The 72,089-nt window shown below is 36.0% G+C and overlaps 1 protein-coding gene across 4 annotated transcripts; it reads right to left on the bottom strand.

Annotated features, from left to right (window-relative positions):
* Positions 1–12,830: 12,830 nt before the first annotated feature.
* Positions 12,831–64,067, bottom strand: LOC131054147 (uncharacterized). Of its 4 annotated transcripts, none has more exons than XM_057988610.1 (6): positions 63,684–64,067; positions 51,263–51,313; positions 47,436–47,487; positions 46,573–46,631; positions 23,480–23,525; positions 12,831–13,337 (listed from the first exon to the last, which is right to left on the bottom strand). In XM_057988610.1, the coding sequence occupies exons 1-6, from the start codon at positions 63,810–63,812 to the stop codon at positions 13,174–13,176; spliced, it is 501 nt and encodes a 166-aa protein (XP_057844593.1). In that variant the 5' UTR covers positions 63,813–64,067; the 3' UTR covers positions 12,831–13,173. The 4 variants fall into 4 exon arrangements, with proteins under 4 accessions (XP_057844593.1, XP_057844591.2, XP_057844592.2 ...); XM_057988608.2 differs by having other exon boundaries at positions 63,588–64,003; XM_057988609.2 differs by lacking the exon at positions 23,480–23,525 and having other exon boundaries at positions 63,588–64,006.
* Between the last annotated feature and the right edge of the window lie 8,022 nt (positions 64,068–72,089).

Genomic DNA, 72,089 nt, shown 5'->3' with positions numbered 1-72,089 from the left:
ATTTTTAATTGATTACCACTGATTCACCCTCCTCTCAGTGGTCCATTGTGTTCCAAAAAGGGTTTCATATAGAAAGCCTTTCCTTTCCTCATTTGAGGGATCCATTCTCTAACAATATAGGGAGCCTCTTATGAAGTTATAGTGCAGGTTATTTCAATTCTTCAATCAGAAAATGAAGCATCCATTAGGTCTACATCAACCATTTTCATCATCAATTGAAGCTTTGAAGATATTGAAGAATAATAGGAGATCATTGACTGTTGATTGGCTTGTACCTCTCCCTTTGGGTTTGTTATGGTTTCATGTTATTTTCATGTCTTCATATGAGTTTCACAACACTTATTTTTTAGGTCTACATTATTGCTTTAGATCTATGATTGCATTTGTGATTTGAAGCATTCACATTTACATTTAGGGTTTATACTTAAAGCATGGAGTAGAACTTTAATTCTTGCATTTTAGCTTATTCAGGATCTTATACACACATAAGGTTCAAGCACACACATATTTAAATACATTATTGGCTATTTGTGGAGGTGGAAATCACCAAAACAAGGGGCTTGACTAAGGAAAAACCTTATATAGCCACCCAAAGACCATTTTTCAAGTTGCAGGTGCAGGTACAAAAATTTGATGGATGCATGATCTTTGGAAAAGCTAGGGATTGCAGATACAAACCCAGATCCAAAAGAAGGTCCTAGATCTCTGGGACCGGGGCACCCGGTGCCCTAGTCCTCTACATTTTGGTGTTTTTTGTGGCATTCCATCATTTCAGGTATTTAGAGTGCAGTTTCTAGGAAAACCAGCTCAGTTCAGTAATAGGGACTAGAGTGCCCAGTGCCCCGATCTGGCTTAATTCAGCTCAATTTTCGGTGGCAGGTGCACTTCTAAGTTTCATTTCTAGTTCTATACTACGTGTCTCAGTTCCAAATCTACATTTTCCTGTGTTTCAGTTTATACTTTCATTTTTTAGTCATTTCCTTAGCCTAGTTTGTTACATTGTCACATTTTGCACATCTCCTCTTCATAGCAGCAAAGGAATAGAAACCCTAAAGATATTCCTTGACTCTCTTTCATAAGAGTAAGTCAGAGTGAATCATCTCCTTAGGAGCTTTTGTATTCCAATGTGTGAATGAGAGTGTGACTAGGTGTGTGTGTGTGTGTGTGTGTGTGTGTGTGTGTGTGTGTGTGTGTGTGTGTCTCTCTCTCTCTCTCTCTCTCTCTCTCTCTCTCTCTCTCTCTCTCTCTCTCTCTCTCTCTCTCTCTCTCTCTCTCTCTCTCTCTCTCTCTCTCTCTCTCTCTCTCTCTGTGAGATAAATCCTAAATGATTAATTTAGAGAAGACGCCTCATTTGAGGAAGAGGTAAGAGAGGTGATTATTCATCCTCTTTGAGGGCTATAAATTGCAATTATTCATTTGGAAAAAGGTATCGAAACAAATCAGATTTCATTTATATACATAATGTACATACAAGGAAAGCAGCCTTTTTTTTTAAGTATTTGGTATGAAAGTGTAGTCATGTCTATTGTCGATTATATCTCTTATGAATATTGGATTTATTTATCAATTTGAATTATAAAATCCATCTAAATTCTTAGAGTTAATAAATTGATCAACTTATCTTCCTACTAGCAATCATACATTGGTAAGGAAACATGTTAGGGAGAGGTAGCATACTAGAGGTCCCAACACTTGTAGGCCAAGGGGTCAAAGGCATTAAAGAACATTTACTACTAGAGATGGAGATGATCTTGAAGATCTTTGAAGAAAAAATTTATGTTTCAAATGCAAGGAGAATTGGGAGAACGAACATATTTGTAAACGAGATGAGTTTTGAAAGAAAAATATGTGTTAATAGGTGTCAGGGGAAATGGGAGTCAAGACATAAGTGTGGAAAAAGAGGCCAAATACGCAACATAGAGACATTATCTAATAAACAAGTATGGGAAGAAGAAGAGGAAAACCCAAGCAAAAGAAGAAAGTGTGATTAGGAAGACTATAGAACCTTAGTTGCAATCTCAAAAGCATCCAAGAAACGCCCCTTTCAAATTTGAATTGTTCTAAAGGGACAAAAGGTAACTTCCCTTGTGGATAGTGGGGCAACAAACAACTTTATCAAGGAGGATTTGGTTAAAAGAATGAAAGAAATAGAATATTTTAAGGGCTTTAGGGTAGCCTTGGTTGATGGGTCCACTACCACATGTACAAGAAATATTCCACAACTAAGCATCACCTTTGGAAAGAATCCAATCAAAGAATACTTCTACATTGTAAAAATGGGGGACAACGATGCAATCTTGGGCATACGATGGTTGCACACTTTAAGAAGTTTATACCTAGACTTCCCAAAACTGGAACTTTGTTTTCAACATAATGGGCAAGAAGTTCTCTTACAAGGACTATCTGATGGATCCCCAAGAGTAGTTTCATCCAAAAGGATGGAAAGAACCTTTAGGCATGGACAAGTGGAATGGACCACTTAATGCATGATTCTTGAAAACTCTTCCTCTCAAGATGAATCCATGCACGTTGACACCCAACCCATCTTAAACAAACACAAAAAGGTATTTGGCAACATCCCATTGGGACCTCCTCCCAAAAGAGGTTTACACACACAATAGAACTTGAAGAAGGGGTTCAACCCGTAATCACTACACCCTATAAACACCCCCAAAAATATAAAGAAGAAATAGAAAAAACCATTAATGAGCTTCTCAAAATGGGCCATATTCAACCTTGTTCTAGAGATTCTCAAAATGGGCCACATTGACTGTGATGCTTCTACAGAAGGCATTGGAGAAATCCTCATGCAAAATAAAAATTTGATTGCATTCAAAAGTTGCAAACTCACAAAAGCTGAAAAGAATTACTCCATTTATGATAAAGAAATGTCATCCATTCTACATGCACTGGCCAGATTTAGACAATATTTGGTTTGTGGAAAGTTCGTTATAAAAACCAACCACAACATCTTAAAGTTTTTTTCTAAATCAAAAGCATCGAAACGACCATCAACAAAAATGGGTCAACAAGTTACAAGCTTATAATTTTGACAAAGAATACATGAAAGGTAACAACAACATTGTACTTGTTGCACTATCCTGGAAATCCTATTTATGCTCCCTAACAAGCATTTCCGTAGATTGGAAGAACACAATTATTGTTGAAAACACTAAAGATCCACAAGCAAATGACATCCTAGAAGGAAATCTACAAAGTGAAGTAGATAAAGTAGTGCAAGAACTCATTCTATACAAAGATATGATATATCATGTACTAAGATCCAAGATAAAGGAGAAGAACATTAGAGAATACCATGACAACCTCTTAGCTAGACACCAAGGATATTATAAAACCTATAAGCAAGTAAGAGAGAAATATTCTTAGAAAGGTCTCAAGAAAGACATCCTAAAACATGTTCAAGAATGCATGACGTGTCAAAGGAACAAGGAAGAACAAACTCATCCAACTGGCCTCTTGCAACCCCTACTCATACCTAATAAAAAAAATGGGAAAGTATATCCATGAATTTCATAACAAGATTTCCCCAAGTACAAGGTAAAGATTGTATATATGTTATGGTAGACTACCTAATCAAGTATGGACATTTCATTGGAATATCCACATAATTAGAGCTCCTCAAGTAGTCGATATTTTCTTCAAAGAAAATTTCAAATTACATGGCTTACCTAGAAAGATTGTTAGCAACAAATACATTCGATTCCTTAGCTCGTTTTGGTAAGAACTTTTTTGACTAGTAGGAACAAAACTCACACCAAGTATAAGTTACCATCCCCAAACTAATGAGCAAACAAATGGTTCAAATTATACTCAAGAAACTATGTTACGAGACAACAAAATGCATGGATCAAGTGGTTACACCTTGAGGAATATTCTTATAACAGAACCCATCATATATCAATAGGGATGAGTCCCTTCAAGGCCTTGTATGGGTATGAGGCAACCTCATTTGGAGATTTAATCCTCGAGGGAATACATGTACCAAGGTCCAAAGATTTTGTGCAACAAAATATGGACATTGTGAATAAACTTAAAGAAAATCTACACCAAACACAAAACCAACAAAAGATATATGCTATTCGAAGGACTAAAAGGACTTTTGAAGTTGGGGACTTGATTTTTCTAAGGTTACAACCCTATAAGTAGTCATCAAACAAGGTAAGTGGAGTCGAGAATCTTAAACCTAGATTTTATGGACCATACAAGTTTCTGAGGATAGGAGGTTGCCTACGAATTGGAACTACTGGCGAATACCAGGATCTATAATGTCTTTCATGTGTCTTGACTCAAAAAGGTTTTGGGACAACATGTTAGTCCATGTTCAAAATCACCCCCGCTAGATGATAAAGGCAAGTCAAGTTTGGAGCCCAAAGCCATTCTTGATATGCAAGAAAAGAGATTGAGGAATAAGACTATTTTTGAATATCTAGTTAAATGGAAAGGTCTACCTACAGAAGGCGCCACTTGGGAAGGAGTTGAGATCTTTGATCATCCAAATTTAAAATTGCTTGAGGACAAGAAATCTCCACAAAGGTGGACTATCATGCCCCCACCGTAAAACATTCTCACACATGTCCTTAAGCAAGAAGAAAATAAAAATAATAAATGAATTCAGATATATATGTTACTATTGCTCAAAAAATTGTCTTATTAATAAGAATTCACAGTTTTCTCTAATTTTGAAGTTTGATAAGGAATTAATCATCCCTTGATACCATTTTTCTTGTTCGAGCAAAGAGCCTCAAAATAAGATCGACAATCTATTAGTCTTCAACAAATTATAGGACACAACAATTACCGACAACTACGATGGATGAAGGGGCATGTGTGATCAGTTAAAAGAGGTAGTAATTAATTTAGAGAATATGCCTCATTTGGGGAAGAGGTGAGGGAGATGACTATTCGTCCTCTTTGAAGGCTATATATGGTAGAACTTCATTTGGATAAAGGAATTGGATCAGATCAAATTTCATTTATATACATAATTTGCATACAAGGAAAGCAACTCCTTGATTTAATCAAGTATTTGGTATGAAAGTGTACTCATATATATTGTCTAATATATCTCTTATGAATATTGGATTTATTTATAAATTTGAATTATAAGATCCATCTTAATTCTTAGAGTTATTAAACTAATTAATTTATTTTCCTACAAGCAATCATACATGAGGTTGGTAAGAAAACATGTTAGAGAGAAGCAGCAAACCAGTTCCCACAAAGTAAATACACCACCCCAAGTTGGATGGACTAGAGGTCCTACCACTTGTGGGCCAAGGGGTTGAATTGTCTTGGTTAGATGTTTCACACCCTTGGGCTTAGTTGTGGGTGAACAGAATTTGAGTGCCCTATCATTTGTTCCCCTCCAATCCCTAGTATGGTTGACTGTTGGAAGTTGAACTATAGAATAGATCCAAATAAGTGATACTAATCATCATTTCATGAATGTTAATCGATTGTTTACTTTAAGTTCAATAGCTATTATATGATTTAGTTATAGAATGTTGTTTGTAAACGAATTATATTGTTGGAATTGATACTTTTGGGCAAACAACAAGTATACCCCAATAGGGGACATTACAAAGAGGGTAAACTTATGAACAAAATTATATCTAAAGAATGGGTAAGGATTGATGCATGTTAAATTCATTGGCCTTATTCCACAATCCGTCATTGTCAAGAAAATTCAATTGTTGTTTGGGAAAATAAATTTATTAGGAAGTTTATTTTTAAATTTAGCAAAAACTTAAGGTTATCTAGAAGGTTCTAAAGAAAGAACAACCATCAATCTAAGACCATGAGTTAGAGAATTCCTTTGTAGGAGTCAAAGATGCACTAAAGACAACACTAGTGTTGGCAAGCCCAAATCTTTCGAAACTGTTCAAATGATTTCCTTTGCTCCATTCTATAGTATTGTTGTTTTGTTACAAAAGAACGATAATGGATGTGAGAAGCCAATAGATTTCTTTAGAAAAACTTTAGGACGTGCTGAATTTTTTATAAAAAAAAATTATAATGGAAAAGAACACCTATTCTCTTATTAAGGCAGTAAAGAATTTTAGAGCATATCTAATAGGTGCCAAGAACACAACTTTTGGCCATATGGCATTGTCCAAGATATCTACATGCAACAAGAGGCATCAAGGAAAAGATATAGATGGATCAATAAGATCCAAGAGTATGAAATAGATGTAAAAATAACCAAGCTGGTTAGAAGCTAAGGCTTGGCCTAGTTAATGGTTGATAAAAATTTGAATGCAATTTACATAAATCAAGTGAACTTTATCCTGCCTCTCACTCCATGTCAGTCGAAATATTAACCATGGTACAAAGACATTGTATTCTATTTAGAAAAAATTGAGATGCCCTCCAAAGCTAATTGACATAAAAAATAAAATTGAAGCTAGAAGCTTAGAGGTATGTACTACTCTAAGGATAGTTAATGTGGAGAAATCTTGATGGTGTACTCCTAAAGTGTTTGAATGAGGAAAAATGTATAAAATCGTTATGGAATGCCACCAAGAGTTATAGGAACTTCATGTCAAAGAGTAATACCCTTGTTTTAGAGTAAGATAGGGATTGCAAATACAAACCTAGATCCAGGAAGGATTTTATAGTAAGTTAAAGTTGAAGTTACCATATTGTGTGATAGTTGCTATAGGTTTTATAGTAAGTTAAAATTTGTAGGTGTGCTCCCACTTAAATACCATTTCAATGAAAGCTCCATTCAACTGGTGGGGTATATTTTATGAGGGAGTTAATAGAATAATATAGCAATGGATATTTGTAGTTTGTAGCCATTTGTTATTTTAGAAATTGAGTGGAAGTAGTCCTTATAAGAAATGCAACATCAAAAGTATTGATAAATGTCTTGTTAAATAATATTGTTATGCAATTCGATGTGTCATCTAGAATAGTAGTTGATAAAGAAATGTGTTAGGAATCCCACAGATACTGAGAGGGGGGGGTGAATCAGTATCTGATTGGTGTATAGAATTTCTTATCTTAAAACATGCAAAACATATTATAACAGTGTACCAGTATGCAAGAAATAATGCAATAAATAGAATTAAGAACATCCACATGAAAAGCACACCATAACACAAGGATTTAACAAGGAAACCCGGTGTGGGAAAAACCTAGTTGGGATTTGTGACCCACAATATTCACTCACTGGCCAATAAGAGAATATTACTTACAATAGGGGTCTGCACATGCAGGAAGGCCAACTGCCTAGAGCTCATTGCTCAATGGGAAGTCTCACTAACTTACAATGAGGATTATACAAATCCAATATCTTGTACTGCTTTACAATAGCATCTATAATGCCTGATCCAGTACTGGTTGCTGCTCTGCTTCTTACATAAACCCTTAGCCTATATTTCGCATAATAGGTCTGCCTAATATTTTTCCTCAATGGTTCCTCACTCCTTACAAAATGTTTACAATGCTCTCTTTTATATATAAGTGTCATTTTACAATTTGCCAAGTCAGCTTACAAAGTTTTTACAATAATAAACAAAATATAATATAACAAAATCATGTCGGCCTCTGTGCTGGTATACTTCTTTTCTTTGTGTCGGTGCCGGTGTCCTGAGTGCCAGTGTAGAGTGTGGTCTGCTTATGCCGATATAATGCCTTTGTCGGTATCATAGGATTGCAAAGTTGTCATCAATGACAAAACCTTCAATCACATACAATGTCTCATTGGAGTGTGCACATGCCAACAATCTCCCCCTTTGGTATTAATGGCAACACTCATGAGAAATTTCAAAATGTATCCAAAAATGTGAAGTCCAAAAATGTTACCAAAAATGTGTGTGCTCCCCCTAAGCATATGATTCCTGTGATATTGAATTTTCTCATCCCACTACTCCCCCTTTGGCATCAATGACAAAGGTTGTCAAGATGTCAGTAGAGTTTTGTGGTTTCAACCTTGTAACTGGGTGGTTACAATTTGAAAAAGATCTCCCAAAATCAAGTTTATACTATCCATAAACTTCTTGCTATCCTTTATTGTTGTCTTTGTTCTCTTTACTGTACCAGTGAGATGCTGCAAATGCTCTACCGGTGTTTTCTGTCCCTGTTTTAGTGCCTCAGATACTTCCTTCCGCAGTGATGCTAGATAGTCCAATCTTGAACTCAGTTTTAATCTCAGATGCTTTGCCTTATTCACAATTCTCTCTTTCTCTATTTCCAATTTAAGTAATTTTTCTTCAAAATTTGTTATCTTCTCCTCAAAAACTGATAGTGTATCCGGTGAGTTAACAAAATTATCTGCAAGTTTATTGATCTCATCTTGTACCTTGGTCATCTTCTTGTCTATATCTACAGTCAAAAAGTTTGTCTTACAGGTGTCTTTGTACAGAGTTTTGTACTCTTTCAATAAATTACACAATTCTGGTAGAAGTGTGTCAAAATCTTTGTTACACTTCTTTATTTGCTCATCAAAGAATTTCTATTTTTCAATTTCTACTTTATCCTTCAATGACTCTTCCTTTATTTTCTCAATGTTTTCTGTGATATATTTACACAGTGTATCAAGTTGTCCTAAAGAATCTTTATTGTCTATATTACAGTTAGGAGCAATTACCTTCAAAATTGGTATGGTATCATCAATTGCCTTGTAAGCTTGTGAGCTGCAGTCTGTTATCTTTTTTATTGAATCTAATAGTACCTCAGTCACATTAGTTGATTTGAAGTCTGATGATGAACCAACAATCTGAGTACCGGTGGAAATAACCAAGCTTGTATTGACCTCTAGTAGGTCTGTTTGTGTCTACATTTCTTTAAGCAATGGTTTTTCTATTTCTCCAGTTGCCAGTGGCACTGTTTCCTTATGTTCTTGTTCCTGTTGTTGTTGTTCATGTTCATGTTGTTGTTGTTCCTGTTCTGGAGCCTTTTGCTCTGTTTGTTGCATTGTCTCAGTCTGAGTCTCTACCTTTTTCTCTTTGTCTTATGTCGGTTTCTCCTGCGTGTTTTTAGTTTGCTCAGCTACCGGAGGCTCACTAGCCATGTCAGTCTTATCAGTTGTATCTTTGTCTACCACTATGTTTATCTTTTGAGTATCAACATCCACAGTATATAAGACTTCGGGATTAGTATTACCATCCTCTACATCCATATTCTCAGCTGTCGGTTCATCTTTTGTAGCTGTTGTTTTTACCAGTGGAGTAATCAAAGGAGGTGGGGGTAAGTTGTCTCTAACCTTGATACTAGGTGGTCCACCAACTTTACCTTTACCCTTGTCTATATCTTTACCGATGTCAAGATCTTCCTCAAGCTGTTAGGCTTCTGAAAATAGAGGACCAGGCTCTGATACCAATTGTTAGGAATCTCACAGATACTGAGAGGGGGGGGTGAATCAGTATCTGACCGGTGTATAGAATTTCTTATCTTAAACCATGCAGAACATATTATAACAGTGTACCGATATGCAAGAAATAATGCAATAAACAGAATTAAGAACATCCACATGAAAAGCACACCATAACACAAGGATTTAATGAGGAAACCCTGTGTGGGAAAAACCTCGGTGGGATTTGTGACCCACAATATTCACTCACTGGCCAATAAGAGAATATTACTTACAATAGGGGCCTGCACATACAGGAAGGCCAACTGCCTAGAGCTCACTGCTCAATGGGAAGTCTCACTGACTTACAATGAGAATTATACAAATCCAATATCGTGTACTGCTTTACAATAGCATCTATAATGCCTGATCCAGTACCGGTTGCTGCTCTGCTTCTTACATAAACCCTTAGCCTATATTTCACATAATAGGTTTGCCTAATATTTTTCCTCAATGGTTCCTCACTCCTTACAAAATGTCTACAATGATCTCTTTTATATATAAGAGTCATTTTACAATTTGCCAAGTCGGCTTACAAAGTTTTTACAATAATAAACAAAATATAATATAACAAAATCCTGTCGGCCTCTATGCCGATATACTTCTTTTCTTTGTGTCGGTGCCGATGTCCTGAGTGTCGGTGTAGAGTGTGATCTGCTTGATGCCGATATAATGCCTTTGCCGGTATCATAGGATTGCAAGGTTGCCATCAATGACAAAACCTTCAATCACATACAATGTCTCATTGGAGTGTGCATATGCCAACAAAATGTGTTCTAGTTCTTAATATTTTCTTGATATTTATTCACAATATGGGATCTTCTAAACACATTCATCTTCTTATCATCCATAGTAAGTTGACAAGCTAAGTCCAATAATTATGAACATAAAGAAGAAAACTTTTGATACAAACAAGTAGTGTGATAATAAACTTTTTTTTTGTTTAGCTAGATAGAGTCACATATAAGATAGCCACTGGTAAGAGTTCATTTAGATTAGTCTATGGCATGGAGGCCAAACCCGTAGTCAACATTGAGTTACTAATCTACAGGATATTAGACTAGAGTAAAGGGAAAGAAGTGGACAACTATTTCTAAAGAGTGCATTTGTTGCCCAAGATTGAAGCAATAAAAAGGTATTCCAATGAGGGAAGCTTATTAAGACAGTGAAAACTGAAGTACTTCCTTTATAAGAGGGCTATTAAAAGGAAGTTTCAAATTCAATATCTTGTACACATGCAGAATTCTAGGTCAAAAGACAAGGTCAAGCATGGAAAATCTGATGCCCTATGGGTCAAGCCTTACCAAGTTACTAAAGAACGTGGTCATTCAAATTTTCATCTCTTAAGTGTTTGGATGTTGATTTCATGGATTTATCAGTTCATAGTCAACACATTAAGCACTAGATCTCTTAAGGGTAAGGTGCTATGAACCTTTTTACATTATCTTCTTTTTAGTTGTTGTCTATTTTGGCTTTGTTATCTATTTTGGCTTATATATATATTTGTGTGTGTGTGTATGATCTATATCGCCATGTAGTCATGATCCTTGTTTGATCATGATGAAGTGTTTTTTGTCTTATATTTTATTTTTATCTTTATTTTTGGCTAATCCTAGAGATATAAATCCTCCTTGTGCCTACAAGACTAGCCATTTCATATTTTGATTACTATTCTAAAATAGAAAAATGCTAGAGGAAAATGTTTAATTGTTGCATAAGAGAAATGCTACAGATTGTCGGTTTATTGTCTTGTTGCAAGTTGAGATGCTACACATTTGAACTTTAAAAAAAAGAACACAATACCACCACTATGGAAAGGTTTTACCCTTACACTGTTTACCAATCAATGTGCATGGGATCACCACCACTATGGAAAGGTTGTACCCTTACACTGTTTACCAATCAATGTGCATGGATCACCACCACTATGGAAAGGTTTTACCCTTACACTGTTTACCAATCAATGTGCTTGGGATCACCATTTTTTTTCATGTTAATTGTTGTTTCATCAAAGTACGTAACTCCATCATAGTGGATGTAACATTTGATGCTTCAATTGTTAGTCATACTAAATAGTTGAGACATTTGAACTCAAAAAGGAACACTATACCACTATGGGAAGGTTTTACCATTAGTTGTCTTACAATGTTGGTCAATCCATGTGCTTGGGAATCACCAAATTTTCTCATGTTACAGGATTGTTATTTCATCAAAGTACGCAACTGCATCATAGTGGATGTAACATTTGATGCTTCAATTGTTCATACTACATAGTTGTGACATTTGGACAAGGCCATCAAATTTACATGTCGAATGGTATAAATATAACCATGTTAGGAGCATTTTGTAACTGACGCATAAATAAATAGTCATTTATTTTACCATACAATCTTGTGGTCTAAAAATATCTCTAAAACGTTCTAGATATCATTGAGAACTTGAGTAAATTTGTGCAACTCCAACCAAAGCATGATGTAAGTTCTTTGACTTAGCAAAGAATATGTCTACAGTACCATATGTTATAAGTGACATTTGAATTCCTGTTTTCAATTTATATTGCCAAATATTCCTCCAAGCCAAACGAGCCCGTCTCACGTTCCATCGTTTTACTCCTCAATTCCCAAGCATACCTATATGTGAGTTTACAGCTCTCGTCTCCAACCAATTTCAAACACTTAAATGTGTTGGAAGAAAGGCCAGGTACCGTCAAAACAAATGAGCTACGAACAAACATTAATTTTAGGGGTCAATAAGAATTTACATCCCAAATTTTCGGCAAATTATCAAAACCATTACGATAATTGCTAAAATAAAAAATCTACAATTATATAGAATTATTACTCTTTAAGATCCTTCAAAATTGTTTGAAATCCCTCTTGCAGTGTTTTTCAAGTCTTAATTCACAAATCTTCTTTTTAATGCATAGAAGCTAAGTCACAGGATACGGCGATTTTCAAGGATGAGGTTCGAATTTAATCAAATTTCAAACTTCTATAAAAAAAATCGAATTTAATCAAATTTCCTCTATATAGCACTGCTATCCGCCTCTAAACACAACTCAGCTGGTCGTGGGTATTCTTTGTATATGCTTTGTATCTATTGGGTCATGGTTGTCTGCAACTGCTGGGTCGCCCTTGGATTTTCTCCAACAAGGGTTGCTATTCTGATAATTTTATCCAAATTTTTCCCTTGTCGAATTTCATCTGAATTTCATGGCTGTCGAATTCGAATTCAAATTCGAACCTTGTGACTTAGCATAGAAGCATAATAACTATTGCATACCAGATGGCCTGCTTCCAGTGAAACGATGAAGCGTTACAAAATTGTACCTTTTTGTTGATTAGAACAAGTCAAAGGCAAATAAAGAAGGCACATGGACACACTGACTCAAATTTGTGTAGGAAAATTAAATCCCTTGGTTGATCTCGAATGAATTAAAAACCTAGTCACAATATCAAGGCTTGAACAGAACTAATAAATAAATTTAAAGAAAACAGAGCAACGTATTGTACATATGTAACTGACCCCCATCACTTCATTATCCATGACTGCATTAATGGAGACACTACATCGCACAGTCAGTTGACCCTGTTTATATGATCATTTTCACAACTAATACAAATAAAAATTTAATAAGATAAATGCAAAAGACCTTAAGCCAGAAACTACAGGCCTGTCTCATATATTACTTTTACATCACAAATGAGAGAAAATAGTGCAGAAGAAGGAATCATCGTAATGACAAAAGATGCATTTATTTTTCTGATGGTGGGGGAAAGACAGTTATCAGTTTCATATTACTGTCTTGAATCGGGGTGTTTGCTAAATTCATTTCTAGAAAGGTTACGAGTAGCAAAGCTTTCAATACGCCTTGTGAGCTGCGAAATTGAGTAATGTGAAGTAGCTGAGGCTGCATAATATGAAGAAATTGAAACTTGGGCAAAAGCAGGCAAGGCAGTCCCTGCAAATACAAACAAAACATATCAGTGCTCAATTTTCCCATTTGTGCAGAAGATATCGAGATTTGTGATGGCTAGATACCATCTATGCAAACACAAACACATTAAAAGGAAAAGCAGTAGAGCAGAGACAGACTTTCAAATAGGAAGGTATAAAATTGACAAAAAATAGATTCATATATTTATTTCTTTTATCCATTTCCATCTATTGTTAAGAACAAAAGGCTACTTCTATGGAACCTTCACCCTCACCCAAGCAAATTAACATCCCTCAAAGACAGATCATGCAGACCATTTAAAAAAATTAGACAGATCCAAAGAGATCAACAAAGAATAAAAACTTGAAATTTCAAATTAATTTATTGAACAAAAAAACTATTTAAGGACAAAATGGAAATAAATATATTTTGGAGAAGTAATGGATGGATCATGGTATAAATTTATAAAATTATAAATACTTCAAATTCATAAATACCAATAGCATTTTGGGTATAAGGTTGAAAAACCAATTCTAGCCATTGAATTTGTCCACGGGAAGGAACACATGACAGGTTGACCCAGATAGATGCCTACTTTATATTTACACATGCCCATCGTTTTTGTGGATTTCAAGATGAACCATACAACATTTCAATTGCATCAATTGACTAAATTCTTAAGTTAATTTTGAAAGAAAGAATCACATTAATGTCCACGAATGACCAAGAATAGGTCAATGGGACTGGAACATGCAACTGTTACAACAACAAAGTGCTAAGGGAAAAAAAGGCCCTAGACTCAAAGCTAACAAAATAAAGCAAAGAAAAGTGAGAAAATAATTAAATAGACAATAGGGGTAAAACAAATACAAGTACAAATAGTGTGCAAAGGCAGAACCCCTCTATGAGGTGGAAGCTATTGAAGACAAAAACTAGATTTCGGTGACTTAGATGAAAGTTTGGGATTTATCTCAGTATATCCAGGTATTCACATTGTATTTGATTCAGTCATTACTCTTGAATTATGACAGTTTAAATGATGATCTGTTTTCAGTCCTCTTCTCTTGAGTTGTAACAGAGTTTTATGGTGATTACTGTTATTGTGATTTGCTGAATACATTGTGAAGTTAAATAACTCTCAGACATGCAGAATTACTTTGAAGATCTGACCTGGTAAATCAGTCTCATTTGGCAGATTCTTGAAAATATTTGGCATTTGTTTTGTTACAGATTTCTATTGATATTGGAAATATCTGTTCTCAGATTTCCAGTGTTGATTGAAGTGATTTGCAGATCTCGCTCAGTGTTTAAGCATACAGAGATACATTAATTTCAGTGCAGATCTAATTCAGATTCAGAACATTCTTCTGTGCCGATTTGTTTCAGATATACAGAGGCATCTTGACAATGCCATTTCATCAGCATATCTTTTAATTAAAACATGTGCATTCTGTTAGTTGTATGCAGAGATACAGTTGTATTTGATATTCAGATTGGTACAATAACTTAGTTTATTTTGAATTCAGAAAAAGGATATTGGTTATTGTTTCAATTTGAAGTCTATTTGTATATCATTTGGGATGGTGCCATAAGGATTCTGAATTGGTGCTCAGTTTGTGGAGTTAGCATGTTGAAAGAGTTGGTGCTCTTAAAATAGGGGTTTGGTGACTCCTTAGGGTTGGTGCCCTTAAAGATTGTAATTGGTTTTTAACTGTGAAGCTGGATTAGGACAGTAGATCCTAGCAGCATTACTTACTGTGGTTTTTCCCATCTTGGGTTTCCAAGTCAAATCTTGTGCAGTTGTTTCTTGTGTGATTGCTTTCCATTGTTATTTCAGTTTCAGTTTAAAAGCAATTTTACAAGACTTTAATTGATCAAAAAGTTTTAAGTTTCATTTACTACTGATTCACCCTCCCCCACCCCACCTCACAGTAGTAAACCTGTGTTCTACACCAAGTTCATGGTTGGTAGGCCATAGAAATATATCGATTAAAGGATGGATTTCAAAAAAAATATCAAAGATAATCACACAAAAGGTATTTTCTGCAGATGTCCAGAGTGGAAGGCAATGGAAAGATTCCTAAATCAATCTAAAATCCTTCCTGATTGAACAATGTAAAATCCCCAGGATAGAAGAGACAACGTGGAGGTAACAATGCTAAGTTCTTCTATCTTTGACTCTGGTTTGAATAAATCAAGAGACAAAAAAATTGAGCCTCTAGACAGAGAGTAAACCACTTGTCAAGAAACTACTAAGTTGGAGGGGATCAAATTCATCTAAGAGCTGCCTACCAAAGATGATATAGACAGGAGGGCCCAAAATATACTCTGGGAAAATATCACCAAATTGGTAATTGACAACACAGCACATGCTTGTAATAACATATACAGCCACTGCAGGCCAGGAGAAACCACTGCACATAGAAGGGTCCACCACAAGGAAGACAATAGAGACGAACACTTAGAGTATCTTGCCTTAGTAGTAAAAACAATAGGATCCAGAGTGCATGCTACACAACATGTGAGGACAAATGACAGGAGATCACTACATAAACAGGGATGCAAGCAAAGGCAGCAGAGCAGTCCCCACAAGACAGCACTGCAAGTGAAAGATAATACATTTTCATAAATTGTTGTGAACGAACAAACAAGATACAACCTATGAAAGACACCTAGGCAAATGAAATCATGCCACAACAAACACAACACCAGACTCAGTCATAAATTGTGGGTAGAAGCCAACAATGCTATGGACAAACAATTTTCCCGATGATTTTCTTAACCTCTATCCCTTGGATAATACGTTTGGCACAAACCAACAATGCTATGGACAAACAATTTCTGATGATTTTCTTCACCTCTGCCTTGTATAATGAGTTTTCTTTCTATGCTGCCCATTCTCTTCAAGGATTCCTTCATTATTTTATATTGGGGCTTTTGTGCATTTTAGTGATGCATATGCAATCTGATATTCAAATTCAGTAAATCTTTGAAGAATAAGTCAATGCACTTAAGGCACATCATCATACTCAGGCATGATTTAGTATCCATATAGTTTTGGTCCCGCTGTTCCAAGTTATCCATCTCTTCTCCTTGAATCTTGACTAAGAATGTGGATAGACTTGACTGCTTTGGATTTCTGTAATGCTTAGCATAATTTATATGAAAATCAGCCACTGCATTTTTGGACAATTTGCGAAAGAATGAACAGAAATGCTTTGTGAATCTGAAAAAAGATGGGAGTATGAATTGCTTTTGCAGGAATCAAGCACGCTCAGCAGGTTGATTTCTTGAGGAAAAATCTGCAGTAAGAAACTTAAATCAGTTACAGTGCTTTTTTTCAAAGCAAGAAGATTGAAGGATTCTGTTTCGATTTGGAAAAAATGTTGTTTCTCTAGCTAGCTCTAGAGTAGCTATGAATTCAAGAAAATGTATTGAAGGGTTCTCTACCAATTTGGAAAAAATGTTGTTTCTCTAGCTAGCTCTGGAATAATAGATAAAAATGCAAGAAAATGTTTGTAAGGGAAAATGCCGTGCTGATACTTTCAGTTTTTCTTGTGACTAAAGATGTGTAAGGCACTCAAGATGGAGATTCCAGATTGTCAAGTAAATGGTGGAAGGATCTAACAGAGAAAAGAAAGTTTAACTAGTACTAGATAGAAAGTTTCTAATTTTTCATTTATGATATTTCATTTTCCCTCGATTTGACAGTTTATCAAGGGGTGTGGTTTTCTCTTTGGGTCTGGAGTCCCTTTGCTCCAGTTATCTTAAAGGAAAAAGAGGTTGTTGAAGAGCCTTTCATGTTTTCTACAACATATACATTTTAGTTGTCATCTTCTTTATTTTCTTCAGTTGACTCATCGTACTCTTTTAAGCCTCTTATGTTTTCTACAACACATACATTCTAGTTGTCATCTTCTTTCTTTCTTCAGTTGACTCATCTTACTCTTTTAATTTTTTCTCACAAGCTATGTCTCTTCCACTTTTCCATAGATATATCATTGTTTTGCAAAACCATGGATCATTAGGTTTCCTTTGCAATAGAAATGAATTGATATCTAGATCCTGCTAGATCCCAATTTATCATTAGAACATGCTCTTGGACTTATCATCTTACTCTTTTAATTTTTTCTCACAAGCTGTGTCTCTTCCACTTTTCCATAGATATATCATTGTTTTGCAAAACCATGGATCATTAGGTTTCCTCTGCAATAGAAATGAATTGATATCTACATCCTGCTAGATCCCAATTTATCATTAGAACATGCTCTTGGACTTATCTTCTTTGCTAAAACTCTAACTTGCTGCCATCCAAAAATTACATTTTGACATTTTCTGTTATTTGATTTTATGCCTTGTAAAATTGCAATAATATTTCATTAAAACTGTAAAGCATACTTATAAGTCACAATGCTTTTGCATTTCAATCTTCAATTTTAACCTACGCAACTGCAGGATGTTTCATAGAAGATTTAGAGGTCTTAGCATGTTCGGTAATGCATCCTTCCTGCTCCAGATTTAAGACAAGAAAGTTCTTGCTTCTAATTCAAATTTACACTTCAATTTTTTGGTCCAAACAAAGTCACTGACATTTCCAAAGTTTTCATAGAGATTTTTGCAAATATATGTGCTGCCAATGAGTGTCAGACAATCCAACTCCTATCAAACTTGTTTCCTTATTAGCTTTCGCAACCCATTTTGCAACAACATTCAGGCCACAAGCTTCTGCATATCGCCATTAAAAATCTCTGAAAGGTTAATCTCTCAAGTGAAGCTGCATCTTCACATGCCATGAATTTCTCAGTAACAATATGGACAATCATTGTATGACACAATTCTATAAAGACGGTAAGGAAGGAACCATGAAAAGACAAGAATACAGATCAAACCCTACGTGCCCTACCCCTCCCTTTCCTACCCCCACCCTAACCAACAGCCATACCTACCTAGCCTACCCCACCCCCATCCTCATCTACCCCTACCCTAGCCTCCTACCTGTTGATGTGTTTTTTATGCACATGCGAACACAGAATAAAATACCCAAAAATATCTTATCCTCTCTTGAACAAAATCTCTCAAATGCTGAAGATTAGCTTAAGGATCACTTGAGAAGACTCCAAGGTTCATGAATGTAGGGTCACTACGTGTGGATAAGCTTTGTTGGTTGATGTGATTATGCTGGAATCACAAGGTACTTACGTCGAATTGTTGAAGGCTCGAACCGCTGGAACTTAGATCTTTTGATGTTGCGATTTTGTGATGCTTTGTTTTATCCTAAACTAGCTTGAGTTTTAAAAAAGGGGCAAAAGATGAAGGGTTGAGAGAGTCTATTCTAAGGCCTAGAATGTAAGAAGATGGATGAATGATTAGGTGGAATCCTACCGAGCGAAGTCTCACCACCAACTTGAACAATTTGACACAAGTTCGGTGCAATCTTCTAAGGACATTTCAAAGATATTCGAATCAATATCATCAAACATTGATCACCATTCAAGTTAATGCATAAGCAATGAATTCATAACGATTCGAAGTTAAGCTCATATCATTCCAGTTGACCACACAAGGCACACTTACAATCAGCAAGAGGCTAGTGGTATGGACTAAACGGATTCCACACAAATACATTCAACAAATCCTTCCGTTCAATCTAATGAACATGAAAACAAAATGAGAAGTAGAACCATGAGGCTCGTTGAAATAACAAATTTCACCACAACTTCAATGAAAAGAGTATCTCATTTACATGTCATAACAACAATTCTTCCTTCTCCTAATCTACTCTAACTTCTATTCTATCTTCTATTCTATTCTTATTCACTAATTCCCCTGCTAACTATTAACCTTTACAAATGAGAGACTTGAGCCTTTTATATTGAGAGCTCATTACAATGAATGGCTTAGATCAATTTGAGATCAATGGCCACGATTTTACAATGAAAACCCTAATTAGGGTTTGTTACAACAAACTCAAAAGTGGCCAATGAAATAATTACAACTCTTTGGCATGACCAATAGATAATAAGGGTAGGTGCCTCAAAGTTTGTGCCATCACTGGTGAGTCAAGTTCATTGAATTAAGACATGTTGAAGTGGAACTTCTCTGATTGGTGGAGGTAGTGACTGGGATGATGACTAGGATTCTACCTTTATATTGCACTTGTAGGCTTGATAGATCATCATGAAGGAATATTTCTTAATATTCAACATTATCCAGCTTCAGTGATGATGACGATGATCTTCTAACTTTGATTAACTCTTCTGAAACTGTCTTCTCGAATGCCTTGATCATGGAAGTGCAAGGTATAAATCTTAGTTTTGAAGTATTGATGAACTTTTGATGTCACCATTGTCTCTCTCCTTCGGAATTCCTTCTCCTGTGACTCCCTTTATGTCGTTGATGTTGTAGATCATGTCTTTGTGTAAGTGAATGCTTCTTGTGTGATCTCCTTATTTCTTTCTTCATCTCCTGCAAAACAAACAAGCAAGTATCAAATACACTTAATATATAAGTTTAATGAGAGCATATAAAGAGGATTTTCCTTCATGAATGGACACATGAAGTTGTCCTTGTCTTTGAACTTACTCTTCTTCATTATATGAGTTTAACTCAAAATGACTCTTTCCAAACTTCAAAGGTAGTAATCATGTAACCAATCTTGCACCTTCGCCTTCAACTAGGAACACATGAAGTAGAGTTCACTCACTTGGCATTCGCCCTTGAAGTTCAATTTGTAAAATTCACTCATGTGTCTTCATTGCTGACCAATTCCTGAAGCTCACTCATCTCCTCCATTTTGTGAAGTTCGACATGAAGTTCTTGAGGTCTTGGAGATGAAAGCTCGCTCATCTCCCTCCAATCATAAAGTTCGCTCATGTAGGTGAGTTTATGAAGTTCAATATGAAATTCACCCCATTTCCTCAACTCATGAAGTTCGCTGCAAAGCATTAGCTCATGAAGTTCGCTTTTGTTTCTCAATTCGCGAAGTGCATTTGAAATTCGCGAGTAAGTGGTGTGCACATGAAGTCTTATTTCAATCACCTTGCTTGCTAAGCTTGCTTGTCTCTTCCAAACATGAAGTTCGCTCCAAATCATGAAGTCATGAAGTTTGCTCCAAGTCTTGAACTCATGAATTTCGCTCCAAGTCTTGAACTCATGAATTTCGCTCCAAGTCTTGAACTCATGAAGTTCGCTCCAAATCTTGAACTCATGAAGTTCGCTTGTGTTGTCGCGTTTGTGAAGTTCACTTCAAATAAAATCCATTCAAACATCTTTGGCTCCTCTTTCAATTTCGCTCATGTAAGCTTGAAGGTGAAGTTCGCTCCAAATTGTCAACTCATGAAGTTCGCTCCAAATCCTCAACTCATGAAGTTCGCTCCAAATTGTCAAGTCATGAAGTTCGCTCAAGTGTTCGATCATGAAGTGTTCTCAAATTTCCTTCGTTCTTCTACTTCCATTTCGTTCATGAAGGCTTGAAGGTAAGGTTCGCTCCAAATTGCCAACTCATGAAGTTCGCTCTTGAGTGTTTGATCATGAAGTAAGTGTTCTCAAATTTCCTTCATTCTTCTACTTCCATTTCGTTCATGAAGGCTTGAAGGTAAGGTTCGCTCCAAATCCCCAACTCATGAAGTTCGCTCTTGAGTGTTTGATCATGAAGTGTGTGTTCTCAAATTTCCTTCGTTCTTCTACTTCCATTTCGTTCATGAAGGCTTGAAGGTAAGGTTCGCTCCAAATCCCCAACTCATGAAGTTCGCTCTTGAGTGTTTGATCATGAAGTAAGTGTTCTCAAATTTCCTTCGTTCTTCTACTTCCATTTCGTTCATAAGGCTTGAAGGTAAGGTTCGCTCCAAATCCCCAACTCATGAAGTTCGCTCCAAATGTTCAGTTCATGAAGTTTGCTCCAAATTCCTAGTTCATGAAGTCCATACTCATGAAGTTCACCTTTGTATGAAATTCGCTCCATTTCCTTGACTCATGAAGTTCGCTCCAAAAGTGCAAGTCATGAAGTTCACCTTTGTATGAAATTCGCTCCATTTCCTTGACTCATGAAGTTCGCTCCAAAAGTGCAAGTCATGAAGTTCACCTTTGTATGAAATTCGCTCCATTTCCTTGACTTATGAAGTTCCCTCCAAAAGTGCAAGTCATGAAGTTTACCTTTGTATGAAATTCGCTCCATTTCCTTGACTTATGAAGTTCGCTCCAAAAGTGCAAGTCATGAAGTTGAAGCCTAGGGAAAACTTGAAGATGAAGTAGATTACAAATAAGCTTGTCAATCATTTCATTGCACATGAATTCAATCCTTGGAATAACTCATTCAAACGCTCAAACTCATACTTACACCTATTCTCAAACAATGCACTCAAGCGAAAATTCGCTCATCTACCTCTCGACATGAAGTTAAAGTTTTGAGGCTTGGAGAATGAGGTGAGTTGACATCTAAAATTGCTCATTTGCATATCACCTTGGACATCTTTTCTCCCTTACAAGATGAGGCCTCTTGGAAACAACTTCGGCGAAGGGTAATTAAAGCAATTGGAGTTTACCTTCAACCTTGAACTCTTGGATTGTCGCTACTAGTAACTTCTTAGACTCTTCAGCTGGGCTCCTAATTGACTAACATGACATCTAAACCCTATAAACTTACTCACTTCACATTTCACACAAGGCTATTCACCCGACTCCTGCCCTCCTGACGTTATATTCTCCTTCAAATGCAAAGGCTAATAGCTAAGGACATCAAACACTACCTAGAAAGTAGGAAAAAAGTGGGGGTCCCCATTTGCGATGGGGCAATGTGTGAATACCTCACAACACTACCCCACCTTCCTTCCTACCCCTACCTACACTACCTCGCCCTAAACACCATCCAAACCTACCTAGCCTACCCCAACTCCATCCTAACCTATCCTACCCCTACCTGAACTACACCACCCTCACCAATCAGGCAAGGGCAGGACCATATACATCATACCACTAAAGCAAGGGATAGTACCTAACCTAACCGTGCCTACCCATACTTTCCTAGGAATACAGTAATCAGTCAAAGAATACATGCTATTTTAGTTCATATTATATCAAGACTGTATTATCACGCCCGCGTATACTTACGCCCTCAATTAGTCATCATTTATGTTAGAAAGAGGCACAATAGAGTGCAAGTGACTTACAATAAAAACAATAACAGAAAAATAGTCAATCGAGTGTAAACAACTTACAATAAAAACAACATTAAATAATCCTTACTCTGGTAGACATAATTTACTTCACACAAAAAACAAAGGAAACATTTACATTTTTGGAAAATGGGCTTAATGAAAACTGTTGACCTCAAATTTCTATCTTCAATGCCCAATTGCTTCCCCTAACTCATTTTGCTGTGAAACATAACAAACCATAACTCTTCTGAGATAATATTGAGCCAAAAATTAGTAATTAAATAAAACATCTCATCAGCCTTTGTTTTACCAGAGTCCAGACCAAGGCATTAACAGATTATACATCGCTGCATGAGGGCACAATTAACTGATTCTATGCCAATGTCGATTTTCAGACACTGAAGTAATGAGACTGGAACTGCATACCTCACACTTGCAATTTCAACATTCTACCAATTCACCCAACTCATTTTGTTTGAAAACATAACAAGCCATGAATCTCCTCAGACAACTTCAAAGTCAGAAACTAGTTAATTAGTTATTTTAGTAAATCATCTGATCAATCTTTCATTTACACCTACGCTAAGAAATTAACAGATTATGATTCTCTCCGCCAGGCATACATTAGATGATTTCAACCCTATGCCTTTACCTCCATGCCAGCAAGCATTCTACACCTTCACTTTGGAAGAGGATGCCAGCATTTTCCCTCTTTTTTTAACAATGTTATGTATTTTAAAAACATTTAAACAACTTTTTATTAAGTGCATAACTTATCTAAAACAAGAAAGGCTTATGCAACTTCTTCCACTTCAAGAGTACGCAACACATATCCTACCAAAAACAAATTATAAGTATACTTGCACACCATAAATGAATCACAAACAGAGAATTCATTTGAGCATTTCAAGAATCTCACATTATAGCTATTTGTGAAAAATCTAAAGGAGAAATTCAGTAAACTTTTCATTAAAATCTTTTCGAAGAATTCATTTAAAGGAATTAAAAAAACACCTCCAAAAGCAGCCCAACCAAGAGACCAAAACATAATGGGAGGAATCTGCAAAGAAAACATTACAACCATCATAATCTTATGCAAAATATATTGAGGAAAACATTTCTCAATTGAACCATAGAATCTTGCAAAACTATCTAGAACAAAATGTTGAGTTTAACAAATGGTATCAAGCAATGTTGTCTAACTTGTTTGTCTTAAAAAGCATAATGCTCTTCAAAGCATAATACCAATTTGAATGATAACAAAAGTAACAATGAACACAATGAAAATCGAACAAACAAATATTTCATATAGTTAGTGTCTATACAATTGTTTGCTATAGGAGGACCCAAAGAACAAAACACTTTCTTTTTAAAAGGAAAAGCTTTGCCATTAACAGAATCTCAAGCTACATCACTACCTAATGCCAACAAAACATAGCAAGTCAGCTACAGTAAAACATTACTAATCCAATGGTCCACATTATCTCCCTTCTATGAAAAGTCGGAGTCCTTTCTAACAACAATAATAACAAAAGAAATAACCCAGCAAGAAGTTGTAAGTGAAGAGAAGACGTCCTTGCAACTCTAAGAGAGGATGAACTGAATAACCCTCCATAGGCAGCTAAACTATATCTCATATTCCCAGATATTATTTGAAGCTCCCTCTCAATATTTGATATAAATGCAAGCACAATAGCTTCATTGGAAGTTGATTCATAACCAAAGCAAGACCAAAAGCCATAGTGAGTTTGTGAATTCTAAAGCATTTTAGATGATGGAAACAGGCTTGCATGCTTTCATACACTCTAGCATTCTCAAGTATCACCATACTTTACATTTCTTCCATAATTGGAATATGGAAATTCTGCTTCATAGGCCATAACAATTCACCGCTTGGTCCAATCCTATACATCAATCTTTATCAATTTGAATATATGTGCCTTCGTACTAACTTCCTCCATTCAACAAAATTTTCACACAAAGGAAGTAAGACTAACTATTTGGAATGAATGAGCATTAAGGAAATCCCCATTCACAGCCTCAAGAGGTTCTCCCAACTTTATCAAAAACAACAACTATCACATGACTCTTCCCAGGCCTAACAATAGTAATCTTAAAAGTAAACTTGTAATGTCCCCTTCCTAGCCAGCCTCGGTAATCAGGGTTAGTCTATCATCAGATCCTCATAGACTAACGGAATGGATAGAGGATCCATAATTGAGTGTTTTCTCTTGTTCAAGACAGCATAATCAAGTGGATCAAAAGGTAACAGACCATTATTTTATGATACTGCAAAAAGATTGTTAAGTTAAATTAATATTGAACTTAAATAATGGACATCAAAAGTGACTTTTATTACACAAGTCACCTAATATCATAAAGAGCATGGACGCCTTAGGAGAGAGAAAGTGGAGTTCACCGCATTTTGAAGTTATTTGTAATATTGCAAAAGGATTTATGAACCTTTGAAGCAATTTTCTGAGTGAGGTGTCTCCTTGTTAGGCCGACCCCTCTTGGACAACATTGGAACTTATAGAAATCATTACAACTACTGTTTAGTATTGGTATTGGCAAGTTTCATCCTTTGCAGTGGGAAAGGGCAAATTTGATAGCTGATTTTAAGGGATTGAGGGGATTTTGTAGAGTATTTTCTGAGTAAGCTGCCTACTTGTCTAGCTGACCCCTTTCTTGGCCATATTTGAAGCTAGAGTGACTATTCTGATGCTGTCCGGTCTTTGGGTTGTAAGCCTCTATCATTAATAGCAGTTTATACAAAGTATTTCACCATACTTCAGAGGGTTTGAGTGATTACAATAGCAAAATCAGAACTACATCAGACCAAACCAGCTCTTGCAAAGTGAAGTGTTTCTAGGGTCAAGCACCTAGTTTTTGGAGACACACTTCTACACTTTTGGGTGCCTAAAACAGACTTGTTGTGACCTATTTCACACATCACCTCATCGAGGATGGGGATTTAATGAACCCTTGTTGTACCTGCCTCACCTTCCTGATAATTAGGGGCCTGATCTGTTCACCAAAGGTTTGATTTAGGGCCAAATAAATGGATTTATGGTTTCCTGCAACATTATAGATATTTCGTTTTTATATGTTAGTAGTAATATTAAATCAGTGGCATAATTATTGCAGTACAAAATACATACACGACCCATTCTAGACTTTGAGAACTCTCTAGGTTGGCTGGGCTACCCATCCAAACCCATCCCGTCTCTTAGGGCTAATAGGGCCACCTGAGGATGGGCCCAGCATACCCCTGGACTGCCCTCATTATCTTGAATGTACTAACAAACAGAAGATAACAGGAAGATAATAAATGCCTACAGAAACATAGATTCATAATTATAGAATTAGCATTACTTGATTAACATTTATCCATTCTGATAATTTGTAGGGGTTGATTCATTACATTTGTGCCTAGTTGCAGGAATATGACTATCATTAATTAGTATTCCTTTTCTTTTCTTATTTGTTGCGTCTGTGAATGAATGAATTATGTTTATTCTCCTGTCTGGTACTAAAGTTCATTTTAATGAATCATACTAAACCTGATATTGCAGGTTACCTATTTGGTGTGAAAGATAAGTTCATTTTACCCTTTTTGCTCGTTACAGATGTGTTTAGTTCATTGGCAAGAATTGTTATGCATGGAACCGATTTAGCAATTAATCTGGGCCACTAGTTAGATTATATTCATTACTGTTATATGAAGGATAAATTAAAGGAAAGCAGATTGAATACGACTTGCACAGGGAAATACTTCATTGGGGATAAACACATGGGCACATTTCGACACCCAGACGGACTAGCCTGAGAACGTACCACAATGCTGGCGATGGGGAGAGATGCTTACTAGGTGCTGATTCTTCATCACTGGGAAGAACCAACGACTAGCCCTCCACATCGTCCAATGTCTGATGCACTCACTGGTTAATACTTATGGCTGTCCAGGCATCGTAAAATATGAAACTGAAATAAATATTATTGCTGAGTAACAAAGTTACCTGTTAGATGCTTCTCCTTGCCCTTCTCTCCTTGTCACCTCCTTCTCTCGTGCTTCCCTTGGGGTGCGGGGTTTATACCTCTTGAAACCACACGAGTCCCTTTGAAACATGGCGTCTATTCCGGAGGTGACTTGGGAATGGACGCGTCCTTTCATCACTCACATTAGTTAAGATAAAACGCATTTAAGCGGTAAAATAATTTATGCATTGGAAGAAAATATATGTTCATGTACATGTATAGTTTATGTTTCTAGTCATTTCCGTTGTCTACACGGGAATCTGACAGGGCACCCCAGTTTTTTGCTTTTTAGGGTTTTGTCCTAGCTCTGAAGTTTCATAAGTCCATTTTCTGAGAGAGTTTTTGAGTTAGAGATTTTGAAGGTCATCCCGAGCCAAATTGAGGAATCATGCTCAAAATCATGTATGAATATTGTCAAAGTGCTTAGAAGGTCTAAAGGCCGAAGATTGCAATTGCTTTGGGTCATTTCTGACAACTTTCTAGTTTTAGAAAGAAAAAAAAAATCATTTTTTCTGCTTTTTTGAAAGTGGCATATGGGTTTTGTTCTTCAAGTCATTTCATTACTGCCCATGTTGTCAGAATTTGAAAATCTTGTCTCTAGGTATAAAAAGCAGGGCTTCGAAATTTTTGTTTTTTTTGAGATTAAGGTTTTGTTCTTTAGGTCATATTAGTCCTGCCCATGTCTTCAAATTCGAGAAATTTTTTTTCCGAGTATAAAAAGAAAGGGTTTGCCTTTTTGCTTTTTTCCGAGATTAAGATTTTGATCTCCATGCCAAATTATTACCATCCATGTCCTCAAAATGTGAAAAAATGGTCTTTAAGGGTAAAAAGAAAAATGCAAACCCTAATTAAGGTTTTGTTCCAGAAGATTAGCCATATGATCAATGCCCATGTTCTCAGATTTCAAAACTTAGGTCTCCAAGTACAAAAAACAAAGTGTAAACCCTGATTAGGGTTTCGTTCCAGATGAACTGGTGATCAAGTATAATGGTAGCAGTGGGAGATGGCACACTAAAAATTTCACCTAAGTTGGAGAAATGAAAATGGCAGATGATCAATCAAGGTTCATCCAAGAATGTCAAGCATGGAAGATGTGCAAGCATGATCAAAGTTCGCCAAGGCATAAGGAAGTTGTCCAAGCAAAATGTCTGACACTTGGTAAACTCCTACCAAGGGTTAACTAACTCATGGTAGATGATCAGTCAAGGTTCATCCAAGAATGTCAAGCATGGAAGATATCCAAGCCTGATCAAAGTACGCCAAGGCATAAGGAAGTTGTTCAAGCAAAATGTCCGACACTTGGTAAACTCCTACCAAAGGTTAACTAACTCATGGCAGTGGTGAATCAAACTCCTACCAAAGGTTAAGCTCATTCATACACAAGGATGTCGGACAGTCTTCAAGGTCCGCCTCATGATCAAGCAAAATTGCCCAACACTTGGTAAACTCCTACCAATGGTTAATTAACTCTTGGCAAGAGTCAGTTAAACTCCTACTCGAGGTCAAGCAAAATCAAGTTGAAAATAAACTAAGGCATGAAAGTGTGAAGTTGGGAAGATGATTGTCCAAGTCCGCCCAAGGCATAGAATAACATGTCTAAGACCCCTCCAAGTCCGCCCTTGGAAGAGATTCTTCAAAGTCCACCCTAGACACAGGAATACTTAACCAAATTTTGAAGTTGGCAAGAGATTCTCAAACTCCGCCTTGTCTAGAGGAAAGCAAAATCCGCCTAGCAAAGGTTAACATTAAAACATGACATAAGGTGAAGATGGAGTGAGAATTGCCAATAAAGCAAATTGATGACATGGCATTTGGAAGAGAACCCTAAATTAGCCTTCTAGAACAAAGCAAATAAAGCTTTATCCAATTCACATTCTAGAAGAGAGCAAAGTTCTAGAAGAAAGCAAATAAAGCTTTCCCAAAGTTTGCTTTCTAGAAGAAAGCTAATAAGGAAAGTTCGCTTCGGTTTTTGAATTAAAACATTATGACATCGCCTTCTAGAAGAAAGCAAAGAGTTTCTCAAAATCGTTCTCTAGAAGTAAGCAATTAAAACACAAAAAACAATGCCAAGCAAACACATTAAGTTTCAAGATCAAGTTCGCCTTCTAGGCAAGACTTTATAAAACTTTCCAAAGTTTGCTGAGATTGAAGAAACTTTCTAAAAATTCGAACAAAGCAGGGAATAAAGCTTCTAGAAACCGTCAAGGAGCTATATAAACATAATTTTGTTTACTTCATTGAAGATTTCTTTATTTTCCAAACACCTTCCAAGAAAGGTTCGAAGCATAAGGAGATGTCAGAATTCACCAAAATTGAGCAAAGCAACAGCTTCCAAGCATGAAAGAGCCTGATCAAATTATCAGACTTCAAACAAAGACAGCAAAGTTCGCATGGAGATAAGAAACAAAGCATTCCAAGGGTTTGAAAGAAGCGATCAATAAGCTGATATGTCTTAGATTTATCCAAATTCAAGATTGAAGATGACAGACTGAGGGTTTGCTGAATACAAAGACAAAGCAATGAAACTTATATATTCCAAGTTCCCTTTCATGGAAGAGCATATCTTAATCATCTCTAAACACGCCTATGAATGAAAGACTATCTAAGTTTGCTGAAGAGCAAAACAAACATGTCCAAGGGTGTGTAAACTCCGCCCTACCAGAAGCAAGGATGAAGGAGATTAAGTTCGCCAAAATTGAGAAAGGAAATGAAGCATTGAAGATTCCAAATCTACCAAAATTATATAAAGAAAGGTTATCTAAGCCTTCCAAGTTCGCCTAAACAACTTGGCAAAGATTACCCAAGTCTGCCATAAAAAGAGCATGAGAACTCTGCCTTGCAAAGTATTCAAGCATAATAATCAATCTAAAAGTTCGAAATCTGTCCTATAAACATGACACAAGATGAAACCTGCTAAGCAAGCATGGCAAGACAAAGTCCAAGTCCGCTTTGGCATAAAACACTCAAACTTTGATCTACAGTTGAAAAGGATCAGGTTAAGGCAACAACATGGTCAGAAAGACATGTCCACACTTGTGTCAAGTCCGCCTAGGCATATGTGAAGATTGGCAAACATAACTTCAACCCTACCTAAGCATGATCAAGGCAAAGCCGGCAGTACTTCTCCCAAATCCGCCCATGTCATGAGACCCTCAAACTAAAGAAAGATGTCTAGGCTTGTGTGAACTCTGCCCACCCAAGTATGAAAGCATAAAAGCATGGTAAGAGAACCCTGAACTCCACCTTATCTAAGAAGACTCTAAGTTCGCCATATAAACCAAGGATAAAAGCAAGACAAATTGTCTGATCATATTCCAAATCCGCCAAAGACAATAAGGCTCATTAAGACATGTAAGACGTGTGACTGTCCAAACTTTTCCAAACTCCCAAACACAAGAGGAGATGATTATCTATGAACAAATTCCTTCCAAGACAAACGCTAATGCAAGACATAAAGATGTCAAAACACCTTCAAACTTTTGAAAGAAAACATAAATTGGCAAGCAAATCCCAAGACATAAGATAAAACAGAAAAAAATTGTTCAAACCCTTGTCCAAACAAATTTAATCAAGCATAGACACAAATTCATTCATTCAAACATAAATGGAATATGTGAAGATACCTGACAAAACATAAAGATTCGCCATACCCAAAAGACGACAAATTTTCCCAAATTACACATGAAATCAGACCAGCAAGTTGGAAAATAATTTTGATGCATGAAATAAATTTTTAATTAATTTCCAAAAAATTTCAAGGATTATTTTTCAAACACTTAGAAATATTTTCAAAAATTCAAGAATTTTGGAAATTAAAAGAAAGTTCTAAAAGTTTCCTTGATAAAGATGAAATTTTGAGAGAAAATAAAACTTTCCATTTTGGAAAGATTAAAACAAAAAATTAATAAAATAATTCAAATAAAACAAACAAACAAAAAATAAAATTTCTAAGTTTAAGAAACCTAAACTCTATATATTTTCAACCAATTCATTTCACAATTCACTACACACGTTGAGAATATGGAAAGTATTGAAGAGAAGTTTTCTCTCCAAATTTGTGATTTTTTAATTTTTGAAGAGAAATTTTCATGAAGTAAAAATCTTCCAAGTGTTAGAGGTCAAGAAATTGAGAGCTTTCTCTGATTTTAAGACAGATTTTCAGGTAAATTTCAGTCATTCAAAGATTCAATTTGACTGAATTTTCTTACCTTTCTATCTTATTTTCCTCAATTTTATCAATTTCTTGGCCAAACCCTTCACTTTCAATCTGCTTTTTCACAGAAACTTAACCTTTTAACAGGCTGAAAGTGAAATTTTCAGAAAAGAGGATTAAAAATCAGAATTAAAATCTCGTGAAGCACCAATGAAGTTCATGAGTTTTTCAGGTGAATAACCAAAGAAGCACCAATGAAGAGGATTATCAATTTTCATGAGTTTTTCAGGTGAATGACCAAAGAAGGATCAATGAAGTTCGTCAACAAGGGAGCATCTCGTTCTGTCGCATCTACAAACATAGATATATTGGCCATTGATCAGTCATTGGCAGAGATGGAGATTCCTTCCCCAGTTCATGAGGAGAATGTAGAATCAGTCCATCAAGAAGACGAACAACCACCGTCTCCTACTGGCACAAAAATTCTAGAATCAAAAAATGAAATGGATGATGAAGGAGAGTTCCAAGAGGGAATGATTTCCGCTCTCCGGGGTATTGCACGCAACCAAGAAATGGAAGGCAACCAAGAAGTAGAAGGCATTGAGCAGCCCACTGTTCCTGATTGGCTGAAGGAATAGTTGAAAATAAACACGCAAGTAGTAGAAGAACAAGAAGACGACATGATTGATTTCTTGGTCAGATTAGAGCAAACTGCGGTGAAAAAGCCAGCCAGAAAATTCTCTTCCATCCAGAGAGATGAAATAGGATGCAAGACAATACAAATTGCAGTGCCAAAGGTAGACAAGGCAAAGGGAGATATTGGTCCCTATGAATATGAGATTACCAATTTTGACTTGGGCCCAAGCACAAAAACCCAAGTAAAAGAGGACTTAGACAATTTGATTGCTTCCATGAAGGCAAAGTTGGACAAAGAAACAGAAAAGAAGAAAGAATATATGAGAGAAGTTGAGCGTTTAAAAGAATTATTCAGCATTTGCCTACTAAGCCACTTGATCAAGCAAATCCAAAGGCTCTCCCACTTTTGAATTCACAGTAGGTAGTCAGAGGTTCTAAGGAAGAAACAGTGAAAGCCGAAGAGACTAAAGATTGGATGGAAAGTACAAAAAAAAGAAGCAGCCACATTTATGGAAGGAATATCATCAGCATATGAACAAACTTCTTTACTTTCCAGGATTGTGAACATGGCAGAAGTGTGAGCTGACTTCCAGGATATACAAGATAGAATTATCTCGTGCCTTAGAGAGCTGAAAGGAGTCCCACCACAAGAATTGGTTAATGGAAAGATAATTGAAGCAGGAGCTGCCTATGACTTCAACAGTTGGCACTGGAAGCTGGTTGCACAGAATGAAGTCTTGGAAAAGGTAAAGGTTGATGCTGATAGAGTAGAAGGACAAATAAAGGCAATTCAGAACAAGATTTTCCTTATAGTTGCAGAGATACTTGGGAAAGTAACTATCCGAGAAAGGGATATACAGTTGGAGAATCTGAAGGTTAGAAAACAAGACATCTTCTTTGCCATCACAAGACTAGTCTTGAAAAGCAATTTGGCTAAGGCATCAAACATCTTGTCCATCAAAAATGCTTTTCATAAGCAAGAACTAGATTGGGAAATCACTTTTGCTCTATGTGCAGATGACTTGGAAGGATTCGAATTCAGGATCAACATGTTGCCACATGTCACAATGGAGGAAGTTGACCAAATTGTGTCCAGGTTCATCGAATATCAGAAGAAGGTGATGCAATCCTAAAAGATTGCATCTTGTGCCACTTGTCTCATTTGCAATTGATCTTGGATCTTATTTTAGGAAACCCTGATTAGGGTTAGGTTGTCTTGATCTTGACCGTTGATCTTAGATCAATCTCGGCCATTCATTTGTTTTCAGAAAACTCTATATAAACTCATTCTCTCATTTCATTTCAGTGTGGAGAGATTTATGAAATTGTTGCTTAGAGCTATTTGAGGAATAAAAGTTCATTATCAGTATTGTCTTGAAATCTTTTTATTGCTAAATGGTTGCATGGTTGCATATTCCCTTCAACACTTAAATTAACTTGCTTAAGTTATTTGCTTTGAAGTTGTTAGATGAATGATAGATTTGATAGTATAGATTGGTGAGATTTTGCTCATACTTTCTTTGGATGGATGATTTCCATTCAATGTGTAAAGTTAGCTTGAGCTTTTAATGTGGATGTTTAACTTCTACTTGGAATAATATTGTTCAATTGTTCGTACTATTCTTAAGTGTGAAAATCATAAACACAATCCTAGAAGATTGCACATATATTTTGCGTAGTTGTCCCAAGTGTGGGGAAACAGAGTATTGTTATTAGTTTCACCCAGTCTATATCGTCTCTTGAGTTCCTAGAATTAATTAGAATTCCTAAACCCTATCCTCTTTTATCCTTTTTGAAGTCCTAAACCAAAAAATCCAAAAACAAAGAGCATTTATTGAGAAATTCACCTAACTCTAGCTTGTGAATGATACCAATTGATAAGTGTAAGTCTCCCTTGAGATTTTCAGCATACACTACCCAAGAAGCTATCCCACTAAAGTCGCTTGTTCGCACATATAGACCTTGGAATCGCCATATGATCTTCTCGCAATCTTAGCATAAGCGGTGGTTTTTCAGGAGAGGATAGAGTATCCTTGGGGTATTTTATTCTAATGTTTGGTGGATGATAAAACAGACACCAACAAGACTTTACATTGGGAATAGTTTGGGAGTGGAAAGGACAGATTTGCAGCTGCTGCAACTCATTTTCTGAGTGACCTATGTGGCTGCCACCTTCTGAATCAGACCTGCAAACAGCTCTTCCAGCCCATTCTTCTTCAAGGTCTCAGAGAACAGTTTATGGGTATGCCTAAAAACTGTTTTGTAAAATCATATTGCAGAACTAGGGTTCATTTCATACAGCAAACTTGTACTTCAGATATATAAATAAATCTGGAAACTTCCTTCCCTAAGTTGCTGCAACTTCTGTCTAGCTCTGAAAGATCACACAAAATAAAATAATGCATAAATAATTCTTGTTTAGTGGTGTTATAATTCTTCTCTACCTTGGACAATATATGGCTTGTGAAAAACAAAAAGTGGTCTAGTCCTTAGGCTCCTTCTTGAGCCAAGGTAGCTTCAATGGAAAATTTGGTAACATCAACACGTACATGAGATTCTTTATCCTAGTTTGGGTTTACAAGGATAGGCTAAACAATTAGAAGGACCTTTAGTTCCTTGAAAGATTGTCCTGGTCTATTGAACAAGACAATCAGGGTCCCTTTCCTCATAGAACGTCTTAATGATAAGATACTTGTGCACAATTCAAGACAAAATGCATGTAGTATCTTACTATGACCTGAAGACTTTGTTCCAATCACATCACATGGTGTTTCCATCTCTACAATAATCCTTATTTCATCAAGGTTTGTCTTCAGCTAGCCTTACAACATGAGGAGCTTGCCTTGAGGTACCATGAACCTACACTTTTTTAGATTCAAAAATAATTTTGTTGCTCTACAACATTGCATGCACTCAACTCTTGACAAAATGCTTGTGGTATCTGACTATGACCTAAAGACTTTATTCCAGTCACATGACATGGTGTTTCCATCTCAAAGATAACCCTTATTTCATAAAGGTTTGTCTTCCGCCTGGCCTTGCACACAACATGGACAAGAATCTTGCCTTGAGGTACCATAAACCTACACTCGTTTAGATTCAAAATTTTGTAGCTTTGCGTCGCAACCGCTCAGTTAGAGCCCGTAAATGTGTCTCTTGACTGCTATAAATGGACCAATCATCCAAAAAGGTAATCTAGACAGGGTTTGGGAACCCAGTTAAGGGCTAAAAACCGAGCAGCTGCTCACAATGCCAATACCCACATGAACATAAAGGGAAATTCTGAATTTTCAGTATGAAAGTAAAACAAATCTCATACATCAGTATTCATTGTCAACTATTCTATGCATCACAATCTACCTAAAATTAAAATCAGGTAATGCTGATACAGGTTGAGTTGTTACTTTTTCTTTAATGATTTGGAATGTTTTTTCTGCTACTGATCTCTGCTAAAAACCAAACCTATTTCCTTTCATGTTTTGCATAATTGGTGCAGATATACCACTGAAATTTCTGATAAATTTCATAAAGCAGCTTGCCAAGCCATGAAACTTCTTGCCTTGAATGTGCTCTTTGGTGATGGCGAATCTGCAATGGTTTTTACCCTCTTAAAATTCATCTTAAGGCCCTTCGTATGAAATAACAAACCTTACACCAATTCTTCATAAAACTGTATTTTTCACATTTATCAAAACAATTTTTTCCCCTTAACCTGTGTAAAAATAGTCTCAAATGTTCTGAGTGCTCCTCTTTTACCTTGCCAAAAATTAAAATGTCATCAAGATAAAAAAATTACAAACTTACCAAGATAAGGCTTAAGTACCTCATTCATCAATCCCATGAAAGTATTGAGTGCATTTGTCAACCCAAATGGCAGGACCAGCCACTTGTACAACCTGTCTTTGGTTTTAAAAGCAATTTTCCATTCATCACCTTCTCTGATCTGAACCTAATGATACCAAGTCTTTAGATCATGTTTGTGAAACACTTTGCCCCATTCAAACAATCCATCAAATCATCCATCCAAGATAGACAATATAAATACTTTAATTTGATCTTATTTGCACCCTGAGAACCTGTACCACATATGCCATTTTCCATATTTCTTTGGTGTTAGTACTATTGGTACAGCACAATAACTCAAGCTTTTCATCAATCAAACCTTTGTCCAACAGCTCTTGGACTCATCTTTTCACCTTTTCATTCTCCGCAAGCGTCATTGTATACGCTGCCTTATTTGGTAAGCTTGCTCTAGGAATCAATTTCATGTGATGGCTAATACTCTTGATAGGTGGTAATCCTTCTTGCAACTCATGTGACAAAATATCAGCATATTTTCCAAGCAATTTTTGCACTTCTAATGGAATCTATTCTTCTATGCTTAATTTTACTTCACAAGTTTAGAAACAATTGCAAAACACGCTCTTCTTTTTATATCACTTAAAAAATTGATTTCCAATGATTAAGCATATCCTTAAATTGTTGTCCACTTCTTCTCCATCCTTCGATGGATTCAATATGTACTCTTTTCCATCCTTGATGATGGTGTAGGTGTTCTTTTTGCCATCATGATTAGCCCTTATATCATATTGCCAAGGTTTTCTAAGCAAACATGGCATGCATCCATAAGCATGATGTCACACAATATTTCATAAATATATGTTCTTGTATGAAATTCAACTAAACATTGCTCTTTTAGCAAATGTTGATGTTCCTTTTGTAGCCAAACACCTTGTATTGTCTTGGATGTGAGATTCTCTTCAGCTTTAGTTTCTCAATCATTTCACTGAATATCAAATTATCCATGCTCCCACTATCAATTACAACTTTGCAACACTTACCCTTGGACATTCAGATCATACAAAAAATATTCTTTCTTTGTGCCAGTTCATGTTCTTCCTTTCTAATTTCAGCATTACCCTCTTCATCACAAGGGCCTCTCCTTGTTAGGGTTCTTCTACATTGGCTTCAACAACATGAATTCTTCCATAATCTTTGCAGTTCTTGCAGACACTCATAAGCCCTATGGCTTTCTTCATCACATCAATAGTAATTGAAACTTCTAACTCTTCCTCTCCTAAAGGTTCCTCTTCCTCTAGTCTCTAAATCATAATTTTGATTATGGGAAGTACTAAATTCCCCTTCTCTACTTTGTTGTCTTTTCTCTTCACCAAATTGTCATCTTCCTTTAGAGTTATGTTGCTTCCTAATTAGTTTTTGTTCAACTCTCAAGGCACGGTAGTAGGCTTCTTCTATTAATCTCACCCAAATCATGCTAAACTCATTTTGTAAAGAAAAATAGGGTCCATCAATATATCTCATTACTTTTTCCTAATTGTCCTCAATGTAACTGTTGATGTGTTTTTTATGCATTTCATACACAGAAAAAAATACCAAGGTATCTTATCCTCTCTTGAACAAAATCCTCTCAAATGCTGAACTAAGTGATCACTCGAGGTGACTCCACGGTTTCCAAATGTCAAGTCTTGGCATGTGGATAAGCTCAATGGTTTGATGTGATAATGCTGGAATCACAAGGGGGACTTATGTTTTGCATGAACTTCTACTTGATTACGGCTGGAACTTGGGATCTAATTGATTTGATAAAAAAGATAAAAGGATGAGAATTTTGAAAGCTAATCTAATCCTAGGAATGTCAGAAACTGTGAATGAATTAGTGAAATTCTACTAGACTTTGCTTTGCCTGGCAAAGCAACAACTCCACAAAGCTAGTGTGATATTCTAAGGTACTCTTATGATATTCAAATCACCACCAACAACATAGACACCATCAATGAGATGCATATCAAGGTACTTCACAGTCAGCAAAATACAAGTATGAACATGCGAATTTCACCATTAATCATCCATAATAGCTTCCATCCATCTAATCAACATGAAAATAAATGAGAAGTAGAGACCATGCAAATGTTGAATCAACACATGAAATTCACCATATCTTCAATGAAAATAATATGCTTCTTGCAACAAAGTCTTGACAACAATTTCGTTTTCTCCTACTCTACTCTAGCTATCTGCTTGATATTACCTATTAACCTGCTATTGAACTGTTAACCTTTACAAATGAGAGAGTGGAGCCTTATATAGAGCTCTCAATACAATTGAATGGCCAGGATCAAGTGCAAATCAATGGCTGAGATTGAAAGATAGAAACCCTAATTAGGGTTTGTTACACCCATTACATAGCATTTAATGCTTGACCACCAATTACATAGCATTTAATGCTTGACCAATGATAAAATTACAATAAATGGAACACATGTCCTTCCTTAAATGTTTGACCATTGAATGATGAGGTTAGGTACATCGAATTTTGTGCCCACGTGTGGTAGTTATCCTCCTTGTTGGATGAATCAAGTGCATTGAACCTAGACACCTTTATTTGGAATGGTGCGATTGGATAGATGATGACTAAGTGCCACCTCAGCTTGCTCATCCTTGATTAAGTTGGCCTTCTCTAATTTGGGAATTCTTCTCATATTATGGCATCTTTGTTATCTCCTTATGTGGTGAAGCTTTCAACCTTGAAGTCGTTGTAGAACCCATCATGCTTGCATGATTTGAGACTCAAGTTCCTCATGTTGTAGTTGCTTTTCATTTAATTTCACCTTTTGCATATTTAGACCTTCGATGCTCTTGTAACGTTGTAGAGCATCAAGGGATGTACATGGACTATAGATGATCAAATATTAAGGTGTATCTCTAGGGATGTGCATAGGCTCCATGTGCTCACATGTTAAGGTGTGCCTCAAGGAATTGCATGGACTACCCATATACAAGAGTGAAAAGCATGAATTATGGCTATAATTCCAAGTTGCATGTTGAAATCTTTGCTCAAAGGAAATGACAACAAAACAACTCAAGCTTAGGAAAAAAAAAACTTTAAATAAATCACTCAAAGATACACATCCAGTTGTGCAGACATAAGGGCAGGCCGTGTGCAATTTTCTTCATATTATGCTTCAAATAAAAAACTAGAACAGAACTTCCTTTCTATGCTAATCATATATGAAGCAGATTTAATCTATGGACTTCCAAATCAGTTCTCTCAAATTTCCTACTGCAAAAATTTTTATGAGCATGCATCGTGAGAGAAAATGAAAAAAGAAAGATGGAAAGAGAGAAAGCATTAAAAGACAAAGGAATTGAAGACATTATAAAGATGTAAGCATATCTGGTCCTTCAAAATCTATGTAGAATTCAAAATATTGACTTGAAAAATGAAACTAGCAACACATGCCCCCAATAATAGTTTCTTAGCTCAGGATGTGAGTCAAAAGGAGATAGTGGTGGATATGCTCATTCATATTCAAAGTGATTAAAGGGCTATGATTCAGAATCCCAATTCCTTGACTCCTTTCACATTTGGAACAGAGAAATTTGAGTTGTGTATAGAACAGAATCCAGGTATGGAAGAGACATCAAGCTTAAGGATGTGAGCTAACATGGGACTTTTAGCTGATCTAATTATGCATTGAGTTTGGGTGGTCCTTACTATTGTGACCATTTCACACATCGCCCCATCACAAATGGGGACCCCCTTTTTTTGCTTTAGTTTTAGGTTTTAGATAGGGTTTGGCAACAGTCACATCTTTTAGATGAGATGAAGTTTGGATTTGCTCCTCAGCACCTTAGCTATGAACGATATATGATGATCATTTCATTTGAGCATCATCATCAAAGATAGAGACGATGAATGTAAGTATGAAGATCAACCATGAGATCGAGATGATTGATACAAGATGAAGACTTGACTTGCATGAGAAGGCTTTGATAGCAACAAAGGACCCTCTGAGTTGGCAAGGTGAGTGCTACAACTCACAAAATTTGACAAGGATGAGTCACAATCAGTGACCTCCCAAAACCCCCACCCTGCCTTAGCTGACAATGAGTGCCCTCTCAAAACTCCAAACTTTTCCAATCAGTGCCCCCTCCAAAATCCAACCTCTTTCAGTCAGCAGGGTAGGAAAAGGCTGATTTCTTCCTCGCTCAGTCAGTGCCCTCTCCAAAGTCCAATCTACAATGAGGATGCCTTTTTCTTAGCGAGATAAACATTTTTAAGGATGAATGTTTGATGTTTGATTTAGTTGAAGTGATTGAGTAAGCGAGGCTAACAACTTTTGTGCACAATCAGTGCCCTATCAAAAGCCCGCTCTTTCTCAGTTAGTGCTCTATCAAGCCTACAACCGCACAAGGTGACTGTCAATGCTAGGTAAGATCTTCGCCCGAGGATGGAAGATGTTTAAGTTAATAATCAAGCTAATGATGAAGGGAGGATCAATTCAAAGCGTTAAGTATGAAAGGAAGATCAAGAAAGATCATCAACAAGTTTGAAGGCACAATCAATGCCTCCTAGGAAGTCCGAACTTTCTCAGTTGATGACCTCCAGGAAGTTCGAACTTTCCCAGTCAGTGGGGTAGGAAAAGTCCGATCTTTCTTATGTCTCAATCAATGCCCTAGCAAAAGTCTGATCCATCCCAATCAATGCTCAAGTTAAAGTCCAAACTTTTTATGCTTATCCAAAGTCAGCGATGAGGTAAGTTAAAGCGCTTGTAATCAAGAAGGGCCCCACCTAGGAAGGAAATAGATGTTTTAATTCAAATTTGAAAAGGTAATATAAGTCGGCTTTGTCTTGAAATTCTCAATTGCAAAACATTAAATAAAAGATCAAGTTGGCCTAGTGCAATCAAAGATGCCTTCTTACATCTCTATAAAGGTAGAATTGATCATCCCATTTGATCAATCCATGATTTCATGCTTCATAAGAAGCAATCCTATCCAAGCCAGGCAATATTACATTATCCGTAGCAGCAATTTTGATTAAGCAAGGCGAATTCATCATTACCAAGCAGTGAATTCATATAAGAGCAGCAATCCTACATCTTCAAGCACAGCGATCAATACCCAAGATCAACAAATTCAAAGACAAACATCAGCATTTGACATCATTATCACAGTGAAAGCGCATTGACACAAGGGCAATTTTGCCAAATTAAAGATCAATTTGAAGCCACCAAACTATTTAGAACTTGTTTGCACATCTGAATCAGGTCAATTGAATCATTTTATTTAAAATCAGACCTTAATATAATGCTGGTGCAGCTTCAGGTTCATTATTTTTAAGAGGTTTCAGTCATAAGATGCTCTTTTATCACATTTTTTATATCTAGCATGCTTTAAATGCACAATTCATTTAAATTAGATGACTATTTTCAGATTTAGATAGGTCTAGGGTTTGTATTCATGCCTAGGGTTTTAGTAATTCAACAAGATTTCAATGATCTTACAAGCTTTTAAGGAGGAATTACTAACCTAGATGCATTTTAAATATTGTAGAAAATAGAGTTATATCAAAACCCTAACTTAGACGCCTCTTTTAGGTAGAACATGGCAGCCCCAAAGGCAGGAATGTTCTCAAGGCAAACTCTCATCAAGGAGGACTCAAGGAGTAATGCCCGAAACCAAGATCACATCGTTTTGGAGTACCGTAGGAGACACCAATCTCGAAAAAATTGACATCATGAAGTTTCAAGGTCCCTTGTACACAAGCAAACCATTCGGATTCTCAAAGATGATCAAGAGCGGGATAGTAAATGCAACAAGTTTCCTCCCAACCATCCAATGCACTGAATTGATAGTCGAATGTGCCAAATATTAGGATGCCAACACCAGAACAATAGTGGCACCTGATGGTAGAGTACTTGCTTACTTATCCGAGACGGCTATTGGCGAAGCCTTCCACAATCCAAGATCACAAAGGGATGATCTACAAGGGCAAAGGAGGAGCGCAAGCAATCTATGATGATGATCTCGACAAATCCCTGGGCATAATAAACAAGTATTGGGTATTGAAGACCAAACCCAACTTATCAAAGGTACCTAGCAAGTTGCACAGAATTGATTTCAAGGAAGAGTTTGGTGATATGATCACTCTACTCAACCGAGTTACAGGAAGTCCTCAAGTATATCAATTTGAGAACTGGATGGTCTACTTCATGGAAATAGTGTCAACAGGAAAAGAAAAGATCAATTGGACAAGAATCATAAGCAACAACCTTGACATACAGTTGAAGAGGCTTCAATGCACAAAGACATTCTATATGAGTTCATATCTCATATATTCACTAGCCAAAGCTCATGAATATGCAAGATTAATGTATGGAGGTCCAGTTTGAATGGGAGCTGGAGAGATGAGAGCATGCGAATCATACACCCAGCTACACTACCCTGGCAAAGCACATTACAGAAGGGTGAATGACGCAATCACCATGCACTTGACAAGAACGTTGCAAGGTGGCATACATCAAAGACTATCCCCACAAGCAAAAGAATTAGTAAAGAAATTTAGTGCGTGGTATATCCAAGGATGCTCTTGTCCGCCCTACATGCTACCACGCTATCCTACTAACAAGATAATATTGCTTGAGTTGGTGAGATAGTTGACCACATGATAAAGTGCAAAAAAATAGACATAAGATAGGGATTGCTTTTCCCATCCCAATTGGGCAATCATTAGAAGTGTGTCCATCCTTACAGGTAGCGGAGAAATCGGAGGAAGAGTTGAGATCCCACTTCCTTATCCCATACTTCTCTAGAGAAAGATTTGATCCTTACGGCAACATGAGAAAAGCTAACAGAAGAAGACACAAGCACAAGCTACAAATGGAAGACTATTGGATGAATGCCCAAGATGATTTAGACATAAGAAGAAAGATGTGCTCAAAGCTACCAATTGACATTGTCAGGATGTGCAAAGTTTTTGACATTCCAGATCAAGCACAAGATAGTGGAAAACGCCTTTAGCTAGTATACGAGCAAGAGAAAGATAAAAAGGTAGAGGTCAATTGGATTGATGTGGAGATCACTGATTTGAAAGACTTGATGAAGCCAGTCTTAGCATACACATGATGATGGGTAGACATCCAAATTCAGAAATTGAAGAACCAAAATGCACAACTGACTTTTAAATTAATGGGAGAGATAGAATCATCCGATGAAGATATAGAAAGCACGAGCGTGAGTAGAAGTGCCACCCAGTCAGCTCACTCCAGAGGCCCAAAGAGAAAAGAAAGTCATAAAGAAGGATCATCACACAAAAAGCATTAATGAATTTCAGGCCGCCCTTCTACTCGTACTTCCATACATGATGTAGAGATGAATCAGGCAACTGATAAGGAGAGTCAACCACCTAGTGTAAGCATAGGTCACGAAATGAATGAATCCATGGAGTCTACAATCCAGAATAGTAGAAGTGAGAAGACAAACAAAGGGAAGAAACCACAAGTATATGACAATTCAGTGCCACATGAGCAAGCTGATAGTAAAGCAGGTGAAGATGAATATGTGGACATCGGGAATGAAGATGAAGTAACCTCTCCACCTAGAGAAGATCAACAGCTCAAGGAGGTGCAAGTAGGAGAAGAAAAATCTGCTATCCCAACATGGCTTAAGGAGAGATTAGCAAAGGAAGTCATAGTGGTAGAGGAAGAGCCTTTGGATGACTTAGTTTCCTAAACAAAGCTCAAGATACAGCTGAAAAGAAGGCCACTAAGATGTCAAAAATAACAAAAGATAGTACGGGATCTCGAGTGATACAAATTGCCACTCCAAGAGTAGACAAGCCTGAAAAATGAGATTACAACGGAAGACTATGATTTGGAGACTATTGACTTAGGTCCTCCCACCACTAAACAAGCGATGAAAGACTTGAACGATACAATGAAGACGGTCCATGATATGTTGAAGCTAGAAGTAGAAAAGAACAAGAAACTAGAGAAAGAAGTGAGTGCGTTGAGAAGCTACCTGCAGCAGTTCAAGGAACCGCTAAGGAACATGATCCTTCAAGCACACCACCACCTCTGCTTCCTCCAGACTCAATTGATAATTTAGAGAAAATGAGAACTTCAACTCATTTGATGGAGAGTTGGATAAATAAGTCTTTCAAGAAGGCAAATGCATTTGTAAAGGAAATAGTAAGGATATTTGATAAAGTCTCAAAGTGTTCTTGAAAGAACTCAAATCCTCATGGCAGCCTATGATGTTTTCACTTTCACCAGAGATCACACCTTGCCTAGACTGCAAGCAATGAAGAACTTACCTAAGTAGACTTCGATGAATGGACGAGTGTTGAAAGATGGACAGTCACCTAATTTTCAGCAGTGGTATAACTTGCTCCGAATGAGGAAGGTCATCTTCGACGATATCAGCAGTGGATGCACTCAAGTAGACGATGCAATAAATGTGATACATGATAAAATTGTGGAAGTAGCCAAAATCATGCTTGAAAAGGAGATGAATGAAGGAATTCACATAGATGTCAATCAGCTGATTGAGAGAGTGAAAGTTATATTCTTCAAAACAGCCAAATCACCTTCAGACAAGCAGCTAGAAGACATACACTCATTCATGGTACTTGCCAACAAGACTAAAGACTTCGGACCACGATGGGAGAAAACCTTTGCCTCTGCCATAGACGAGGTGAGCTTCACGGAAGATCAGTTGAAGAACGTGTCTGCTGCTCCAATAACTGAACTTGAATTCATGGTGTCCAAATTCGTTGAATTTGCAACAAAAGAAAAGGATAAGGGAAACAAACTTCTAGAAGATAGTTTGTTATGATCCCATGTGGTGTTTTTTTCTCATTGGAGGATTTTTCCTCGATGCTTGTGCCAAATGGATGTCACATTCGCATTGGCTGATATTTAATAATTTGCAATAAGATTAGATTTTGATGTAACAAACCCTTACTACATTTTAGGTGGCAAGATCTTGGCCCTTGATTCTGATTTAATCTTGGCCATTCATCGTATTTGGGAGTGCTATATAAGCCCCACTCCTTTCATTTGTAAAGGTTCAATTAAAAGAGTTTTGAAGAATCATTGGTTTGATGCTGCCAGAAATAATAAAATCATTGAAGTGTTGGTGACTTATTGTATTTTAGAGCATTTGCTTGTTTCTTCATCCTTTTATGAGAGAACTTAAAATTTAAAAAGACAAAAAAAAAAGAGAATAGAATTTGCTTAAGTATTTAGATGAATGAAAGACTCGTGTGTATGATTGATAGTGAAGCTCTCATTGTTCATAACTTCATACTACTAATACTCATTGATGGTGAAGTATCTTGTGTAGTCCACTAAACTTATTTCAGCCAACCTTAACTTCAATTGTTACTCCTTCATTGATATGCTTCATCTTGATGGTATCTAAATTTGTAGTGGTGATTTGAAAATCATTAACTCTCCCTAGAAGATCACACTAGCCTTGTGAAGATGTCAATTGCATGTCAAAGCAAAGCTTGGTTGAGCTCACTTGAAGTTGTCCATTACTCTTGCATTCTTAGTGTTAGTTTAGCATCCTAAACCTTACCTCTTTTTCACTTTTTTATCAAAAATCATTGGTAGTAGTAGGAAAGAGCTACATTGCAACATCATTTGTAAACAGCATTCCTTGTGATTGAGAAGTTTCATCTCCTAGAACAATTACGTTAAGTCCCCTTGGAGGAGGAGCAAAACACATCAAACCATTGAAGCCATCCAACACATCAAGACCTTACATTGTAAACCTTGGAGTTGTCTGAAGTGATCACATAGTTCAGCATTTGAGAAGTCTTTGTTCAAGAGAGGATAGAGTATTCGATACTTTATTCTGTGTTCGATCATGCATGAAACTCACATCAACACTTACCTCATACCAAGTTCATAAATTTAAGGAGTTTCAAATTACTTACAGTTAGTCTAAGCTATACAGTAAGGATTTGTTAGTGAAAATTTTGTTGGAAGATCCAAATAGTAATATGAGGGCATAAGTTGTACTCGAAGGACAGACATAATGACTTTTGAAGTGACAGTGTTAGAGAATTTGTGCCAAAGACTCGTATTTTACGGAAGGAATAACACAGCACATCAATAAAGAAGAAGGCATACACTATGGTAGCTTATATGCCCCACACCATCCATACTTTGTGATTCCATCTTTCAAATTCTTTGCCTTATCTTCGTAGATGACTTTGTGTGCCTATTGTGTTGATAGATTTCAGAGATCAAATTCATTGCAGTTCTCTTTATTATTTTGAATGAAGCCTACTATTATAAATCACATTGTCTGGCATTCTAAAAGGAACTCTACCTATATTTCTTTTAATTTTTACATTTGACATATTCGTATCCTTTCTTATAAAATTCTTTCACATAAACCCATTTACTCTCTTCATGAATATGTACATAAACTTGTAAGTTGTATCAATGTATACTTCCAAACATAAGTGGAAGAGAGAAGCATCTCCTGCAAATAGAAGACGGACTATAGACTCCTAAATGCTGTCCCTGACAAATTTGTCCACCAGAAAAAATTGAGAGATAACAAGACCCATGGCTCAATTATACACACAAATAAAATGTACTAGACAGTTAGTTTTCTAATAATACTTGTTATTAATAAGGGAATCAGAATGTTGTATCAGTATACAATTAGAAAATATTCATGAACTAGTTAAGTTTCCTAATATTACTTGTTACAATAAAGGAATCAGAATGTTGTACCAGTATACAATAAGAAAATATCATGAACTAGTTAACATAAACAACTCAAATTCTGAAGAATGAATATGATAACTTCTGGATTTGATTGTGTTGCTTTTTTTGTCATCAACGTTTCAGGTCACACTGTGTGATCCATCATCAGGATGTTAAGAAATGCCAAGATATGAAAGATAGAAAATTGCAGACTTAGGAAGGTCATAAGCTATAAATGAAGAATTGGGTATAGAGAAAGCCAACAGCACAAGGACCAAGGAGAAGTAAAAAATAATAAAGAAAGGGGGAGGGGTCAACAAAAGTTAAAAATATTAATAAAAGAGAATAAAAAGAAACAAGAAGATAACTAACAAATGCAATCCATGAAAGAAAAACAAGAAAACACGCAACAAAAAAGGCTAACACTATGACAGGCAAGAAGTAAAATAATGAAAAAATGGAGAAAATGAAAAATGCTAATAAATCAAAATATATAAAATATCCTTTTATTCGCTATGCTTCATTAGTAACTTGATACGCAAGAACACACCTCATATCTACATGTAAAAACGTAAAATGAAACAGACCTTTCAGATTGACTCAAATTCTAATAAATCAAAATATATAAAATATCCTTTTATTCCCTATGCTTCATTAGTAACTTGATACGTACGAACACACCTCATATCTACATGTAAAAACGTAAAATGAAACAGACCTTTCAGATTGACAATATGATTAGAACTTACTCCGATAAAGAAATGCAGCCACATTGGACCCCTCACACAGCTTTGGACAAAAGGCATAACTGCAAAATAGTTAAGTGTATCAGAATAATCCTTACAAATATACTGTATACTGTTCTATAAGTTCCTATATGATCACAAGTTTGCAAGAAATGAAACTTCAGCAGAGCTGACATCAATATGCTACAACAGTCAGAAATCTATTGGATTCTGCAGACTTTATTCCACCTTTGGATTTAAAGTTTTGTCAGCATTGACTCATCATTTCTGTCCAATGACTGCATGAAGCAAGAGAAAACAAAATCTACAGCCATGTGGAACATATCTGTTATGAACAGCATGTTGTAACTAAAATTTATACTAAAAAAGAAAAATCATTTATAAAATTATATCTAATCCAGATTTACTATCATCCACCTACATTGTCTCTCAAAATTCTAAAATTCTTCAATACAATGAAACATCAAACATAAAACAAGAAAATTTGCAATTTGGAAAATACTAGTGCCTGATGGCACTACAAATCAAAAACTAACACACAGAGGTAGACAATTTGCAAGCAAGATTAAGCTTTCAAATTGATTGACATATAGCTAGCAAATTATGGCATTTGTATCCAGAAAAAACAATTGGTGTGTTGAACTAAGACATTACGCGACAATCAAAAAATCAAAGGCAAAATAAATCTGATCATGTCAAAGCAGGATCTTGAATGGTACTAGAAAATTTAAGAGGTAAATTAAATTGACATTTTTTTTCATGATGGAGAACCAGAACACCTATTTAAAACTATTGATCATCCATAATGTAGTAACCTATGAAGCATAATTTTTCACTCTGCAAAGCAATAGGTCAGAAGTGTTCACCTCGGTTAAACCCATGAAATGCACCCAGAGTTCCTCCAGCAGTTGTTCCAACCTGTGTAGCATATAAATATTGAAAACAATACACTAAGAAAAAGCTACAAATGATGCTTGATAGCTTTTACTTTCTCTTAACAAAAATTGCACAAAAGAAAACATATGCTGAACTCCAAGTGATTAAAGAGAACAATATATAAATGATATTGGAATTCAAATTTGTCATCTACATTAGAGAAAGGAAAAACACTGTTGCTGAAGGAAATAAGTTAATAACCTATATGGTAGCACCAATCCACATTATACCATCTAACTGAAAATCCCGTTGGTTCAGCAGTGAAGGATACCAACAAATGATTCATAAATGGTCCTGGGTCTTGGGAAATATCCCTTGCAACTATAGATCGGGCATTCTCCTTTTGATCATCAGAACCTGTTTTCCATACAGGAGGAGACTTTGGGAGAGGTTTCAAGCTTGAGAGATCAGCCATTTTCTTTAGTAGTAGGGAAGCATGGATTTGTGCATAGTGTTGGAGAAAATAGTAAAAAGTCTCCTTGCAGATCAACATTGTATCAGCTGAAATAGCATCCGTAACTATCATCTATTAGAGGGTGCCATGGCCTCCTTGATATAGGGAGTTCAAAGGGTCAGTAAAGCCAGTCACTGTGTCAAAAATAAATGGTTGCAAAAGATGATGAAAAAATTCAGGGCGGAGAGGTGTGAGAGGCAAGGAGCAGATCAAGTTTAAGCACACGTATAATGCTAACATCATCTAAGTTCTAACAATGTGTAGTTCTTGAGACCAGCAGATGTTTGGATAACAGTTCCAATAACTCTAGTCTTGCTAATCAGCTAAAATAATCAAAGTTGTTAAGATGGTCTATCCTATTGTGGCAGCAAGAGACATTGATGATTCCCCTATGCATATCTGTCAATTTCCTTCCAAGAACGAAGTGTTGGGATGGATATTGCTCCAACATGGTTTATAGTTGAAGACCGTGCTTCAACAATCTGCGGCTAAAACTTCTTACAGGTGAATTGTGGAAAACTGGGAATTATTGATTGTATTTTAAAAATGTCCTGCCAAGAACTTTTGTACATGGTTTCAAACTGAATTTAATCCATTCAGTGCCCCTTTTCTTGCAGAGGTGCTCTACTTGGTGACAAGTGATGCTCCTAGGTTTTATGGCACACAATCTTATTCACTACCATCAAAATTCTGAATCGTGAGAGTTAAGGTGCATGGATACTTTGGTGAGCACCCTAACTTCTCAGCTTAAAGCAGTTTAAGATATTTATGCAACATTTAGGAATGATTCCAAAGCTAAATTCAACAATTTCTGTTAAAATATGATTTAATTGCCTCTTAAAGCACATGCTCAGCTATAATTACCCTGCTGTTAGACTTGTGGTAGCAGATATAGCAAAAAAAATATAACTAATGAGTAATTGGACAGGTCTGCAATCAAGTCAGCTCAGACTGCCAATTTCTTATATTTGGGCACATTTTTTGAGGCAACAAATTGCCAATAAATCTTCAATCAAACAAATTTGGTGATCCAGGTCGACTACAATCACAGATAATTTAGACTCTGTGCATATTTTTTATGGCAAAAAAGCTGCCAACAAATCACAAGTTAATCATGAATATATCTCCACAAGTAGTATGTCTACATAATTTGCTTTTCGTTCTGGGTCAAATTTTTTCATTTGATCAGTGGCATAATTCCCAAGGCTGCCAGTTTTTCCTGTTATTGTTGGCTCGATTCCTGATTCCAGCTAATCACAAATAAACTGCAATTTCTTCATCCAGTTTTTTCAGTTTACCTCTAAAATACCATTTTTCATTAAGAACCTTATTCTCACATTACCTAATTAATGCTTTATGGCCTCAACATTCAATTTCTTTAAGGGTTTTGGAGTTTGGTAAAAAGTGATAAATTATGAAAAATGATGTGTGCTACGAGGGTCTATGTGGCTATGAAGTCCTTAATTTGGTCTGATGACAAGGGGTCCACCCCTTGACCCTGCCTTGTATAGCACCAACGACACTACCCCAAGACCCCACAAGAGGTTCCAATCCCCTGCTCTGGTTTTAAAAAGAAAACAGAATTGTCTTTGGCTGAACCAGATGGAAAAGCTGTCTTTTCCTTTATTTGGCATTAAATCAAAAAACAGCAGTTTTTTCTCCATAATTTTAATTTTCTGCATTTTTTAATTTGCCAATTTTTTCCCTGATTAACTGAAAAAATCTTATCTTTTGGTTAGCTACTTTACTCCTGAGAAAGATTTTTGCTACTATGGTTAGACTGATGTAACTCTTGCATTCTCTTTAGTAATATAATATGCACTTCTAAAAAAAGCAATGATATTGTAGGTAAAGATCAAACAATAGCAGAAAAGATATCAAACTATTTGATTAAATATGTATGTGATTGCACCAAGTAAACCAGGTTTAGCTAAGTTATCCCTGCAAATTCACATAATGGATAAACAACTAGTGGCTCAAAGAAACCATACAGATAGGAACACTCAACAGGTTTCTAAGTATGTTATCAGAGAATGAAGCAGAGAAACAAATTTAAACTAATGTGCAAAAGAGATTCATTGCCTTGATTCCAATTCGTTTCTCATATGCAATGCCGGTGAGGAAACAGAAAAACGAGATGAGAAATAAGATAAAGTAGGTGCCACAAGAGTAGACCAACTACATTGCTGAGAAAAAGAAGATAGCAAAGCCAAAAAATTAAAAGAAACAAGCAAAAATGCGTTGAACAGGAAGAAAGCCTGAATGCATGGATTGAGAGGACCAAAGAACCATGTGTAATGCGAGGAAAAAAATAGACTATATAAAGCTTCATGAGTGAGTTTCAGAGATGAGTCCTTGGAGGAGAGAAAGTGAACATAATGGCACACATCAGACAACTAAAGAGATTGAAAACAATATAGGTTATTGGAGAAGAGAAGCTTGATAATTGAAAAAATTTCAATATGAAGAGGTTAACAAGATATAAGCCATCAGAAATGCATCAGATCAGAGGAAAGAAATTGGAGGAAATTTTCCCACAGGATGAGAGACGCTGGAGGGAAGGCAAGAACAAGGATGTGGTGAAAAGCGAAAAAATAAATGAAAGACTTTCAATGAGTGGAACTAATGTGAAAAAAGAACTAATGTAGGAGCGCAAAAAGCTAATGGGTATAAGATGATTCGTCAGGAGGGTTGCATGATAATTGTATCTATTACATCAATGAAGATTACCAAACTTAAGAATTTAAAAAAATAACAGTAGAGAGTTGACAAAAGTAGAAAGAAATACACCTCTTCTTTTGAAAACATGCATCTTATATTACTTCAGAGACCAAAAGATTGATATGTACAGTTATGTTTGCAGTCAAAAGAATTGTAATCTGATTGATGTTCCATTAAAGATGAAGACTTTAAATCTAAATTAAATACAAAATTTTAATCTGGGCTATGAAAGATTTGCATGGACACCAAAAGATTAGATCCTTCTTCATTAAGCATCAGGCAAAGAAACAATTATCGATGAGACGAGCAAAAAATAAAATCAAAAGACTCAAAACCAGGCCATTATGATGAGAAACAAGAAGAGAGAAACTGGACATAATATCTACAGTTGACATTTCAAAATAACACTTTTTATAACTTTTTGAATCTTATATTTACTTAAAGTTCCAATTGCCAACAATTCCTCCATATTATTCAATACAGTGTTAACGAAAAGAAAATAACGGAACCTCATGGAAAGTGAAAAAGAGAACAATGATGAGAAAATGAAACGAAGTAGATGAAAAATGGAGAATAATGTACCATTGTAAATGTATCTCGTACAACAGGTGCCATGGTCCAGCCACTTATATCCTGCATAATAAGCATCTTTTCATTTTTATTTTTTAAATAAATCTCAAGCACTGTAAAAGGCTACAATAACTGGTGGACTATAATGACTTAAGGTAAAACACCTTGTTAAGAAATAAATTTAAAAAACATGTAGTTAACAGAGCCTGAATAGTAAGTAAATTACAACCTCGTAGATTAGAGTAGTCACTCCACATAGAAAAGAGTTGTTGAAGAAATAATTTTCAATTAAGCATATCTGGTTTTTGTCACACAAATTCTGTTGCACCACTAGGTGTATAAATACATAAAATCCTTTGGAAATACGCACAGAAGATTTCTGAAATCTCCTGATTTCATCATTTGGTATTCAAGTTATCTAAAAAAAATGAGTACCATTGCATTCTCTTTGTTATCTGATCTGTTGATTTAGAGTAGTTGAAAAAAAGGAAAAGCTCTATAGCAATCTTTAAACTTCAACTGAGAGAAGCTCCATGGCACTCTCAAGAAAAAATCCTTTGCAACTAGAGAGCAGACAAGAAGGCTTCGAGAAATTTCAAGGCAAGGCAAGTGAATAATAGAAGAGAAGGAAAACTGGCCTCCATCACAAACGCAGCTCTGGATAAAAGGAAAAAAAATGAGGTTGAAGTGCCCAAGCACATCACTCTGTCAAAAACAAAATAGCAGCAGCAGGTCAAAAATGAGAAAGCATAGCATGCTTCAAGAGAAATCAAAAGATTCTGGCAAAATCAACCAGCTTTTATGAAAGAGGAGAAATAGTCTTGCACATTAGAGGGTGCAGGTACACATGCGATTTCCACATTAGAAGCTGCACACAAAATAAAAACATGAGTGATGGAGTCAGGCACATAAAATAAGACAAAAGTACAGAATATAGCTCATAGTAGAGCACCCAGGATGCACATGGGAGGTCCAAGGTTCAAGACCTAGCTAGCCCATTGAAAATAAAATGGAAGCAGCCAACAAAAAAGTTTTTTTCATAATGCTCCTCTTTTAAGTTATTTCTATTAAAAATGTAGTTCAAGTATTTTTCTTTGAAGTTATACAATTTTTTTATTTAATATATACTTTTCAAACTATATCAGTTTTAATGCAGACACTTCTGGATTAGATTGTGTAATTTTTGATGCAAAAAAATCTTTACACAATCTAATCCAGAAGCATCTGCATTAATTCATTATGGATTGTGGAAGCTTGATATCATTATATCAATTTTTTTAAAATAATCCATACCCAGCCTGGAGGAACTAATTAATTTGCTTTAGTATGTTTTAGTACATCTCCTTTGAGACCTTTCCATGAAAATCTTTCCCTTTTGTTTGTAAGTCTTGTAGTATCCTTGATGCCCTAACAAGGAGTTGTCAAGGTAGGTTTTCAGAATTTCCTTTTTTATCTTACCGCAGAGTGATGTATATTTTGTCTTTGTAAAGGATGAGGTCATCAATGACTCGGTATCTTTCATCTTGTACCTTCCCTTCTAATATGTCATTTGAGAGTGCATCCTTAGCATATTCTATAATTATGGATGTTTTCCATTCCGTGGATATTGTTGTCATGGAGCCAAGGTGGGGTCTTCGTGATAGGGCATCAGCTACAAGATTTTTTTTCGATTTTCCTTTCATGTACTCGATGTCAAAATCATATCCTTGCAACAAGCTTACCCATTTTTGTTGCCTATCATTCAAGTCCTTTTGGTTTAGAAAAAATCTCAAACTATCATGATTGATTTTCACTACAGATCTCCCACAAATTAGGTATTGTCTAAACTTTGCTAAGGCATGCATGATTGCTAGCATTTCTTTGTCGTAAACAAAATAAGTTCTTTCTATTTCTTTGAATTTTCTACTTTCGAAGGCTATGGGGTGTTTGTTTTGCATTAACATTGCCTCAATGCCTTCCTCCAAAGCATCACAATATAATTCAAAAGGTGAAGAGAAGATTGCCAAAACAAGGCAAGAACTAATTACTTCTTTTTGTCTTTCAAAGGTTGCTTGTGCTTCTTCGTTCTTGGAAAATGCCCCTTTCTTGGTTAAGTCAGCTAAGGAAGCTCCTATTGGAAACATTGGGTGGCCCATTCCACTTGTCCATGCTTAAGGGTTTGGGGACCCATCAAATAGTCCTCGTAAAAGGACTTTTTCACCATTAGGTTCAAAAAATATATCCAAATTTAGGAAATCTAGGATGCAGCAACCCAAGGAGTGTAACCATTGGGTACACAAAATCACATCGACATCCCCCATATTTACAATGTAAAATTTGTCTTTGACTAGATGCTTACCCAAAGTAATGTTTAGTTGGGAAATTTTATTTGTACACAGAGTGGTAGATCCATTAGTTAAAGCTACCTTAAAGCCTTTAAAGTCCTCGATTTCTAACTTTATTCTTGCAACCAAATTTTCATCAATAAAATTGTGGGATGCTCCACTATCTACAAGGGTTGTCACTTTTTTCCCCTTAATAACACCTCGTATTCTGAAAGGATGATGCTTGGATGCTTTTAAGATGGAGGCCAAGATTCCACATTCCTCATCCTCTTCATCGTACCTCACTTTTTTACTTGGGTTTTCTTCTCCTTCCTTTCTTGTTCCTTCATTGGATATTGCTCCAATATTATGGGCTTGGCTTATTTTCCCACATATATGCCCTGGTTCCAAATCCTCTTTGCATTTGTAACACAAGTTTTTTCTTTTAAGGTCCCTCTTGCTACATTTATGTCCAAGCGTCCATGGCTCTTTGCACTTGACACACAACTTTTTTCTCTAGGTTTTCCTTTTGCTTACATACATGTTCGGGCTCCCATCTTCCCTTGCAATCATAGCATAGGTTTTTCCTTCGGAGTCATAGTCAAGCATCCCTAAAAAAGAAATGGTGTTTTATGCCTGTCCTTCCCATAAAAGTGTTTATCTTCTGGTGTTACTTTTTTGGAGTAGCCTATTTCCCTTGTTTTGGTGGCATCAAGTCGTGTGGCTTTTAGGATTGCTTCTTCGAGTGTGGTAGGGTCAAAGGTGTTGGCCATATGATGGAATTGATTATGTGTTGCATTGATGTTTTGTCATTGATGTCAACACTTGCTGTTATGGTTGTTTATCGGCTTCCGGTAGAAGGATTGGATTGGGAAGTTAATCAGTTGATTGTCACCGGTATGATCTAGTTGATGGAATAAGTTTGTATGGATGGTTCATATGCTTTTGAAGTATGTTTCAGTCAGTTGGTATTGATTTGGTGATCAGATGCTATCTTATGTTCTAGTAAGCTTGCTTTATTGGTCCGGTAAGGGTTTCACCAGCAGAGCTTTATTGAAGATCTTTGATGTAATGCATAAATGGTGTTGGTGCAGCTTCTAGAAGGGATTCAGGATGCTGATGGTGATTATGTTCGTGCCTCGACTAATTGGTGCCATTGCTTTGGCGTGTGTGGATCTAATTTAGGTTCGGTGTTTGCATGAAACGTGTTGGTGGATCATCAAATACGCTTCCGGGATGTTTTGCTGATTGGATGATATTTGTTTGGCCTTAGGCCGACATGTGTTATGATTTTATTTAAGGATTATGTAATGGATCTATTGTATTATCATTTGTTTGGCCGACCTAATTGGTTAGGTCCCGGCTTGGTATAAATATATGTAAGATCTCATTGTAGATCATATATGGGAATAGGCAAGGAGCGAATAATGTAATAATCATTTGTGGAGAGGATTTGGTCGATCATAGGTGATCGAGTTGGGTATATGTAAGAGGATTTAGACCTCCAGTATTGAACTTAACCGGAACTGTAATCTGGCATATTTGATGCTATCACCGGCGGTTCTCTCTGGATTGTAGTCCAGACTCAAAATAGCTTGAGGTGGTTGACATCTCTGTAGTTAGTGAGACTCCATTGTGATGAGCAGTGCGCTCTAGGCAGTGTGCCTTCCTGCATGAGGAGGCCCCTATTGTAATCATGTACTTGCTGCAGAAGTATCATCTAACTGTGGGTAGGATTCCCATCGTGGTTTTTCCCTTTACCGGGTTTTCCACGTACAAATCATGGTGTTATGTGTTATGGTTGCATGGTATTGATTCTCTGGTTTTCATTTATGCTTTAATGCTTAATCAGTTATTCCGATATAAGGTTTTAAGTGCTTTAATACACATAATCTGTTAACAACTGATTCACCCCCGCCGCACCCCCCCCTCTCAGTTGTTCACCAATTATCCTAACAAAAGGCACTTACTAGGCCATGGATGGTATTTGATAATTCCTCTACAAATAGCTAGGTGAACCTTTCCTCAGATATTCTAAAAACCATGACTGCTAGTCATTGGAATTCTGTCACATAATCTTCAAGGGTTCCTTCTTGCCTTATTCTTGTTAATTCTTTTAAGTATTTTTCTGGATGTTTTTGGTCAAACCTCTCAATGAGTTCTTTTGTGAAGGGGTCATAGGTCTTTATTCTCCAATGGTTTTGGATGATTAAGCCATGGTGCCACTAATCATGGGCGACCCCTTCTAGATGCAATATGGCAAATTTAATGGTGTCTTCTTCTAACATGGGTTAAGTGAATGGGTCGTGATTTTTCCTAACCCATCAAAGTTAAGAATGCTAAATTTACCTACTTTGTGTTGTAGATTTTGTTTAGTTTGATTCCTCTCCCTTCTATGAATACTTCTTGTCCCAACCTCACAATATATTGTGAATGGAATGCTTCTCTTGACTTCAGGGATAAGCTTTGCATATGCTTTGGCAAGTTCAATCAAGTTAGGATTGGGAATGTTAATCTCCTCATCTTCCCTTGACGGCACTTCCCTAGTTAAGAAGGGAGGCCGAGTTGTTCTTGGGATTGATTCTAATGTAGTTCTATTGTCACTTTCAGATTGGCTAGGATTGATATCTCTCTCATTTCTTTTATTGGGTCAAAGAGTATTCATTAGAATATTAAGGTTTCATGCATCCAACAATACACTGTATTTACAAATAGTATTCTATAAATAAATTACATAATTGCAGTTAAACTTAGAGAGAAATGTAATTAATTAACAAAAAGCATTATGATCATAAATAATCCTTATTGAAAACAAAGTATCCTAAATTCATATGGATCAATTTCTTAGCTTATTTCAATCAGCCAACCATTTTAGGAATACAATGGGAAAGCATGACAGGGCGCCAAGAGACTGTCCTCCTCAACCAAGCCCAGGGGTACAGAATGAACCTTCAAGTCATTCAGCCCCTTCACCCACAAGCAAACAACTTGGGGTGAATACTTGATGAGGGTACTGGTACTGCTGCATCTCCCTACCAAACGTTTCACATTGATTCCAGATATGATCGCTTGATGGCAATCAGATAAATAATTACTAATCTTACAATTCTTGATGGATTGGCAAGTTAATTAAATAAATAATTCATAACTTCCCTTTGTATTATAGAATGCTGTTATTTTGTTTCTGAATTATTTTTCTAATACAAATTTAAATATTTAATTTCCTTTATTGATATTTATTCTTATTTCTGCTCGATTAATTTCCTTGATGTTCAGATTTCTTATTCTCTATTTCCACTTGATCATTCGATGCCTCTACAATTGAGGCTTCCTTCCTTTTATACCCTTCATAGTGAAAAAGGGTCATACCTTTTTGTCTTGAAGAGATGCACCTATTCACAACTGCTGCCCTTTCCTTCCAGTCACACCGGTTCAAGAGTCGCTTGCTTTAAAAATAATTAACCATCACCTAAAGGTGGATGATAATTAATATCATCCACTCAAAGCAAATAAAAATTCTCTGTCCTTAATTAATAATTCATTTGTATGCTGGTCGTCCCCATCTTTTAAATTAAATGCTTATAAAAAACTCTTTACATTTTAGTTGGCCCTTTGGATAAATTGCTGATCTTTTCTTACCCTAGTCGGCCCTTATTTTGAACTCCTAGGGTAATCTCTTGCCTTGGTCGACCCTTGAATTGGTATTTCACCCTTGGTTGGCTCCTAACTATTTCTCAGGTTTTAAAGACTGCGATCTGTATTTATTAAGGCAGTTATAATTTAAGAGGCTGCAACTTCTGTTAGAATGGTAGGTGCATGACAAATAATATAGGAGGGGAGGGCAGTGGGGTGGTGCTTGTGGCAGGATTTTAGTCAAACAAACTAAAACAAGCATAGTCAATATAATATGAGTGGTAATTAAATAATTACTTCCTAGGTTAATTTATTTCTTAGGTAGGTTGTTATAGGGGCACGCCAAATCTGGCTCCAAAACCGCACTATCATATGTCTGATAACTTTCATGTTAAGTGCACACAAAAACTGTAGAATAGGCACAGAATGGCTGCGAGGCTCAGCAGAAGCATTGTGGCTGCTGTCCCCCACTATAGTATAACACGAAAGTTATTGGTGTACAGCAGGGCATTTTTGGAGCCAGAATAACTGCAGCCATTGTTATAGCATGTGAGTCACTTTACCATTTCAAGTAAACCAGTTGAAAAAATAGTTTTGAGTTAGTATTATTTGGTTTTCATAAACCATATTCTTTTACATCAATGTGTATAAATATGAAATCAATCCTTAAGAAATACACAAGGATGATTAAGAAATTTATCGATTCGATCACTGAATTATACACAAAAAAGCTACCAACAAACAAGGTGTTAACATGATGCAATCTAGGCAAGGGGGTCCAATGAAAAACAACCTAAACCTAGCAACTTAACATTTATCAGTAACTGCATGTGCCAAAATGAAAACAACATAATTCTACTTGAATCAATTTAAAAAATCTACCTTGAACGAGCTTACAAACATGCTCCCATGAGCCTTCTACTTTCTCAATTAGTGATGGACCAAAATTGAACTATTATTTTCCTTCAATAAATGATTTTTTATCAAATCTTGCCCTCTCCCTTTTTCCCCACCTCTATTCTGCCTTTTCCTACAGTTCCCCCCTAAGCTCGGCCTCTTTTCTTTCCTCCAACAATCTACCTCTCAATTCCCTGCCCAGTTGTTACACTCATTTCTTGAACCATAACTTCTACAACACACTAGTAAAGATGCTTCACCATAGCACAAGCAACAGTTGAACTGGGAATACTATCCAACTGCCCAATACTTTGATCCAACAACTGCCAACAAACTATTGTCCAAGAAAATGTCCACCAAAGAGAATAAGAACAGTCCCCAAAACAAAACAAAAAGTGAAAAGCCACAGTCGAGATAATAAAAACTTCCCAACGATGGCAGTTTTATTACCAAGTGCCACTAAAATAGAAAAAAACAAAGCATGGCAATTTTTGGGAAATTGAACAACTGCAAAAAAGAAATGATACTACCTACATGACATTGTTAGCATCTAAACCGTCAAGAAGCAAATCAAGAAACTGGATTTTCACCCCTACAATTCACATGCAGCTATAGCATATTCATTCCAATGTTTCTCGTATTGCTGAAAGCAATGAAATAGTATTCCGATACTGATCCTAAAAAAAGATTGTCACCCAAAGACCAGAAGGAAAACGAAAAGAATTCATCATGCAAGTGCAAGACTTCGCAATTGTTTCAACCTGTAGCTCATCTGTATGCAACTTGTAAGTGACCTATACCATAGTTATAGGTAGGTCTGTAGCCTAAGAGTAAATCTACAGGTAACCTGCATCCAATCTGTGGCCTAAGAGAACACCTACAGGTAACCTGTACCCAATCTGTAGTGGCCTGTACCCATTCTATAGCAACCTATAGCAGCCTTCCAAATATACATGTATGATGAAAAGCCTAATGGACAAATGCAACCAAAACTAAAGAAAGCTGAAATTTTATTTAAAAAATTTAAAAACTTATTATTATTTTCGGTGATGCACGATCACTTATGGACCTTGACGCTCCTATCATAACAACTTTTATTGTTTCCATAAAATGATGCATTAAATTAATTATGTGGATGCTACAGTGGCAAGTCAGTTATTTCTGAAACATTCATTGCACAGGAACAAATGAACAGAATTTTCCAACCAAACAGTACAATCTAAACTGTTCATAGCCTTATACCATTATAAATACAGAAGATTTTTAAGTAAAAACTCACTTATAACTTCTAAGAAGTAATCTAATTCATATTTTTTATAAAGAATTAAATTATATCATGATTATATAGATTGCAACTGCACTATATTTTTCACTAAAGCCAAATGAGTATAAACTTCAATCAAAAAGATTTAGGAAATCAAAGGAAACTGGAATATTTAAGCCTGTATGCATATCTTCGAAAATGCATTCACATTTTCCTATATCGTGTATCAAAATCTTCTCAAATTAGACAAAATATACATATATTTTTTAAATGTGTTCAGCATTTTTTTCCTGTTTTATCCTCTTATTAAATGCAGTGATGATAAGGACTAAAAGCATCTAATATAGAGCATGTTCGCCATAGTATAACAAGTTCCTAGTTTACCCTCATTTCCATACGATAAGTAGATTTCTTCTACAGTATTTATATAAATAATATTCTAGGTAAATTTTAGTCCCTTAAATATAAGCATGATTCATAAATGTAACCACTTTAAGTGATAATAACACTAGTGTCCAATAAATGCGACATAAGTTTTATGTTGAAACAAATGACAAAATATTTTGTGTAATAACTCACACCCACTGTATAGAATTGCCTTGAAACTGCTTGTCTATTCATATATGTAACCTTGACAGCCCACGTTGTAATATCACAACAAGGAATACTAGCTGAAAGTCCTCGATGATTTTGATGAAATAAATGCATTCGATCATGGTATCTAACACCCTTAATAGAACAAATCCCCACATTAAAAGGGATGAATTATCATACAATGCTACAGAAAGGCCAAAGTCCATACTAAGTGTGATCAAATGAATCATAGATGCCAAAAAAAAACCCATGTTTACTAGGTATATAGAGTTTGTTTACTGAATTCTACTTCAAGTTCAAATCTTGAAATCCACAATCATAGCAAGAACATATCCTTTCTCACCAATTTCACACAATTGAAAGTAATGTTTTAGTGATATGAGCTGATCCTGATATGAAGTTTAAGCCGATGCTGGGTCTACTTGACCATGGTGAGGTCCATTGTATCCATCTTGTCTACACATACTATTCTTCCTATTTGCATTCCTTAAAATATGCAATGAACATTATTCCATCTATATATGTATTACAAAACCAATTGATGTAATGCACGTGATCCTCCACTATATCTTTATTCATATCCTTTTTTTGTCATTGTTTTAAGCACTCTTTGATGATTTTAAGGTGTTTATGGTGAAAAGAGGAATAACAATATTGAAAGACTAAATGAATTCAACCACAAAACCCTAGCCTAACAACAACAAAGATCCACCATAACATATGAAGATAACCTAAAACAATGCAAATCAAATGAAATCACAAAGATTATACCATCACATGTCCAATAGGGTTTGAATCTCCATTCTTCCTATCTCCATTGATCTTGCTTGATATATTTGCTCTCAGATTTTATGTGTGCACAAGAGCTCAACAAAGAACGGAAATGTGGTTGCAAGTAAGCTTGATCGCATATGAAAGTTTGAATGCTAGAAGGCTTGATTAGCTGATTAGAATGATTAGGGTTGATAATGAAGGAAGCATCTCCTTATATAGAAGACGCTATAAGAAATGGAGGGATAAAATTGAGAGGTGTAAAAGATAAATGGTCGGCTATGATTAGAGGGTAGGTAGAGAAAATAAGAAAATAATGAGAGGGTAGGTAGTGTAGGAATTAAGAGATGAATGACATGTATCATGGGTAGAAAAAGCTAATGAATTAATAAAGATTTATTTAATTAATAGAAGAAGTGGGATAATTAAATAAATAAAAGTATTTATTTAATTTGGAAAAAGAATTATTTAAATAAATAAATGTATTTATTTAAATGAGAAATAAGGCTAGAAGAGGATAAATGAATTAATTAAATAAATAAAGATTTATTTAATTAATAGAAGAATTAGGCTAAAATAATACATGACAATTTTAGGTGTCTACAAAGGACATCCCAGTGGTTTCTACACTGCTTACGTCTCCATTCATCTTTACTTATGTTTCCTTCTTCAGGACTTCATTGATGCTTTCTATTTCTGTAGCATATCATGGGTAGTACTCTTGATTCTTTCCAGCTTTACAATGAAAGCCCACAAATGTGCAAATAAGATCTTATATTCCTCCTAATTTTCTTTGAAATTTTTCAGTTGCTTTGCACAGAGAAGATAATCAGCAATCATTGGGGAATCAAAACTTAATCTCCTTTATCTTCTTTTAATCCAAAGGAAGTCCATGAGTTTTAATGCAGTTCTTGCCAGATTGTCTGACGTTTCCTTAGATTAGAGATTTCTTCTATAGTCTTCAATGATTTCTTCTTCTTGTCTGGGCCAATGTCTAGACAAGCCCTTTCACAGTCCTCTTCTCCATTGGCATCTAGATCAGGGAAAACAAATTCAGCAACTATGTTTAACTCTCTTTGCTAAACAAAGAGAATGACCCACCAGAGACAACTAAAGCATGATTTTCAACCCTAAATTATCCTCCAATTAGTTTGACTAAATTTGAACATACCTTGTCCAAAGAACAATATTTACAACGAATGACAAAAATATATACCTTATGTTTTTAACCTTGTAGTTTAATTTCTTTGTTTTGCTGTATAACCTGCAAATCAATTTATGGTGGACATTTCAATTTTATGAACAAGCATGAACATGAGGTGTCATAAAAAAGAAAATATTGGTTGTGCTGATGCTCATTGCTTTAGACGCTGAAATTTTTTGGCAGTTTATCCAACAAAATGCTATACTAACAAGGGAAAAGTTGGACTGCTATGAAGCACCAAGATAGCATGTGTGTTAAGAGAAAAAGGCATCCAGAACAATAATTGTCCAGAAATACCCTGTAGACTTGATAGCAAAAACCGGAAAAAAATACAATTGTGTCAAACAGTAGTTGATTACAAAGGCATGCAAGTTTGTAGCAATTAAAATGTATAGCTTCTGTGAATTCCATCAGGTCAGAAAACTCTCATCTTCAACAATCAGCCATTCAAGTGATAACACATTTGAGCAGCGGTGAAATACAGTATATAACTGAGATGATTTATAAACGGATTAGATATTTCTAAAAAGCTTGTTGATAGACACCTTGAAATGAGTTAAATCTAGGACTTATCACATTGATAATCTGGATTCTGAATATACCTTAAGTAAAAACTTGAAAAGTGGTAATGGATTTGTCAAAGAATTGTTCCAGTCAATTGTAAACTTCAATAGTTATGCAAGGCATAAATGGTTGAGCACTTAGGTCCAAGAGGCTACGTTGTAAGGTTGAAGAACACTTGAAACAGCAATACCCATATTCAAATCTGCCCATTAGCTCTAAGGTAACCAGAATACCAGTGTGCATAGTGGCAAGGTTGTGACGTAAGGAACATGGGATACATTTGAGCTTGACCACAGTTTAAATGTTAATAATGTGGCCCAGCTGCTCAAACTTGCCCCGTACGGCCTAAGTTTACCTCACGCTGCATTAAAAGCAATCCATAGCCTCAAGTGACATTCACCAAGGAAAACAAGGCTAAGCCAGCACTTAAAACTAAAGTGGATCAAACCTGGACATTGCTATAGATATGAAAATAAACTGCTATGCATCAAAAACAAAAGTACACGTGCACAATAGCAAAAAGAATTACATGTTATATTAAAGAACCAACTTTGTGAAGTTATGTTAGGTAAGTCTTTATAGGCAACATTCACTCTCATGGATATAGGATGCTCTTAACCATGACAAGGATTATTCAACATAACAAAAAAGTTTTGACACCAAAGCTCTGAAACCACTCTTATGACCACAGTGTTTAAGCAACCTAATTAGAAATGAAATTTAGAGTGATTAAATTTAGATAGTCACAACAAGAAGCATCTACCATTACAATCAACAAAAAATCAGAGGATCAGCTCAAGGAATTTCATGAGTTTGATCTCGATTTTGAGACCATAATTGAAACCACAGATGAGATAACAACTCACAGAACTTCAAATTCTACAAACAAAAAAGAATCATAAAAGCTTTAGCATTAAGACATGGGAGAAAATAATGTCCAGTGGACCATGCTCTGCTAATCAGGTAGAGCAATTGTCGTCTCAGGTTCAAGCCCTCTTGAGCATGACTTCATGCTCCTATTGCCACATATAATAGAAAAAAGTTGGAGCATCATACATATAATTCTCAGATGTACGGTTAGAGAATGCCATGAATTAAAATACATACCTGCTGGATTATTAAAATATAGACTTGAAACAGAACGATAAAATTTAATTTGGGACGGCCATGGGTGTAGTAGGGTTTAGGGTTTAACGAGGGTACCGAATTGTTGGATATGGGGGAGAAGCAACGGGGGCAGCGAGAAGAACCAAGCCCCGGTTTGATAGTGGGCTCGTGGTATAAAGTTCCTAAATCCTTCGCTTTGTCTTCTTCGGCAGCCCTTGCGCCCATTTTTGTCTCGTGTCTTTTGCTGCAGGTATTAAATCCTTACGCAGTCAAGTCAGTATTTTCTGAGTTCGTTTCTGTATCAAATGTAATATGAGATGTGATTTAGCGTGATTATGGAATTTCTTTAAAGTGCAGCGGCGGTGTCTCTAGGCTAAACAGCTTATGAAGTTTTTTATATTATCAAAGTGGTATTGTGATGAATGATTTTTATTGTTTTAAAGTTTCTTTAAGGGCACACTATTTTTACACAGAACGTATTACATTCACATATGAATGTAAAAACATCTCTAATAAAAATCAGAAGTATTTAATTTCAAGTGAAATTAATTATTTAAAAAAAAAACTTTTTATTAGTATTAATTAATTTTTAACTATTGAAATAATTTTAAATCTTATAATGTTAATTATATCTTTATTTTCACTTTCAACTATCACTTGAGTGTAAGTCATCAATCAATTAGTTTATTTTTATCATGTTAACTTGGTAATTATCTCAATCTAATTATTTCTATTATGTTAACTTGGTAATTATCTCAATCTAATATGAATATAGGTAATATCTCCATCATGCAATTAGTTTACTTCATAATTATCTCAATCTAATATTACTAGCATACCTATCTTAAAAGTATCTCAATCTAATATTACTAGCATACCTATCTTAAAAGGAATATAGGTAAAGTGAAAAAGATATAATATTTGTTCATTATTCCACTAAAAAATTATCGCAATGTCCGTAAATAAAATCCCATTTTTTAAATAATTTGACATAATGGATTTGTATTCTTGGTGTTTAGTATTTTAAAAGAACATTTATTTTACAGATGATTCTCTTCTATTTTAAGATATTTCTCGGCATATTTTACATATACTTTTTAAATATAAGTATACTAGATATTATGTCGAGTTATGCCGAGAGGCATCTACAACGACATCAAAATGTCCGTAAACAAAAATCGATTTTTGAAAAAAATTGACATGCAAATGATAGGTAAATGCATGAAATATGTCATGTTTCACTTTTTGTGGAGATGTTATTTTATTACTCAACTAAACCGGAACCCTCGCCACCTGTCTCCAACTAGATTCATAACTTTTTGCATGCAAGACTTTAATGGATTTGTATTCTTCATGTTTAGTATTTTAGAAGCACATTTATTTTACAAATGATTCTCTTCTATTAAAAATATTTCTCGGCATATTTTACATATATTTTTTTAATATAAGTATACTAGTATTATTATATTGTAATTAATATTAAACAATTATTATATTATCTTATCATTATATATTTATTATAATATTAGATTGAGATAATTACTAAATTAACTGATTCCATGATAGAGATGAAGAGAATTGATTAATTATTTAAACTCAAAGTGAGTGGTAGCTTAGAGGAGAAAATAAACTATTTATAAAAAATTTTTTTGCTTTTCATACATTTAAGTGTCACAAACATGTCAAATTAAATGCTTCTAGTTTAAATAATATTATTAATTATGAGGGATTGAAAGTGTCCTACATAATTATAAGAACAAATATAAAACAAAAATATAACTATTTGACAATATAATAATAATAGTCTTAATAAGGCTCGTGAATGGGCAAGGTCGGGCGAATCCGAGTAGTGACAATCGGTTAAAGGAAGAATAGCGTAAACCAGAGGAGGGATGGGTAAAAACAAATTTTGATGGAGCCTCAAAGGGCAATCTGGGGCCATCAAGTATTGGTTTTGTTGCTCGGGATTGGATGGGGGATATTTTGGCAATTGGGGCGCAACGAATTGATGATGGAACTAATAATACTGCAGAGGGAATGGCAACGTCTATGGCAATTCGATTTGCGAAATCCCTGGGTTTTTCCAAAATCCGTATTGAAGGCGATTCATTGATAATGGTTAATGTGAATATTGCAGGTGAGTGTCTAGCATGGCATTTGAGTAAGTTAGTATCAGCAATAAGGGATGAGTTGGCAAGAGTACAATGTTTCAGGGTGGGTCATGTTCGGAGGTCAGCAAATGACGTGGCTGACACTCTACCGAAATGGGTGGTTGGGTTTAACGAGATTGGTGAAGTATGTGTGGAAGATTTTCGTACCACAGCTTTCGAGGATTTGTAAATTGGCACTCGTTTTCATTATGAAGCATTGATAAAGTGGTAGGAGAGTTATTATGTGATGAGATAGGCCATGTGGGAAGGTTAATAAATCGACGGCCTGTGGGTGCCGTGTCATTGTTTTTCTTTCTTCTTTTGGAAACAATCTAAGGTGGTAGGTGGGTATGGAGGCGAATTTCTCTCTGTACATTGACAGACCGTAGGCTGCTTTTTCTAGCCTTATCTCGTCGCTAAGAATGAAAAGGTTGTTCAAGGTTAAGGATGATGAATTCATCCATATCTTAGAGTCATTGTTTGGGGAAGTGTTTCTGAAAGCAAAATATAGATTTTGATCGAATATGGATGTGGTGACCATTGAAATGATTAGCCAGTTCGGATCATATTTTAATAATGTCATGTGGCAATTAAAATATTATCTTATTGTAATAAGGTTAAAGTGACTTATGTCTAATAAGGTTGGGCCCAGATGTAACGTGTGGTTTATGTCTAATAGGGTTGGGCCCAAATGTAACGTGTGGTTCATGTCTAATAGGGTTGGGCCCTAAAAGGAAACGTGCCTCAACTTGCAAGTTATGTAGGCCCCAAATTTGGGTGCCAAAAGTGCAAATTAAATATATAAAATAAAGAGAATTTGGCAAAAGTCGACTTTAAAAAACTTGAGCATGAATCTTGTATATAAACAAGATTCATTCTACACAACCATATCCTCATCAAGTGTCGTCAACCTTATGCAAGAATAGTCAGCGAATCTGGCACGGTAGAGAGTGATCCATATCTTCATCCTTGAGCGAATCCATTGGACAACTCGTTGGGAAAGATGGTGTGCTATACTTCAATGATCTCCCTCTTCAAGTGGTGTCGATATTCTTCTCTCTCTGAAGACATACTACAACTGCATATATTAGGTTTAGTCTACCCTAGATTGGCACTCAATCAAATAAGTAATATGATTCATGTAATCTGCTTATAAATAAGGAACTGATCTGAATCTTTGATGCTGGGTTTTTCCTCCAAGGGGGAGGTTTTCCCAGGGTACTTGTGTCTTGTGTTGTGTGCTTTTATTATTATTTATGCTTATTATCAGTCTGTTTATAATTTCAGTAACTAGATTAACATCTAATTGCCCAAAATCAACATGGTATCTGATGCTCTGCAAAAAGGATTAGAAAATCTGTTTGATGGCAACACACACAAGAGCACAAGAAACAAACATTAGTGTTAGCAACAAAAGATTATCCTAAACAGGCATATCAAGAGAGATATTAAGCATGAAATAGAAAGCATATAAACATAGAATAAAATAGCTAATCAAGATGTTCATAGTTGCTCCTCCTTTGTTCCTCTCCTCTCCAAGTCCCAAATGAGTGTAGCTCTCAGCTTTTAGCACTAGCCATGGATGCCATATGGAGATTCAAGATGGTTGAATATGATAAGCAAATACTATGCAAGAGTAGATAGTGATGCTATGAAAAAACTCTATGCTAATGCCAGTATAACAACAATACTCTAATGCTTCCTTCTTTTGCTTGAGGAGAAGGGTTCTATTTATAGAAGAAATGGAGAAATGAAGGGTTAAGATTGAATGGTTTAATCAAGGACCAAGTTTGAAAGTTGGGGATCCATGTGCACAATTGGCACCAATAAAATGGTGACAAGTGTCAACATAGGATTGGGTTGAGAGAAGAGGTTGGAGGCATTAAAGGCCTGAGAAGACCTCATGGTTATCTAGAGGCTAAGGGTCAAGTCCAAATTAAGATTACCCACTGGATTAAGAGTTAATCCAAGGATAAACCTTTGTGCAAATGTTTAAGAGATAATCATGGTCAAAGCATCAATGGCCTGATGAGACCTTTGGGTTGGGTAGAGGTTGAGTCAAAACAAATGTTTTAACCATGTGGGAGGGTTTGAGGTAACCATTAATGGTTATTGGAGACTTTGGGGATTAAGTGGTTGAAGGTTGAAAGCCTTCAATGGTTATCAAAGACTTTGAGCCATTTAGTGGTTGAAGGTTGAAAGCCTTTAATGGTTATCAAAGACTTTGAGGGTTTGAGAAGTGACTTCCCTTTTGCTTAGGAATGTGACAAAGTTTAGAGAAGGGGTTAGGTTATTTAGAAGTGATTAGAAAATTCTAGAAGGGGTTTAGGCATGCAAGTGGATTTTGTAGGAAAATGCAAGTGGGAGAAATTTTGGTATTTTCAATTAAAATAAAATCATTTATTTCAATTAAATGGTGTAATTTGCATTTGGATAAATATTCAAATAAATATTAATTTATTTAAATGAGAAAAATGAAGATAAAGCATTAAAATGCTTGAAGACTCTGAGGGAAACCATTAAAGGCTTGAAGACTTTAAGGAAAACCATTAAAGTCTTAAGAAGACTATAGAAGGAAGCCATCAAGTTTGAAGACTTTAAAGCCATCAAGTTTGAATACTTTAAGGGAAACCATTAAAGGTTTCAAGTGGGTGAGGATAAATAGGATTTTAAATAAATAATTTATTTAAAATAGTTGTGCAACTTGCTTTTGTAGGAAAATACAAGTGGGTGGAGGATAAAGGTGATTTAAATAAATTATTTATTTAAAATAATTGTGCAACTTGCTTTTGTAGGAAAATACAAGTGGGTGGAGGATAAAGGTGATTTAAATAAATTATTTATTTAAAATAATTGTGCAACTTGCTTTTGTAGGAAAATACAAGTGGGTGGAGGATAAAGGTGATTTAAATAAATTATTTATTTAAAATAATTGTGCAACTTGCATTTGTAGGAAAATACAAGTGGGTAGAGGATAAAGGTGATTTAAATAAATGTTAATTTATTTAAATGTGAGAGGTGGGATTTTGGGGGATTTAAATAAATATTAATTTATTTAAATGTGAGAGAAGATTTAATTAAACAAATATGATTTATTTATTTAATTAATGGTCTAAATTTGGTTAAGTGAATTAAATCAAATAAATTGAATAATTTATTTAATTAATAGGAGAAAAGGGTTAAGATGAATTAATTAAATATTAATTTAATTAATTCATTAATTGATGGTTAAATAATCAAATAAATACTAAGTATTCATTTAATTAAGTGGACAGATTTATGTGACTACAGTATCAAAACCAAGTTTGAATTAAGAGTAATCAGATTGATTGTAGTTGTTCCTCCTCCTTCCATTTTTGCTCTTATTACTTCATTTGAAATGTTGAACTTGTCTCAGGGTTGAAGATAGATTGGATGGTGCATCCAACTTCACGTCATGGAGATTTTGAATCATGCTTGCATTAAATGGAAGTAATCTTGTAGACTTTGTGGAGAGATCTTCCATTGAACTTGAGGCAGAAGAGGAAAAGACTTCATGGAGGAAGAAATATTTTCAATCTCAAAGGATGTTGGTTGACTCCGTGAAGGATCATATTATACCTATCATCTCCAAGCTTAAGACTGCCAGTGAAATGTTCAAGACATTGGAAGAGATGTATGAAATCAAAAACACAAGTCGTGCCCTAGCCTTGAAGCAGCAGCTTCATCACATCAAGATGATGAAAGGTGAATCTGTCATAGCATACTTCATGAGGATTTCTGATCTGAGAGATCAGCTCTCATCCATTGGGAAGGTTGTTGATGACAGTGACTTGATAATGCTTGCCCTCAATGGTCTTCCGACATCTTGGGAGTCTTACATTCAAGGAATTAGTGCAAGACCAGATCTTCCCAAGTTCGATCGTTTGAGAGAAGATTGCATACAATAAGAGTCACGTTTGATAGCAAGAGGAATTGAGCATGATCATTGTGATGTAAACAATCAAGTCCTTGCTTCGCATATGGTTAAACGCAAAGGAAGGAAGTAGGAAAGAGACATATATTCAGATGTTGCCCCTAAGAAAAGGAAGAAGGACTTATCTCACATCCAGTGCTTTAAGTGTGACAAGTATGGTCATTTTGCTCAGGATTGCAAATTCAGGTCCACTCCTCTTGCTTCCTCTGCAAAAGTTGGCATAGGGACATCTCAGGAGGAGCAAAGTTCAAATGAAGACTTCCTTTTCTAAAAGGATGAAATGTTAGAGGGAGCTTGACATCATTAGCTTCAAAGGGAGCTTGTCAAGCTCAGAGGGAGCCAGTTTCTTTTAGCTTCAATGGAAGCCTCATCTTTTGTGTAATAGTTTTCGTTCCACCCTCTGTGAGTAGGTATGGTGGATCCACCCTCTGTGAGTAGGCATAGTGGTGATGCATTCTTCTCTAGGAGAAGTTTGAGGTGAAAGCCCTCATTCCACCCTCTGTGAGTAGGCATGGTGGACCCACCCTCTGCGAGTAGGTATGGTGGACATCATTGAAAAAATCCCACCCTTTGCGAGTAGGCATGGTGGTCCCACCCTCTACGAGTAGGTATGGTGGGAATCATGGAAGAAATTCCACCCTCTGCGAGTAGGCATGGTGGTCCCACCCTCTGCGAGCAGGTATGGTGGGTATCATGGAAGAAATTCCATAATGAGTTCATTCACCCTCTGGGAGTAGCTATGGTGAACATATTATTTGTTTCATCCATGGGAGTAGCCACGGTGGTAGTCACTTTGAGACTTGATAGAATCCTCTCTAGCTAAGAGGGAGTGTTGAAATGATTAGCTAGTTCAAATCATATTTTAATGATCTTGTGTGGCAATTAAAATATTATCTTATTATAATAAGGTTAAAGTGATTTATGTCTAATAGGGTTGGGCCCAAATGTAATGTGTGGTTTATGTCTAATAGGGTTGGGCCCAAATGTAACATGTGGTTCATGTCTAATAGGGTTGGACCCTAAAAGGAAACGTGCCTCAACTTTCAAGTTATGTAGGCCCCAAATTTGTGCGCCAAAAGTGCAAATTAAATATGTAAAATAAAGGGAATTTGGCAAAAGTTGACTTGGAAAAACTTGAGCATGAATCTTGTATATAAACAAGATTCATTCTACATGACCATATCCTCATCAAGTGTCGTCAGCCTTATGCAAGAACAGTCAATGAATCTGGCATGGTAGAGAGCGATCCATATCTTCATCCTTGAGCGAATCCATTGGACAACTTGCTGGGCAAGGTGGTGCGCTATACTTCAGTGATCTCCCTCTTCAAGTGGTGTCGATATTCTTCTCTCTCTGAAGACATACTACAACTGCATATACTAGGTTCAGTATGCCCTAGATTGGCACTCAATCAGATAAGTAATCTAATTCATGTAATCTGCTTATAAATAAGGAACTGATATGAATCTTTGATGTTGGGTTTTTCCTCCAAGAGGGAGGATTTCCCAGGGTACTTGTGTCTTGTGTTGTGTGCTTTTATTATTATTTTTGCTTATTCTCAGTCTGTTTATAGTTTAAGTAACTAGATTAACATCTGATTGCCTAAAATCAATAGTGACTATGGTTGTGGCGTGGGGGCTTGAATTGGGCGACTTCACAAAGAATGTGGAATGGGTTGTGTGTACAATTATAGATAATGAGTGGTTAGTGGGGTTGAATTCGATTCTGGAATGGGCTATTCCAGGAGTGGGATTTAATGTGAGTGAGTGCTTTAAAGACCAAAGGATGGCAAACCTCCATGAACTGGTCCCTTTTATGCATTGGCTGATTGGTTTTAATAGAAGTGAGAGGTGGGCGAAGGTGGTGTTGGCGTGGGACTCTCTAAAGAAATTTTTGCATCAGAGGATGGTCGTGGGTGGTGGAATGGTGGTTCTGATGGTAAATGTGCGTGGCGAGAACGCGAATGGTGGACGTGGATGGGGTCGATGTCAGGGAAGGCATGCTCGAGGCCAGTAATTGGTCTTGCAACTTGGGTGGTGGCAGGATGTTGGTTCATCTCATCGACTCTCTGTGAATGAAATATGAAAACCTTTGTTGTTGTTGTTGTTGTTGTTGTTGTTGTTGTTGTTGCTATTTTGTTTTTCTCTGTTTTGGTGGGGAAATGAATGGTGACCCTATGTATAGGGAAAATACATTTTAAATTCTTGCAATTAACAGTGTTAAAGTTAGGGGGTAGGACTTGTAAATTGTCATGGTGGTTTAGGGCTTATAGTTTTCTCTCAGGCTTGACTCGAATATCAGAATGTTAATATTTGTGCTTGCTCATATATGGGTCGATGACCCAATTTTGAGTATGTAATATGGAAGATGGTGGTAGGTATGATTTTTCATGGTGTT

The sequence above is a fragment of the Cryptomeria japonica genome, chromosome 9 (genome assembly GCF_030272615.1).
Source record: "Cryptomeria japonica chromosome 9, Sugi_1.0, whole genome shotgun sequence".
Taxonomy (NCBI): domain Eukaryota; kingdom Viridiplantae; phylum Streptophyta; class Pinopsida; order Cupressales; family Cupressaceae; genus Cryptomeria; species Cryptomeria japonica.
The sequence above is the reverse complement of the archived record's forward strand: the minus strand, read 5'-3'. Positions and strand labels throughout refer to the sequence as shown.

What these genes read in the sequence shown, in the direction of transcription:
- LOC131054147 (XM_057988608.2), bottom strand. Translation starts at nt 63,812, where the DNA reads ATGGGCGCAAGGGCTGCCGAAGAAGACAAAGCGAAGGATTTAGGAACT. An exon ending in TACGAGATACATTTACAATG is followed by an intron (nt 47,488 to 51,262) that starts GTACATTATTCT and finishes TATGCTACACAG; the next exon opens with GTTGGAACAACTGCTGGAGG. An exon ending in TGGTTGGGCTGCTTTTGGAG is followed by an intron (nt 13,338 to 23,479) that starts GTGTTTTTTTAA and finishes TTGTATTTGCAG; the next exon opens with GGACTGCCTTGCCTGCTTTT.